The following is a 69,268-nucleotide window of genomic DNA, read 5'->3' on the forward strand; positions in this document are numbered from 1 at the left end:
GTCTACATTTTAAGATCCTAGTTGATTCCTCTAGTATCTTATGGTCCGAAAACAACTATTCAGTCACTTCCATTTGATCTGATAGCAAATAAAGTCTAAGTCCATTTTATGGATATTAAAAGTAGCTTGGGTGCAATGGGAAAGTCGGAATCTAGGACTAGTCTTCACAAAACTAAATATTTTACTGGTATCTTGAGCCCCTGTTATCTTTCTCATGCACCAGGGTGAAGGTGTACCAATGTTTAATTGCAGAGCAAGCCATGTGTATAGCACTCACTCCTTCTAATAGGCCTATTTGCTTAACTCAGAATAAGAAGTTTTCTAAACACTTATATGTTGCATGGAGAAAGCTTTCCTTCTACTATGTAGTTGACATCTATGAGAGAAAAATATCATAGAGAACTGTGTAATTATCTGAGTAATTTATGTAGAATATTCATGTTTAGAAGATGGGAGTATGATGCCAGGGTAGGGGGTGGGTTGAGGGTGTTATATTGAGTGGGACACTTGAAACCAAGTCAACACAATAAATTAAAAATTAGGGAAAAAAAAAGAAGAAGAAGAATGTGACTTTTGGGTCTTAATTAAAATTTCTCCTCACTACCATTAGATGTGAAGCTGGAGCGGCAAGTCCCTAAGGGAGACTCAAAGCCTGAGCCAGGAGGGTTCCATGGCTTTGAACAGGAAAGAATTCAAAAAGCAAGCTGGCCCTGGCCGGTTGGCTCAGAGGTAGAGTGTCAGCCTGGCGTGCAGGAGTCCTGGGTTCAATTCACAGCCAGGGCATACAGGAGAAGCGCCCATCTGCTTCTCCATCCCTCCCCCTCTCCTTCCTCTCTCTCTCTCTCTTCCCCTCCTGCAGCCAAGGCTCCATTGGAGCAAAGTTGGCCCGGGCGCTGAGGATGGCTCTATGGCCTCTGCCTCAGGCGCTAGAATGGCTCTGGTTGCAACAGAGCAATGCCCTAGATGGGCAGAGCATTGCCCCCTGGTGGGCATGCCTGGTGGATCCCGGTAGGGCGCATGCGGGAGTCTGTCTGACTACCTCCCGGTTTCCAACTTCAGAAAAAAAAAAAAAAAAAAAAAAAAAAAAAAAAAAAAAGCAAGCCAGCCTGGCCTGTGGTGGCACAGTGGATAGAGCACTGACCTGGAACGCTGAGGTCATAGGTTTGAAACCCTGGGCTTGCCTGGTCAAGGCACATATGGGAGTTGATGCTTCTTGCTCCTCCCCACTTCTCTCACTCTCTCTCTCCCCTACTCATATCTCTAAAATAAAGAAATAAAATTAAAAAAAAAAAAGAAAGTGCAATTTGTGTAGTTTTGGCTTTCATATTAATTGTGGTGGCATAGAAATCTCTCCCATTTCTTAGATTATTTAGGTTAAATGTGCATATATTTTGGCCCATTTGGGTCAGAACAAACACTAGTCTCTCTTGGTTTTTCCCTTTTCTATCTAACCTTTTAGTGCCTCAGTTTCCTCAGCTGTTAAAGCAGATAATAATAGTGACTCATTATAAGCTTGTTATGAGGATCAAAAGCTTAGATCAGTGTGTGCTACATGTGATTCTTCAACAAATGTTAGATGTGATTATTATTGAGTTGCTGTGATCTGGGAAGTTAATTCAGTTGATTTACTTTCCACTGGCTTTTGAGCCTGATCTATTTGTATAGTATGCTATTTTACATAAAAAAAGTAAATTTTTTCTGCAATATCTTTAACCCTATTATGAACAGTAGAACAATTTTATACCCGGTATTTTGATTTATCAGATGATGTAGGTTATAGAATATGGGCTTTGGAGTTTGATGTGAGTTTGGGTCCAGGTTCAGTACTTCATCAGTAAAAAGGGCATGCCAGTTGACCAGCCTCATAAATTTTAAAAATTAAATGAAATAATCTCTGTGAAATTCTTAATACAATACCTCACATATAAGTATTAATTAACTATTGTGCCTGACCTGTGATGGTGCAGTGGATCAAGTACTGACCTAGAATGCTCAGGTCAGCCCTGGCCGGTTGGCTCAGCGGTAGAGTGTCGGCCTGGCGTGTGGGGGACCCGGGTTCGATTCTGGCCAGGGCACATAGGAGAAGCGCCCATTTGCTTCTCCACCCCCACCCCCTCCTTCCTCTCTGTCTCTCTCTTCCCCTTCCGCAGCCGAGGCTCCATTGGAGCAAAGATGGCCCAGGCGCTGGGGATGGCTCCTTGGCCTCTGCCCCAGGCGCTAGAGTGGCTCTGGTCGCAGCAGAGTGACGCCCTGGAGGGGTAGAGCATCGCCCCCTGGTGGGCAGAGCGTGGCCCCTGGTGGGCGTGCCGGGTGGATCCCGGTCGGGCGCATGCGGGAGTCTGACTCTCTCTCCCCGTTTCCAGCTTCAGAAAAATACAAAAAAAAAAAAAAAAAAAATAGAACGCTCAGGTCGCCAGTTCAAAGCCCTGGGCTTGCCTGGTCCAAGTACAAATGGGAGTTGATGCTTCCTGCTCCTCACTCCTTTTTCTCTCTCTCCTCTCTAAAGTAAATTAATTAATTAATTAAAAAATATATTAACTTTTTCAAAGGCAAATCGAGGGCCAGATGCCAAATCAGTCGTCGCTCAACGATTACATTACTTCTTACATACTAAATCCAATTAGGTCTGACAAGGACAAGTGTATTCATAGGCACAGTATATCAGAATATTTCAAGTCTGGATACTGTTCTGTAATAAAATAAACAGAACTATATACCGAGATGTGACCTCTACCAAGCACACGCCACCGTTCCCTCTTATTAACCTTGTCAACTGTTAGGACTTCAAATACACACGTAAACCAAAACATCAGCCTGGAGAAGTCCGCATCCTGCCCTGTCATGTGACGTACCCGTTCTTTCTATCCCTGCCATTGCATCAGCCAATTTAGATTTGACTTCCCAGAAACCTAAGAATCTCGGATTGATTGGCATATTTATTCACCAATAAAATCTCCTAGAGGGAAGACGCGGTGGGACACTTTCCATAGGGGCGCTGTGATTGGACGGGGCGGTGCGCGTTGCGGCGTGGGTTAGGTTGGGGCTGGTGCATCTGCCGGTCTGCGGGAACAGGTAACCGCGGGCTACTGGTGGTGGACTCTAGGCCAGGAGTGAGGGACCACGGCCCTCGGGAGAAGTAGGCGGGTGTCGAAAATCTGTACGGCGAGAGCGGCTGGGCCCGCGATCTGAAAGCACAGCGGCCACAGTGGGTCCTTGGGGCAGGCCTCTCGCAGCCTCTGGAACCGGACCCTGTACTGGAGTCGGGGCAGCTACCTGGCGGACGCGGCAGCTGACTGGTGGGAGTGGAGCGGCCTGGGGAGGCCTTGCTGAGGACCAAGATCTTGGGAGGCTCACGGTTGCCGTTGACTATCCACCCAAGCGAGGTTTTATCTCCTACTGGTGGGAGGAAAGTGGTGTGTGTGTGTGTGAAGGGGGGGGGGGTGTGTGTGTCAAGGGTGGAGTCTGTGTGAGCCATTCTCTAAGTTTTTTTTTTTTTTTTTTTTTTTATTTATTCATTTTTAGAGAGGAGAGAGAGAGAGAGAGGGAGAGAGGGAGAGGGAGGAGAGAGAGACAGAGAGAAGGGGGGAGGAGCTGGAAGCATCAACTCCCATATGTGCCTTGACCAGGCAAGCCCAGAGTTTCGAACCGGCGACCTCAGCATTTCCAGGTTGACGCTTTATCCACTGCACCACCACAGGTCAGGCAAATTATCCTTAAATTTTTTTAAATTTTTAAATTTTTATGTGCCTTGACCGTGGGCCTTCAGCAGACCAAGTAACCCCTTGCTGGAGCCAGCGACATTGTGCTCAAGCTGGTGAGCTCTTGCTCAAACCAGATGAGCCCTCGCTCAAGCTGGCGACCTCGGGGTCTCGAACCTGGGTCCTTCCGCATCCCAGTCCCACGCTCTATCCACTGCGCCACCACCTGGTCAGATAATTCTCTAAGTTCTTAAAATTAGCCAAATAACTGATACTGATCCAGGCCCTATCATGTTCAACTATTACTTTCTCAGACAGTTTGCATTCCCTGGTGTACTTTAAGTTCATTCAGAGTTTGCTCTTAAAGAATTATTAAGGCCTGACCTGTGGTGGCCCAGTGGATAAAGCATCGACCTGGAAATGCTGAGGTCACGGGTTTGAAACCCTGGGCTTGTCTGGTCAAGGCACATATGGGAGTTGATGCTTCCAGCTCCTCCCCACCTTCTCTCTCTGTCTCTCTCTCCTCTCTAAAATGAATAAATAAAATAAAATTAAAAAAAAAAAAAAGAATTATTAAAAGCTAATCGAGAAATTTTTGTTAGCAACCTCTGTACTGGATACTGAGGATATACCTGTAATGGTGAGCAAAAATCGGTCATGATTTCCACTGATATGGAACCTAATAGCCTGATGGGGTGATGATTTTTTTTTTTTTTTTTTACAGAGACAGAGAGAGAGTCAGAGAGAGGGATAGACAGGGACAGACAGACAGTAACGGAGAGATGAGAAGCATCAATCATTAGTTTTTGTTGTGACACCTTAGTTGTTCATTGATTGCTTTCTCATATGTGCCTTGACCGTGGAGCTACAGCAGACCGAGTAACCCCTTGCTCGAGCCAGCGACCTTGGGTCCAAGCTGGTGAGCTTTGCTCAAACCAGATGAGCCCGCGCTCAAGCTGGCAACCTCAAGGTCTCGAACCTGGGTCCTCCGCATCCCAGTCCGACGTTCTATTCACTGTGCCACCGCCTGGTCAGGCAGGTGAAGAATATTAAACAAGCCATCAAATGCATGAAATTATGAAGGAGGACACCTAGGGCTTTGAGAATAAAATAGGGAGAATCTAATCAAGAAGGAGAAGGCTTCCTTAAATGTGTCTCTTTGAAATTGAAATATACAAAAATGACAACTAGGAAAAGGGAAAAAGTGGGGGAGTAGGGTAGACAGTTTACCCGGCAAATGAAGAACGTATTGTAAAGTCCCTAAACTGAAAGGTAAGTGTGACTTAAGTTATTCATGACTTATGGCTCCTGCTGGGAGGTGGAATCTGAGGGCACTCTTTTGTGCTACCTCTGTATCCCATACTGCCTGCCAGTTTACTTATATTGAATAGAATTATATTGAATAGATGGTGACAGTTTAGTCCCAGCCTTCACCGGGCTTATTATTGCCAATATATTGGATTCTTTTACATCATACTGCAGTTATTGCTATACATTACTGTCTCGCCATTAAGGACATAAACTGTCACCTTGGTGCCTAGTACCATAGTATGAATGCATTAAGTTAAATTAATAAGCAAAAATGGAAAGTTCGTGTGTCTCATAATTTAACTACTTATTTGCCTCAGGAGGGAGCAGCAAACACGTAAAACAGTTAAAATGGTGCTGCTCAGAATTAACCACTGTAAATTTATTTATGTCACCCTTTTTGAGATTGATTGAGGGCCATGATGAAAAGGGATGAGGAAGAATATGATGGGACAAACTTTCTAAAAACCCTAGCCTTGACTCCTTAGCATGGACACAAAGTCCACATCTGTGGGAATTATAGTCAGCTATTTGGCTCTGTCAGCCAGTGTTTCACTATCTTTTTGCCCAGAGAGGGCTTTTGTTTAATGAGTTGATTAAGTTGTGAATAAATCAGTTGACATTTCGGTTAAAACAAAACCTAAGAGAGTGTCATGTTCATTGTATGCCTCTTTATTGTATCTTCCTCATGTTAAACAAAAAAATTAACATCCAGAGCTAAAAGGTTTTTTTATTTTATTTTATTTATTAATTTTTAGTGAAAGAAGAGAGAGAGACAGAGACAGTAGCATTGATCTGTTCCTGTATGTGCCCTGACCAGGAATTGAACCTGCAACCTTTGCATATTGGCCAGTGCTACCAAGCTATCCAGCCAGGGCTTTAAAAAAAGGGTTTATTGGGCCATTGTTAGCAAGAAAAGAAGACCAGGTCCTGGAGCACAAAGTCTACCATCAGCAGTGATGCCAGGTGTCCGCTGTCCTGGAGTTGGCAAGGGAGGAAAGTTGGGGAGAGAGATAAGTTGTTCTGGAAGGATTTACATTGGCTATATAGGTAAAGTGGGTGGAAGCAGGTGAAGTGGGGCTAGTTCTGGGATTGGGGCAGAGTCTGAAACGAAGTATTTGCTCCTTTGGATTGGTGGTGGGCTGTTGGGAAAGTTTGTTTGTAAACAAGAAACCAAGACTGCTGCGCTTTCTATGACAACTGGCTATTAGGTAATCACAGAAATAGCCACGTGGAAGTTAATTCAGAGTTCCAACATATACCCAAGAATATGAGCAGTCTAGTTATTATCTGGCCGCCAGCTATTAATGTTCTAACTGCTCTCTGCTTTCTCTCACTCTCTGGCCTGCTATAATTTAGAACAACTCAAATTTATTTTTCTTGTCACTCACCAGAAGGAAGAAAATTTTGATCTAAGTGACTTACTAGTATCTATTTTGTTTCTTTAGGGCTTTCCATTTTACAAATTACTTCCTAATACAGGATGGCTTTTGAGCCTCACACCTGCTCCAGGTAGTGTAAGCAGAGTAGATGTTACTTTTTTTTTTTTTTTTTTACAAAAAAAGGAAACAAACAACAAAGTGACTTATTTAAGGTTTAGAGTTGGGTCAAAAAATCTAGAGACTTTTAAATAATGTTGTGAATGAGATAGTTCCCATTTTTCTAGATACCCAGTGCTGCGTGGTACTGCAGTCCCATGGTTGGTACTCTCCACCAAGGTCCGACACTTCTCCCCAACCTGTCTCTCAGAGAAATCATAATATATATGAAAGAGCTTTGAAACTGTAAAGTTGTTTTATTTTCTGATTTCTCTCTTCTGATTCCCTTTCATTTTCACTGACTCTCTGAGCTCCTCAGCGTGGCTACAGCATCCTCACTCCCTAGTAATCTGATAGCTGGGAAAACAGCAGTTTACTGGTTGTGATTCTGGGGGTGCTCAGGCCAGGTGGAGGTACAGACATGCCTGCTGCTTGCAGGCGGTCACTTGTGCAGATAAACTCACCTCCAGGTTCACTGCTGCTGACAGCAGAATATTATGCCTCCCCTGGAGACTCTGACTTTGGAGATAATGGAACTTTTCATAGAATATGAATTAACATGTAGATTAACACAAAGCTGGGAAGGTCTTTAAAGTTCATCTACTATGGACCCTTTCCTTTGTTGGTGAAGTAACTCAAGGACTTGAAGCTAGGACTGGAACCCAGGTGCCCTGAACCCCTCCCCCCCCCCCCCCAAGCATCTCTGCTGGGTTATGAATTCTGAGTGTTTTTATTCTCATTCCCAAACTCCTAGCCTAGGGCCTGGCATAGAATGGCTGCTACTTACATACTTTGAAATAAATGAATACATGAAGAAACTACCTCCTGCTCCTGCTGTGCTTCATGTGATGGTGTATTGACTCTGTTGAGGTTGGCATGGGAAGGAAGAACAAATGGGGCTGCTGTCTGCTGGTGCAGCAAGTTTTGCTCTGATGATGATTTTAGCCTTGGACATTACAACATCGAGGTTTCAGGATCAGACTGCTTACCGATGTCCTGCTTTGACTTGGCCTGAGAAACCAGGAGTCTTGTGTAATGCCACTCTCTCTTAGTTTCAATTCTCTTGTTAGTTCTGCAGGGTTACTTTCAAGATGGACTCAACCCTCACAGCAAGTGAAATCCGGCAGCGATTTATAGATTTCTTCAAGAGAAATGAACACACTTATGTTCACTCATCTGCTACCATCCCATTGGATGATCCCACATTGCTCTTTGCCAACGCGGGCATGAACCAGGTAAGGGTTTTCCTCCCTTCCTCTTGGCTATTTGTTTACAAAGGAGGCAGCAAAGCTCCCAGAGTCAGACAGAATCCGTCATCTGTCACTCACTGTGTGGTCTTGTGGGATACCATTTACTTGATACCATTTTTTAAAAATTATAATTACTAATTATTTCATTTTAATTAATTTAATTTTATATATTCACATGTGGTTAGTGACCAAGTGGGAAAAATAAGGCAAAGTTACACATATAACAATGATACATCAATGATATCTCTTTACATATCCAGTCAGGCTGATCTTACTCCCTTAATGCAGGTCTCAAATTTTTTTTTCTCCTTATCAACTTTACTCCCAAGCCAGCACATCAGTTTCAGAATGAGTTCTTCCCAAAAGACGACATAAGCCCTGACTGCCAGATTTGCAAGGAAGCGCACATTTCAGCACGTCCGCCTTTGGCTGTTTTAGACCTGGCAGGCCTTTCCCCATGCAGGTGGTGTCATTAGAGAACCATGCAGGTGGGGACCATTAGAGAACTAGGGCCAGGGAGAAGCTGCTTCAAGGTAGGGCTGCCTCTGCTGCAGCCCTGTGTGGCCACCTGTCTTTGAGAAGGTTCTATATTCTGGGCTAATGAAATCAGAAACAGAACAGTTTGTATGTGGTCTCTTCCTACCAGTGTGTGATCTCCTGATATAACTACAGTTCTTTAAAAGTTGAAATGTACCCTTTCTTTTTATAGTTCAAACCCATCTTCCTGAACACTATTGACCCATCTCACCCTATGGCAAAGCTGAGCAGAGCTGCCAATACCCAGAAATGCATCCGGGCCGGGGGCAAACACAATGACCTGGATGACGTGGGCAAGGATGTCTATCATCACACCTTCTTTGAGATGTTAGGCTCCTGGTCTTTTGGAGATTACTTCAAGGTAAGCTCAAAGCAGGAGATTGACTGGGGTTTTGAGCAAAGCAGTTATTACCACTGAGGAAAGTAGGTTCCAATTTGGTTGTTTTAAAATATGAAATATCATTTAGGAATAACCTCCTAAATGATGATATTTTAATACTTCTTAGAAGTGGTATCTATGATTTGATGATTTCAGTTCACATTTGATTTCTTGCATAAATTGATAATCCTGAATTCCACTAAGTTTATGATGAATGTATTTTAGTTTGAGATCCCTGTTCCCAAGATCTGGACTTTTTGTCCTCATATTAAATAGTAAAATAAACCAAACACTAGTTTGGCTGTGTTCCACATCCTCTTTTCTTCTTTTTATACTTTTTCATTGATTTGAGAAAGAGAGAGGAATAAAGAGAGGGGTGAGGAAGGGAGAGCAAGAGCGAGAAACATCAACTCATTCCGTTTAGTTGTGTACTCATTGATGGCTTCTTGTACGTGCTCTGACCAGGAGTCAAACCCACGACTTCTGGTGCACCAGGTTGACACTTTATCCACTGAGCCATCCAGCCACGGCCCACATCTTTCTTTTTGTTCCTTTTTGTAGGAATTGGCATGTAAGATGGCTCTGGAACTTCTCACCCAAGAGTTTGGTATTCCAGTTGAAAGGCTTTACGTTACTTACTTTGGTGGGGATGAAGCAACTGGCTTAGAACCAGACCTGGAGTGCAAACAGATCTGGCGAAACTTGGGGTAAGAATGCAGCTTACATTTGGAGAGAATGGAGGAATAAAGTGATTCCTCAACTTAGTGTCAGAGTGGGCTCTTATGATGTGGGGTGCATTGCCATATCTCATTTTGTAGCGGAGGTGGGACTGACTGGGAGTAATTATCCTTTGGTACCCACGTTTCTTTTTTTTCTCTTGTGACAGAGAGGGACAGACAGGAAGGGAGAGAGAAGCATCAATTCTTTGTTTTGGCACGTTAGTTGTTCACTGATTGCCTTCTCATATGTGCCTTGACCGGGGGGCTACAGCAGACTGAGTGACTCCTTGCTTAAGCCAGCGGCCTTGGGCTTCAAGCTGGTGACCATGGGGTCATGTCTATGATCCCACACTCAAGCCAGTGACCCTGTGCTCAAGTGGGGTTTCGAACCTGGGTCCTCTGCATCCCAGTCCAACACTCTATCCATTGTACCATCACCTGGTCAGGACCCACGTTGTTTCTTAATTGGTCATTCTGGTGTGAAAAGCCATCATAAAGAGTCTCTTGTCATATTTTTTATTTCTGTATGTTTCTAGAAATTGTGCAAATGCATATGTTGTAAAAATTGAAACTACATAGAAATGTACAAATAAGTAGAAAATCTCTAAGATTGAGAATTGTTAGTAGTTTGATACCCCTTTTATATTCTTCCAGGCCTTTTCCATATTTCTGTAGCCCTGTGTGTATCTTTTTTGTTTTGTTTTGTTTTAAATTTATTTATTTTTTACAGAGACAGAGAGTGAGTCAGAGAGAGGGATAGACAGGGACAGACAGACAGGAACGGAGAGAGAGTAACCCCTTGCTGGAGCCAGCGACCTTGGGTTCAAGCTGGTGGGCTTTTGCTCAAACCAGATGAGCCTGCGCTCAAGCTGGTGACCTCGGGGTCTTGAACCTGGGTCCTCTGCATCCCAGTCTGACGCTCTATCCACTGCGCCACCGCCTGGTCAGGCATGGGTGTATCTTTTTTAACAGAGTGGTATTCTTCATATGAAACAGATTTTTTCTTATGGAAATGTAATGGTGTCAAACAGATTTAGGACAAAGGAAGTTTCGGTGGTTTTTTGTTTGTTTGTTAGTTTTTACTTGGGAATGAGGGGAGAGGGTCTCTGGGTGGGGGAGGTGTGAGGAGTTATAAAAGGCTTATGTGTGTGGTGTTTTTTTAAATTAATTTTTAATTTATTGTGTTTACATGGATTCAAGTGTCCCACTGAATATAACTCTCTCAGCCCCACCCCTGTACCTCTTTTTATACTTCCTTTTATACCCTCCCCCTAACTCCCTCCCTGCTTCCCTCTAGGATTTGTTTCCCTGTTATCTATATCTCTGTGTTAGGTATATATAGTTTCACTAATCCCTTTACCTTCTCTGATTCCATTCCCTCATCCCCCTTCCCTCTGACTGCTGTCCCTCTGGTCCCTGTTACCCCCCCCCCCCCCTATTCCGTTCCTCAGTTCACTTTGTTCATTAGATTCAACAAATATGTGAGATCATGATATTTTTCTTTCTCTGCTTGGTGTGTGTGTTTTTTTATACAGTGTAATTCTAAAGTAAAATCATGTAGCATAAAAGGTAACGTGATAGCTGAGCTATGTGTGTTCCGTGCCTTGGACTGAGTAGAATTTGTGAAGTGCTACATCAAGAGGAATCTAACTGTGGGGTGATGTACCCTATAGACAGCTAGAATGCCTGTAATGTCCTTGTCTCGTTTTCTTATTCCTTGTACTGAACTCTGTTGTCCTTTCTTGTATAGCTTTTTAGTACATGTAAGCAATGCTACCTTTTTTTCTTCTTCTTAACTTTTACTTTTACTTCAGTTACATTATTCCAGTGCAGCTTCCCCTTGTACATGGCCTGAAACTCCTATTTGGTTAGAAGCTATAGTCTAAATCAGGGGTCAGGAACCTATGGCTCACAAGCCATTTGTGGCTCTTTTGATGGCTGCATCTGGCTCGCAGACAAATCTTTAATAAAAAAATAATAATGTTAAAAATATAAAACAAAAAAATATATAGAACATTCTCATGTATTACAATCCATTCATTTCCTACCGCTCATGTTCATGGTTGCTGGTGGCTGGAGCCAATCACAGCTGTCCTCCGGGACAACACCAAATTTTTATTGGATAATGCCTGATGTACACGGGTCGTTGTATGGCTCTCACGGAATTACATTTTAAAATATGTGGCGTTCATGGCTCTCTCAGCCAAAAAGGTTCCCGACCCCTGGTCTAAATGGACTTGGACATTTTAGGTGGTGACATATGTGAAACTTAAATACTAATCTTGATTTTCAGAATCCTGTTTCACTTGCTTCACCCATATCTGTGCTTTGTTTATTAAGTAAGCGTAGTCTTTTTTAGGTGCTTTATTACCTAGCAAGTTTCAGCAGTCAACTATTTTGGAAATGTTTTAATCTTTTTTTAAAGTTCTTAAAAATTTTATAATTTTAGAGAGAGAGGATAGGAGAAAGACAGAGAGAAAAGAAATGTTTTAATCTTATTAAATTTTTTTCTATTTTTTTAAGAGAGACAGGAATGGGGGGGGGGAGAGAGATGAAAAGCATCAACTTGTAGTTGCTTCACTTTAGTTGTTTGTTCATTGATTGCTTCTGATATGTGCATTGATGGGGGAGGGTGCTCAAAGCAAGTCAGTGATCTCTTGCTCAGGCCAGTAACCCTGCACTCACACTGGCAAGCCTACTCTCAAGCTGGATGAGCCTGCACTCAGGCTGGTGCCCTTGGGACTTTGAACCTGGTTCCTCAGCATCCCAAGTCCATGCTCTATCCACTTTGCTACCACCAGTCAGAATAATCTTATTAAATTCTTTTTGTTATTTTAAGGTAAAAGACGGATAACTGAATTAGGGTATTGAGAGGTGACTTTAATCAGGTTTTTAAAAACATTTATACTGTCATATAGTCTTTTTTTTTTTTAAAGGACCATTTATCAAGAAAATATTTGCTTAAATTCTGGTCATGTTCAGAATAAACACTTGTTTTTATGTGTTTCTTTCTAGGTTTTATCCATATCTTTGAATATTTTTATTTAGTTACGATCGGAGCATATGTGTATTTTGTATTCCATTGTTATCACTCGAGAAGGATCATGTTCTGCCTCTTTTAACAGGATCTGTTTGCAGTCTCATCATTAGTAATTGCCAAAGAGTAGGAATTTATAAGGATGTCTTTTTACAGTGGATGCAAGTCTGTGCTGAATCCTTGTCGGTGGCTATAACTGGATTTACTATCCCCACTGTGTGCAGGATGGATGACACCAAAATCCTCCCCGGCAACATGAAGGATAACTTCTGGGAGATGGGTGACACAGGCCCATGTGGCCCCTGCAGTGAGATCCACTATGACCGGATTGGTGGTCGGGACGCTGCCCATCTTGTCAACCAGGATGACCCCAACGTGCTGGAGATCTGGAACCTTGTGTTCATCCAGTATAACAGGTGCCTTGGGGTCCTGAACCGTTACTGCTAAGAGCAGCACCTCTGTGAGCTGCATAGAAAATGAGGAGCTTAGCACATGGCGGTCATCTCATCCTGGTCATTGGGAATGGTGGAGCAGTGCTAACACTGACACTGAAGGCATCACGGGATCATTTTTTTTTCTTTTCCAAGTGAGAGAAGGGGAGATATACAGACGCCTGCATGTGCCCTGACTGGGATCAACCTGGCAACCCCTATCTGGGGCTGATGCTCTGCCCATCTGGGGCCATGCTCGCAACTGAGCTATTTTTAGTGCCTGAGGCAGAGGCTCCACAGAACCATCCTCAGCACTTGGTCCAATGCACTTGAACCAATCAAGCCATGGCTTCAGAAAGAGGGGAGAGAGAGGGAGAGAGAGAAGGGAGAGGAGGGTGGAAAAGCAGATGGTTGCTTCTCCTGTGTGCCCTGCCTGGGAATCGAACCTGGGACTTCCACACACTGGGCTGACACTGTATAACTGAGCCAACTGTCTAGGGCTGCGTCACGGGATCTTGTGGCACATTCTTTACATTTTATTTCTCAAATTTTTCCTCTGATCTCTGGGTCAGTGCTGGGTCTGTTCTTTTATAAATTAGTTTTATTCCCCATGATATGGCTTAAGGGCTATGTCTATAATGTGATTTTTGCTGTAATTTGGACTCTTATTTTAAAGCTTTATTTCTTTGAAAGTTTGCCTCATTCCTAAATGGACCCCCAGAATACTTCTTACCTTTCTACCTTGACTTCCCTCCTCCCATGAAACCAGACGGGGGCAAATGGCAAAAGGTTGTAGTCTGCACACTGCTATGTAAATGAATGCTAACCAGCAGGGAGAGGTAGCAGCCTGAGTCCTCTCTCAACTTCCTTTTGCTCTGGATCATGCAGGGAAACCGATGGAATTCTGAAACCTCTTCCTAAGAAAAGTATCGACACAGGGATGGGCCTGGAGCGACTGGTGTCTGTGTTGCAGAATAAGATGTCCAACTATGACACTGATCTTTTTGTCCCTTACTTTGAAGCCATTCAGAAGGTACTGGTCCTTTTGCAAAAACTGCCAACTTCTGTGGAAGTTTCCAGGCTGGACTCTTAGCAGTGCCATCAAAAGTAGAATAACCAGGTGCTTTGCCAGTTGAAGGTACCTGCGACCATCTGCCAGTTTTATTGTTATTAACACATGGCTCTAGGCAGAAGTCACTGTAATTTGTGGAGTGCAAAGGGCTGGCTAGGGGCCCTTTACTTCTATCACTCTCGTCTTTCTTGGGGTTATAAGATCTGATAAGAGGATTGTTCTTTCTCCTAATGCACCTCAGTCCTCTCGAAACCTCCTAGGGCAAGGCAGTGCAAGAAAGGCCTTTTGCTCATGCTCTGCCCCCTGGATTTTACCTGTAGGGCACAGGTGCCCGGCCATACACTGGGAAAGTTGGTGCTGATGATGCTGACGGGATCGACATGGCCTACCGGGTGCTGGCTGACCATGCTCGGACCATCACTGTGGCACTGGCCGATGGCGGCCGCCCTGACAACACAGGGCGGGGGTAAGTATGTTACACTTAGGGCAATGGTAGGACTCTGTGGAACTTAAAACTATACTTTATCATTTTTTTTTTTTTTTTAACAGGGACAGAGTCAGAGAGAGGGATAGACAGACAGGAACGGAGGGAGATGAGAAGCATCAATCATCAGTTTTTCGTTGCGACACCTTAGTTGTTCATTGATTGCTCTCTCATATGTGCCTTGACCGCGGGCCTTCAGCAGACCAAGTAACCCCTTGCCTGAGCCAGCGACCTTGGGCTCAAGCTGGTGAGCTTTTTGGTCAAGCCAGATGAGCCCGCGCTCAAGCTGGCGACCTCGGGGTCTCAAACCTGGGTCTTCTGCATCCCAGTCCAACGCTCTATCCACTGCGCCACTGCCTGGTCAGGCTCATTGTTTTCTTTGTCTTCTAGGTAGTTGGAGGGAAGCTTTCTTTTTTTAGAGATGAAGGGAGTTTTAGCCTATACTGAAGGGTATCACTGTATTAGATCTTTGCTGCTCAGCACAGATGATAAGGAGGGATAGAATATTAGAGGTGATGGGGCCTGACCTGTAGTGGCGCGGTGCATAGAGTGTCGACCTGGAATGCTGAGGTCAACAGTTCAGAACCCTGGGCTTTACCCAGTCAAGGCACATACGACAAGCAACAAGCAAGTAATAAACAACTAAAGTGAAGCAACTATGAGTTTATACTTCTTGCTCCTCCCCAACCTCCTCTCTCTGTAAAAGCAATAAAATTAAAAAAAAATTTTATTGATTTATTTTAGAGATACAGGATGATTGGTCTGTTCCTTATATGTGTCCTGACTAGGAATCGAACTGGTAACCTCTGCTTCAGAGTGACCCTCTAACCAACCGAGCTATCAGCCAGGGCAATAAAATAAAATCTTCAAAATAAAAGAAGTGGTGGGGTTGGGTCGATCTGGACAAGTTCCAGGCAACTTCATTACTGACAGGCAGTGCCTGGGATTGTGGGCATCAAGTCCACCATTGGTCTGTCTGTACTTGCCTCCATCCCTGGAGCCAGGAAAACAAGCCAGGATTACCCCAGGTCATCCTCGATGCATATTTGCGGGTATGGTACTGAGTTTTGTGCTGGGATTCATGTTAATGGCCTTAGAGAATGCAAAATGAAGCAATCATAGGATAAAACATAGGATAGCGGAAGACAATGTTGGTCATCTTGTTTTGGGTCAAATTCCCAAGAACTACAAAACATTCAGCTGGGAAAGTGTCTCACTGGGGCTGGGTTCTGCCTTTTACAGGTATGTGTTGAGACGGATTCTCCGCCGGGCTGTCCGATACTCCCATGAGAAACTCAATGCCAGCAAGGGTTTCTTTGCTACATTAGTAGATGTTGTCGTCCAGTCCCTGGTAGGTCTATTTCCCTGCTTACTTCTGTACTCAAACACATACCTGAAGAGGACAAGGGTGGGAGATAGCATGCTGTTAATGAGAATATTTAGAGGGGTCATAGAATAGTCCCTGGCTTCACTGGGCCCACATCTATTTCCCCTTTGCCAGGGCGATGCATTTCCTGAGCTAAAGAAGGACCCGGATATGGTCAAGGACATCATTAATGAAGAAGAAGTGCAATTTCTCAAGACTCTCAGTAGAGGGCGTCGCATCCTGGACAGGAAAATTCAGAGCCTGGGAGATAGCAAGACTATTCCTGGTAAAGACCAGTTTCTTCCTTTCTCCATCTAGGCTGTTTTGTCTATCTGGAAGACGCAAGCCCTTTTTTTGTAAACTAACAGTGGACTCCCATGTCTCCAAAGGCAGAGCATGGCTTGGTTAAACTGCTTGTGGTGTAATATGGGTTTTATATTAAAATGGTAAAATATGTTATTATGGTCAAGTATTCAAACACCATAGAAGTAAAAGTGAAAATTCTCTTTCCCAAATATGTTTCTCAGAGGTAACAGCTCTTAAAAGCTTGGTGTATTCAGGATTTTTCTCTATTTGCATACAAATTTGTGTGTATGTATATCTGTGCATTTTCAAGCAAAAATGGGAACATATAGTAAGATTTTGTTTATTGACTTGACAGAGGAGAGAGTAGGGAGCAAGAAGTATCAACTCATAGTTGCTTCACTTTAGTTGTTCATTGCTTGCTTCTCGTATGTGCCTTGACTGGGCAAGTCCAGAGTTTCAAACCAGCGACCTCAGCATTCCAAGTCAACGTTGGGTCCGCTATGCCACCACAGGTCAGGCTGTACTGTTTTTTTTTTTATAATTTTTTTTTTTTTCATTTTTCTGAAGCTGGAAACAGGGAGAGACAGTCAGACAGACTCCTGCATGCGCCCGACCGGGATCCACCCGGCACGCCCGCCATGGGGCGACGCTCTGCCCACCAGGGGGCGATAATCTGCCCATCCTGGGCGTCGCCATGTTGAGACCAGAGCCACTCTAGCGCCTGAGGCAGAGGCCACAGAGCCATCCCCAGCGCCCGGGCCATCTTTGCTCCAATGGAGCCTTGGCTGCAGGAGGGGAAGAGAAACAGAGAGGAAAGCGCGGCGGAGGGGTGGAGAAGCAAATGGGCGCTTCTCCTGTGTGCCCTGGCCGGGAATCGAACCCGGGTCCTCCGCACGCTAGGAGGCTGTACTGGTTTTTGAAACTTGATTTTTTACCAAACAGGCTTGACCAGGTGGTGGCGCAGTGGCTAGAGCGTCAGACTGGGATGTGGAGGACCCAGGTTTGAGACTGGGATGTGGAGGACCCCGGAGGTCGCCAGCTTGAGCGCGGGCTCATCTGGTTTGAGCAAGGCTCACCAGCTTGGACCCAAGGTCACTGGCTCAAGCAAGGGGTTACTTGGTCTGCTGTAGCCCCACGGTCAAGGCACATATGAGAAAGCAATCAATGAACAACTAAGGTGTCGCAACGAAAAACTAATGATTGATGCTCTTCATCTCTCTCCGTTCCTGTCTGTGTGTCCCTATCTATCCTCTCTCTGACTCTCTCTCTGTCTCTGTAGAAAAAAAAAAAAAAAGATTTTTTAGCAGACAGGACACGTTAATTCTGAAACTTTTTCTTATTGAAATATAATGTACAAGGGGAAATCCTGATGAATTTTCACAAACTGAACACACTTGTTTAGATTAAGAAACAACTTTATGCCTGACTGGTGGTGGCACAGTGGATAGAGCGTTGGCCTGGGATGCTGAGGACCCAGGTTCCAAACCCTGGGTTCACTGACTTGAGTGCAGGCTCATCCAGTGTGAGCGCAGGGTCACCCGGCTTGAGCATGAGATCTAGACTTAATCTCATGGCCACTGGCTTGAAGCTCAAGGTTGCTGGCTCGAGTCCATAGTTGTTGGCTTGAGCAAAGGGTCACTGGCTTGGCTGGAGCCCCCCGGTCAAGGCACATATGAAAAGCAATCCATGACCAACTAAAGTGATGCAACTACGAGTTGATGCTTCTCATCTCTCTCCCTTCGTATCTGTCTGTCTCTTTTTTTTCTTTTTTTTTTTTTACAGAGATAGAGAGTCAGAGAGAAGGATAGATAGGGACAGACAGACAGGAACGGAGAAAGATGAGAAACATCAATCATTAGTTTTTCATTGTGAAACCTTAGTTGTTCATTGATTGCTTGCTCATATGTGCCTTGACCGTGGGGCTACAGCAGACCGAGTAACTCCTTGCTCAAGCCAGCGACCTTGGGTCCAAGCTGGTGAGCTTTGTTCAAGCCAGATGAGCCGCGCTCAAGCTGGCAACCTCAAGGTCTCGAACCTGGGTCCTCCACATCCCAGTCCAACGCTCTATCCACTGCGCCACTGCCTGGTCAGGCTCTGACTGTCTCTTTAATCCATTCTGTCACTATCACTGTCCTTCTGGGAAAGGCTTGGCGTATAAAAGAAGGGGACCATCCATGTTACTTGACACAATTCCTTTGTGCTGTGTAGGGGACACTGCTTGGCTCCTCTATGACACCTATGGCTTTCCAGTGGATCTCACTGGACTGATTGCTGAAGAGAAAGGCCTAGTGGTAGATATGGACGGCTTTGAAGAGGAGAGGAAACTGGCCCAGGTAAAGAATTTGGGGAGTGAGCTGGAGACCCAACACTTAACAAGACAGGAGTTGGCTGCAAAGCAAGCAAGTTTCCTTTCATGAAAATCTTTGAAATCTTGTTTTCCCCAAGACCAGTAGGGGCATTTTGGCAACAATGTCTGAAGATATTCTTGGTTTTCACAACTGGGGGCAGGATGCTACTGGCATCTAGTGCATGGAGACCAGGGAAGCTACTCAACTCCCTGCGGTGCACAGGGTAGCCCTCAGAGTCAGTGGTGCCGAGATTGAAGAACCCTGTTCTGGACCTTGACATTGGACATAGTTTAGCAGTTTTAAGTTCTTCAGAGTTTTTTTTCTTCTGCATTAGGGTAACTATGCTTGTTTCTCTTACTGGCAGCTGAAATCACAGGGCAAGGGAGCTGGTGGGGAAGGACACATTATGCTGGACATCTATGCTATTGAAGAACTCCGGGAAAAGAGTCTGGAGGCAACAGATGACTCTCCAAAGTACAGTTACCTTTCGGACTCCAGTGGGAACTACGGTCTGTTACTGTGCTCATCTGGGGGGTTTTCAAGAGACTAGCTTCAAGGTTAGGCTCCTGAAATACGTATGATAGCCTCTTCCGTAGTGTTGTATATTCATGCTGTGTAATTTTATACTCAGAGACTCTTGGTGGTTGGTTTTCTTAACTCTCTATTTTGAAATAACTATAGATTCACAGAGAATTTTTTAAGTTTATAGGGAAATTTTTTATATTCTTCACCCGGTTGCCTCTCATTTTAACATCATTATAGGAAATGGATATTGTACGATTCACAGTGGCTCTTGAAGTTTGCATTGGGGATAGTAACATTCTAAAGTTATGAAGAACCAAAAGAAATAAACAGGCATTGCATGTTTGTGCTCTTTTGCTCTTCAGAGATACCTAATTTTATCCCAGACAAGTCTACAAAAGAGTATATTCTTTGTGAATTGACCTTGAAGTAGGGAGTTTATTGACTACTCTTAAAGAACTACTAAAATCAGAGTCACCACGTTTCTGTTCAGTAGCTCCGAGTTAGGATGACCAGCTGTCCCAGTTTTCCCAGAACTGTCCCAGTTGACAGTTTTCAGTTGACACTGAAAGTCTCATCTGGGAAACCCTTGGGTCCAGGCAAACCAGGACATCCTACTCAGTGTGTGTTCTCTGGGGGAAAGCCAGTGTGATAAGCCCTTTCATGGAGTCTAGTGAGTTTGCTTCTAAAACACAATAAGATAATTAGGCCCTAAAGACAGTTTGAGAAATAGAATGCAGCAAAAGCCAGGTGAGAATGTGTGAACGAAGACATTGACCCTGCTTTCCTCCTCCTATGCAGCGTTTGAGAGCACAGTGGCTACAGTGATGGCTCTGCGCAGGGATAAGATGTTTGTGGAAGAAGTGTCCACGGGTCAGGAGTGTGGAGTGGTGCTGGACAAGACCTGTTTCTATGCTGAGCAAGGAGGGCAGATCTACGATGAAGGCTACCTGGTGAAGGTTGATGACAGGAGTGAAGACGTGAGTTTGCCAGAAGGGGTCTGACAAAAGGGTCAGGCCTGGTCTGGGGTAGCTTTTCTGGCTCCTCAGCACCCTGGGCTTTGGGGAGCAGACACACTGATCTTTGACTTGTGTTCCATCGTCTGTATTTCTGAAGCGGAGGGAGCTGTGTATTGCACATGTTTATTTCATGGTCATTAGTTCCCTCTGTAGCAGAATCCTTGCAGGCAGGCTGTGTAGGCTGATCCTCGGTTCCTCCGTGTTTTCCTCATAAATAAGGAGAGGCAGCTCTCTAAACGGCAAGCATCCCTGTCAGAGTCAGCCTCTAGCTGTGCCACTGCCAACTCTGTGGGCTTGGGTGAGTCTGAGTCAAATACATGTGTATGGATGTAAAGTGACGTGTATGTATAATGGTAAATATGGACATAATGGTGCATGTGTATATATAATACATATAATGGTATTAATGGTGTACATGTATATACACACAAGCCAGTAAAGAAAGTCTTAGAAAATTTGTGTATGTATAATTTGTATACGTAAAGAACTTATATATATACATTTACTGTTTTATTTATTGGTCTCCTCCTTGACTCCTTTTAGAAAACTGAGTTTACAGTGAAGAATACTCAGGTGCGAGGAGGGTATGTGCTACACATAGGAACAATCTATGGCAGCCTGAAAGTGGGAGATCAAGTCCGCCTGTTTATCGACGAGGTGAGTTGAATTATGCTAATCAGCATTGGATCTGGTTAGTAATCACCTTTTTTTTTTTTGCATTTTCTTTTGCATTTTTCTGAAGCTGGAAACGGAGAGACAGTCAGACAGACTCCCGCATGCGCCCGACCGGGATCCACCCGGCATGCCCACCATGGGGTGACGCTCTGCCCACCAGGGGGCGATGCTCTGCCTGTCCTGGGCGTCGCCATGTTGCGACCAGAGCCACTCTAGCGCCTGAGGCAGAGGCCACAGAGCCATCCCCAGCGCCCGGGCCATTTTTGCTCCAATGGAGCCTCGGCTGCGGGAGGGGAAGAGAGAGACAGAGAGGAAGGCGCGGCAGAGGGGTGGAGAAGCAAATGGGCGCTTCTCCTGTGTGCCCTGGCCAGGAATCGAACCCGGGTCCTCCGCACGCTAGGCCGACGCTCTACCGCTGAGCCAACTGGCCAGGGCTTCTTTTTTTTTTTTTTACAGAGACAGAGAGTCAGAGAGGGATAGAAGGATAGATAGGAACAGAGAGAGATGAGAAGCATCAATCATTAGTTTTTCGTTGTGCATTGCGACACCTTAGTTGTTCATTGATTGCCTTCCCATATGTGCCCCGACCATGGGGCTACAGCAGACCGAGTAACCCCCTGCTCGAGCCAGCGACCTTGGGTCCAAGCTGGTGAGCTTTGCTCAAACCAGATGAGCCTGAACTCAAGCTGGCGACCTCGGTGTCTCGAACCTGGGTTCTCTGCATCCCAGTCTGATGCTCCTTCCACTGCACCACTGCCTGGTCAAGCTCACCTCCTTTTTTAACTTTAGTTTTATTGAGGTACAATTGACATAAAATTGAGAGATGAAGTACAGTAATAATGAGGATATATTCTGGGAGATGCATCATTAGGTGATTTTATCATTGTGTGAACATAGAGGGCATTCCACAAGCCTAGGTGTCATAGCCTAATCCACACCTGGACCGTATGGTATCCCACCATCATCTGTGCAGTCTGACATTGACCCCAAAACTGTTGTGCAGCACGTGACTATACACCATGGTGATTTGGTATATTTACTACACATTGTGAAAAGAATTTATCTGCTCCATAGTTTGCTTGCTTGCTTTATTTATTTATTTAATAAAATATTTTTTTAAGTGAGAGACAGGGAGGCAGAGAGAGAGACAGACTCCTGCATATGCCCCAACTGGGATCCACCTGGCAACCCCTGTCTGGGGCTGATGCTCTGCCTATCTGGGGCCTCTGCTCTGATGCTTGGCAACCGAGCTATTTTTAGCGCCTGAGGTGAGGCTATAGAGCCATCCTCAGCATCCGAGGCCAAGTTGCTCTAACCGTTTGAGCCATGGCATGGCTACAGGAAGGGAGGAGAGAGAGAGAGCTAGAGAAAGAGAGAGAAAGAATAGGGGGAGGGGTGGAGAAGCAGATGGTCACTTTTCCTGTGTGCTAAAACTGGGACTCAAACCCAGGACTTCTACATGCTGGGCCGACGTTGTATCGCTGAACCAACTGGCCAGGGCTGCTGTATGGCTTTAAATTGGTCTATCATTACTGTCACTCTTAAGTAAAATTATAAGTAGATTATTACAAGTAGAGTAAGTTTAATGAGGTATGTATCTGAGAGTTAAATCTTTATGTTCCCATGTCAGACAGACCACAGTGATTTCAGTTGCAATCCTAGAGACTTATTTTCTTTTTTTTTATGTTTACTTCCTTTTTTTTTTTTTTTCTTTTTTTTTTTTAACAGAGACAGAGAGAGGGATAGACAGTAACGGAGAGAGATGAGAAGCATCAATCATCAGTTTTTTGTTGTGGCACTTTAGTTATTCATTGATTGCTTTCTCATATATGCCTTGACCATGGGGCTACAACAGACCAAGTAACTCCTTGCTCAACCCAGCGACCTTGGGTCCAAGCTGGTGAGCTTTTTGCTCAAACCCGATGAGCCTGCGCTCAAGCTGGTGACCTTGGGTCTCGAACCTGGGTCCTCCACATCCCAGTCCGACGCTTTATCCACTGCGCCACCACCTGGTCAGGCAAGACTTATTTTCATAGATTGCCTTTCTCCTTGTTAACCTCATGTACTTCTTCAGGAGCCAAGGATCCTGTATTAAGAAATAGATTGGCCTGACTAGGCGGTGGCGCAGTGGATGGAACGTCAATCTGGGATGCGGAAGACCCAGGTTCAAGACCCCAAGGTCGCCAGCTTGAGCGCGGGCTCATCTGGCTTAAGCAAAAAGCTCACCAGCTTGGACCCAAGGTTACTGGCTTGAGCAAGGGGTTACTCGGTCTGCTGAAGGCCCGCGGTCAAGGCACATGTGAGAGGGCAATCAATGAACAACTAAGGTGTTGCAACAAAAAGCTGATGATTGATGCTTCTCATCTCTCTCCATTCCTGTCTGTCCCTATCTATCTATCCCTCTCTCTGACTCTCTCTCTGTTCCTGAAAAGGGAAAAAAAAAAAAGAAATAGATTGCGTGGCATGTGACAGAGCTCTAAAATAAGAAGATAGAAATGTGTTTCTCACCTAAAAGTCCAAGCTGGTACTGAGACTGTGCCCGTTAAAGTCATTGGGCCCAGCTTTCCTTGCTTGTTGCTCTGCCATCCTTCTTGGGGTGTTTCCCTTGATTTCATAGTCCGGGACGGTAGCTATCAGGTTCATTTTCTAGGTCAGGGATCGGCACTGTTTTGGAAAGGGCCAGATTGTAACTGTTTTTGGCATTTTGGAACATTTGGTCTCTATTACAATTACTCAGCTCTGCCATTGTGGCAGGAAAGCACCATAGACAATATGTACCCACGTGAGTGTGGTACCCACGTGAGTCTGGCTGTGTTCTAAGGAACCTGTTTATAAAAATGGATGACAGGCCAGATTTGGCTCAGAGGCCATAGTTTTCCTTAATGAGTATGTTTATAACACATTGACCAGAATTTAGTTACATGGTCACACCTAGCTGCAAGGGAAGCTAGGAAATGTCTTCATTCTGGGAAGGCATGAGCCCTACTAAAAATTCTAGAACTTGGGAAGAAGGGGAGAGCAAGTATTGGACAATTAGCAATCTGTTGCAGACCCTCCACCAGCCGACTCCCCCTTTTACAGCCCCGACGGAGACCTGTCATGAGCAACCATACAGCTACCCATATTCTGAACTTCGCCCTGCGCTCTGTGCTTGGGGAAGCTGACCAGAGAGGCTCCCTGGTTGCTCCTGACCGCCTTCGGTTCGACTTCACTGCTAAGGGAGCCATGTCCACCCAGCAGATCAAGGAGGCTGAGCAGATTGTGAAGGAGATGATTGAAGCAGCCAAGGTAGGTTGGGTTACGTGTGAGCTCCTGGGTGTGAACCTCACTGCTTCCTGCACCATTATTTTCTGTCCACAGAGCTGCAGCGGGCCAAGTGCTCTCACTCCGTCATACCATCCTCTGTCCTGCACACAGATTTACTTAAAACGTGATTCTCGAACTGCGTTGGGTAGGCAGCAGTGATAGTGCTCAGTGCAGGGTGGTGGGTCTCTGGGCGTGGCAGAGAGGTCTTTGCTCCACTCTGCGTTGGGTAGGCAGCAGTGATAGTGCTCAGTGCAGGGGGTTGGGTCTCTGGGCGTGGCAGAGAGGTCTTTGCTCCACTCTGCGTTGGGTAGGCAGCAGTGATAGTGCTCAGTGCAGGGGGTTGGGTCTCTGGGCGTGGCAGAGAGGTCTTTGCTCCACTCTGCGTTGGATAGGCAGCAGTGATAGTGCTCAGTGCAGGGTGTTGGGTCTCTGGGAGTGGCAGAGAGGTCTTTGCTCTACTCTGCGTTGGGTAGGCAGCAGTGATAGTGCTCAGTGCAGGGTGTTGGGTCTCTGGGAGTGGCAGAGAGGTCTTTGCTCCACTCTGCGTTGGGTAGGCAGCAGTGATAGTGCTCAGTGCAGGGTGTTGGGTCTCTGGGAGTGACAGAGAGGTCTTTGCTCCACTCCCTGCTTAGGACAGCCAGAGCTCTTCCAGTTATGTCTGTTTTACATATGGTGCAGCCACATAAGGTTTTGTTCACAGTTTAACAAAATATTTGTTGGAAATTTCTATTTTGGTCCCCTCAACCATATATGGTGCCTTCTTTCAGGAGGCTCTGGGCATGTGACAGAGCTGGGATTAGAAACCCGGGGTCCTGCCTGTAAGACCACACTCTCCCTACTGCTTCCTGCTGCACCTCCAGAGAATCCGTTCCCCAGCTTTTTTTCTGTCTTCTTTCCACACAGCCTGTCTATACGCAAGATTGTCCCCTGGCAGCAGCTAAAGCCATCCAGGGTCTGCGGGCTGTGTTTGATGAGACCTATCCTGACCCAGTGCGCGTCGTCTCCATTGGGGTCCCAGTGTCCGAGCTGTTGGACGACCCCACTGGTCCTGCGGGCTCACTCACTTCTGTTGAGTTCTGTGGGGGAACGTGAGTACATCAGGGGGTCACTGGCATTACCCTTCGAGGATGTGAGTCCTAGACCAACTCTTGTTCATCTAAGGTGGAAGAGAAGTCCTCAGAGTCTGACTAGGCGGTGGCGCAGTGGATAGAGCGTTGGACTGGGACACAGAGGACCCAGGTTTAAACCCTGAGGTTGCTGGCTTGAGCGCAGGCTTGAACACGAGCTCACCAGCTTGAGCCTGGGGTCGCTGGCCTGAGCATGGGATCATAGACATGACCCCATGGTCACTGGCTTGAGCCCAAGGTCGCTGGCTTGAGCAAGGGGTCACTTGCTCTTCCATAGCCCCCCCCCCCAGTCAAGGCACATACAAGAAAGCAATCAATGAACAACTAAGGTGCCGCGATGAAGAACTGATGCTTCTCATCTCTCTCCCCTACTGTCTGTCTGTCCCTATCTGTCCCTCTCTCTGTCTCTGTCACAAAAAGAAAAAGTACTCAGACTTGCAGTTGGCAAACAGCAGTCCCAAGAATTTTAGCCTCTTAGTGCTTGGGTCTGACATTCCATTCCTGGGTTTGTCATGAATGTTCTTCCTAGGAGGAGGACACACTTGCCACACAATTGTTTGCTTTTATTCCCTGAGCTGATCCCAACAAGAGTTGGGATTCTTGGCCTGTGCACTCAGGATTCAGGAAAGCCCTGGAGTGCCCATCAAGCTACTGATCTGGTCTCATCCCCTTTCCCCCCTGGGGCCTCACTCAGCTCCCTTCGCCAGCTTGAATGGCATCTGAGCAGTTAACCCCATTGTCTCAGAGCCCAAGTCAGGCCCCATGGTAGGCCCAGCTCAGTTTGGCTTTGTATAGCCACTTATTTCTGCCAACTTGGATTCCTCCATGGGATCTTCTGGGGCTGGTTAGAGTAGTTTGGGAAATTCCTGCTTCCGAAGGAAGCCTGGTAAAAACATTCTTGGGGCTGTGGTGGTGGAGCCTATCCAGGGCCTCCTGTAGCCTGCAGCCAGGTGGGAGCAGGAGGGTGTGTGGAGGGATGGGCCAGGTTCCAGGCCTACTTCTGCCTTGATACTTTGCATGACATTTTTTACAGAGACAGAGAGAGAGTTAGGAGTGGAGACAGATGAGAAGCATCAATCATCAGTTTTTCGTTGTGACACCTTAGTTGTTCATTGAGTGCTTTCTCATATGTGCCTTGACCGTGGGCCTTCAGCAGACCGAGTAACCCCTTGCTCGAGCCAGCGACCTTGGGTACAAGCTGGTGAGCTTTGCTCAAACCAGATGAGCCTGCACTCAAGTTGGCGACCTCGGGATCTCGAACCTGGATCTTCTGCATCCCAGTCTGATGCTCTATCCACTGCGCCACTGCCTGGTCAGGCGGCATGACATTTTTTAGAACACAGTAAACAGCCTTCAACAATTCTTCGCCACCTTCACAGAATGACTAAGAGATAATGAGCATGTGAGGTTGTCTGAGCAACTGGGAATAAAACCTGTTTATTTAAGGGGTGTGGTATGATTTTAAAGGTAATTTGCAATATTCCCAGTGAGCTGGGATAGAAGAATATAGCTTATGTTCCACCAGAGAGAATAAAAAACATGAATGAATGGAGAGTCTGCCAGCAGTAATATTGTATTGTGTATTAGGGACCACAAACACTTTAATTTCATTTAATTTTTGCATCAGCCCTGTGAAGGAGCATAATACCCATTCATACATGAGAAAACTGAGGCTCAGAAAGGTGCCGTCTTGCTCAGTGTCGCAATGTCCTCAGACCCAGTCCTTCTCTTCCCCTTCCTGGCCAGAACTGGATTCTGAAATTCCTTAAACATGAAGGGCCTTTTCCACTGTCCCCTTGAGGGAGCTGCCCTGGGAGGGCTCAGGGCTGGAAAGCCATGGGCTCCTGGAGTACAGTGGGGACCAGGGCATCTGGACTTCCTCGTGACCATGGACTTTGTGTTCTGCCATCAGTCACCTGCAGAATTCAAGTCATGCGGGAGCTTTTGTGATTGTGAGTGAAGAGGCTATTGCCAAGGGCATCCGGAGGATTGTGGCTGTCACAGGTGCTGAAGCCCAGAAGGTAAGCAGATCAGGCTGGTTCATGGCTTAATTTGAACAAGGCAAGAGGAGCTTAATCTGCAAACCCGTAGTACAGATGGTTATGTGGCTGCTGTAGTCAGAAGCGAAGTGCAGGGCTACCCCCAGAATGTCCTCCAGTTACCCCTGCCTGAGAGAAGAAAGCCACCAGAGCAGGAGACTTTATAGTTATCTTATGTTTAATCTTTAAAATATATGTAAACTCTGCCTCCTACCCTGTAATATATCTGTGTTTAGGAAGGTAAGCCATTGTTCTACTGTGGCTTCCAGTACTCCCAGCACTAACCCACATCTCCCTGGTCGTGCCTAGTTTAAGATGGGAACAGCTGCTTGGGGTGGGCACTGGAGCTCGTTCCTGATGGGTGCTGAAGCCGATGGCATGGGAAGGGCTCCCGACTGAGTTCTCTGTTACCCCCGAACCTAATGCATGCAGCCTTTCTGCTGGCCGTGCATGTGAGGTGGGCGCTCCTTTTTGGGTCAAGAAGCTGCAAACACTTGCTCCCTGAAGGAAGAGAAACTTCTGGTGTCCTAGCGATGAGTTTTAGCCTGTCATCAGTGTTGGCCACAGTGGTTTATAGACAGAATAGTGAGGCTGAAACTTACCTGGAGTTTATGACTGATTGTCTCCCTGTCCAGGCTCTCAGGAAAGCAGAGAGCTTGAAGAAATCTCTCTCTGTCATGGAAGCCAAAGTAAAGGCCCAGACTGCACCAAACAAGGATGTGCAGAGGGAGATCGCTGACCTTGGTGAGGTAGGGCGACTTCCCTCTCTTCTCAGGGCCTGCTTAGTGCTGGAACCTAGGCCTGATGAATCAGACACACCCTGTTCTTGAAGAACCCTCAAGTCTTGGCTTTTAGTGCAGCGGGCCTTTGCACTGGCTTCTGTTGTCATGCAGCCTTGCAATAGGGAGTCCATGGACCACTGGTACCTGCCTGCTGCCCCCCTTGCCAATAGCAGGGGAGCCCATCCCAAGCATGCGTGGGCACTGGTGTTGAGGGAATAAGGGGAGGTGCGGTAGGTGCCTAGTTTCCAGGCCATCTGGTGTTTGTTAATATTTGGGGACTTCCAGTAATCCCTTCCTAGGCTGTGTTCACTGCCTGGTAGGGTCCAGGTCTCACAGGTTTGGCAACTCTTTATTTTGCCAACTTCTCTAGCCCTTCTCATTGAAAGTATTGTAGTAATTCTTTTTTTTTTTTTTTTTTTTACAGAGACAGAGGGTCAAAGAGAGGGATAGATAGGGACAGACAGGAACGGAGAGAGATGAGAAGCATCAATCATCAGTTTTCATTGCGACGCCTTAGTTGATCATTGATTGCTTTCTCATATGTGCCTTGACCGTGGGCCTTCAGCAGACCGCGTGACCCCTTGCTCAAGCCAGCGACCTTGTGTCCAAGCTGGTGAGCTCTTTGCTCAAACCAGATGAGCCCGCGCTCAAGCTGGCGACCTCGGGGTCTCGAACCTGGGTCCTCCGCATCTCAGTCCAACGCTCTATCCACTGTGCCGCCGCCTGGTCAGGCAATTCTTTTTTTTTTAATTAAGTGAGAGGAGGGGAGGCAGAGACAGACTCCTGCATGTGCCCTAACCAGGATCCACCTGGCAAGCCCACTAGGGGGTGATGCTCTGCCCATCTGGGCTCACTGCTCCGATGCTTGGCAACTGAGCCATTTCACTGTGTGAGGGGAGGCCATGGAGCCATCCTTAGTGCCCAGGATCAACTTACTTAAACTGTTTGAGCCATGGCTGCAGAATAAGAGAAAGGAAGAGGAGAGAGAGAAGGGGGAGGGGTGGAGAAGCAGATGGTCACTTTTCCTGTGTGCCCTGAACGGGAATCGAACCCAGGACTTCCACACTCTGGGCTGACGCTCTACTGCTGAGTCAACTGGCCATGGCCTGCAGTTACTCTTAAAGTGACTAGTTTCATGACCAATGGAAACGTTTTTATTTCTCCTGGACACTAATCAGAGAGGACTTAGTGTTCAAAGCCAGAAGAGTGAGGAGGACCGATGGATCCTCACATCTTAGCTCCTTGTGGTCGATACCTGAATGATCTGATTCTGGTTCCAGGCTCTGGCCACTGCAGTCATCCCCCAGTGGCAGAAGGATGAATTCCGGGAGAATCTCAAATCCCTGAAGAAGATCATGGACGACCTAGACCGGGCTAGCAAAGCCGATGTCCAGAAGCGAGTGAGTCCTGGCAGTGCTGGTGGCTGGAAGGGAACCAAGAGGATTTACCCAGCAAAGTATGCACACTGCAGTCTGGTTTCAGTCTGGCCCTTGGACCTGAGACCTCTCTTCTGGACTTCCTTTCCTGCAGGTGTTGGAGAAGACAAAGCAGCTCATTGACAACAACCCTAACCAGCCCCTTGTCATCCTTGAGATGGAGAACGGCGCGTCAGCCAAGGCAACCCAGGGGATGGGGCTCCAGGGGCTGGGGTTCCAGGCCGCCTGTGCCTGTCTGCTGCTTGTCTCCTCATGGGGGCTCATCAGCTCTCTGGTGGCTGAAGTCTGAGCTTTATGGCTCTGAGTGGAAGAAGGGCCCACTCTCTGGGATTGAGGTTAGGCTGAGCCATGAAGAGATCTGGTAGCTGGTGAGCTATGGCAAACCTTAGAGAGTCAGTGTGTGGGCCAGGCCCTGTGCTTGGGTTCTTCTCTGCACAGGCTCTGGGGACCAGTACCTGCTCTAGGATGCGGGGTGAGGGTGGGGGACAGGGAGAGCTCTGAGAACTGAGCTCCGTAAACTTGCTGCACTTATGGAGAGCATGGTCCCCTTCCACAGGGCCATGCCCTGATACCAGGTTCTCCCACAGGCCCTGAATGAAGCCTTGAAGCTCTTCAAGACGCATTCCCCACAGACGTCTGCCATGCTCTTCACAGTGGATAATGAGGCTGGCAAGATCACGTGCTTGTGTCAGGTCCCCCAGGTCAGAATACCCTGCATCCTTGCTCCAGACCTTGCAGCCTGGTGACAGTGGGGAGTGGTCTCTGTAGCTTTTCTGAGGGAGCTCACTTCTTAAGAGTTGTTTACCCAACCCTCACGGGTGTTTGTGCAATCCCCCATTAGAAATTGCCCTTGTCCTACGTACCTGTTAGTCACCTCCAGTACCCCTAACACTCAGGCCCTCTCCTGGATGGATGTATTTAACTGTGCTGGCTGATACCTGGCTTTGTCACTCTGTATGCCTTGTCTTAGCCTTGGTACCAGCTGTAGGGTCTGCCTCAGCTTCCAGCAGCATCACCTGGCAGGAATGAGTGTCTGTGGTTCCCCCCTCCTTTTCCTTTCCCTCCCCTCTCCGTTGCCTCCCTCAGTCCCATCCTCTGTCCTGACTCCTACTTCACCTTCCTGTCTTCCAGAATGCAGCCAACCGGGGCCTGAAAGCCAGTGAGTGGGTACAGCAGGTGTCGGGCCTGATGGATGGCAAAGGTGGTGGCAAAGATGTGTCTGCTCAGGCCACAGGCAAGAATGTGGGCTGCCTGCAGGAGGCACTGCAGCTAGCCACTTCCTTTGCCCAGCTCCGCCTGGGAGATGTGAAGAATTGATGGGAAGGGCAGTTTCCACTGAGAAGCATCTTCCGCAAACCCAGATGTATCCAGCCAGCCAGGAGCTCTCCATCCGCCACACAGACATTTGAATCTTGGGATTTTTAAATAGCCCCATTGTCCTTCTAACCCAGCAGTGACTGGAACTGACTTAGGTGCCAGCCTGTGACTCAATGCCCGTGTTAACATTTCTTCCTGGAGCCCTACACCTCAGCACCATCTGTGTAGAACCACTATTCTACACAGTTCCAGGATTGCTGTTTCTCATTGTCATGCTCACATCTACAGATAGTTCTCTGCAGACCCAAGGCTCTGGGTCTGTAGGAAGGAATCATTTTTGCTGCAGAAAATAAAAGGACCATGTGCAATAGTTGATAATGCCATGTGATTTCTATCCTACTTCCCTTGTGTGACAGCCATTGCTCCCTGGGTGAAGAATAAGTAATATGGCTCTGGTTGCAGTCCTTGCCAAGTCCAGCCCCAGACCCCTGGATTGGGGAATGGCCCCTGTGATTGCCACAAGGTGTTTGTGGAGGTGGCCTACAGAATGGAGGAGTGAGATGGAGAGAGGCGTTTACCAGTAGGAGATCCACAGAGATACTGGAAGCAGAAGCTTCTTTCTTGGAGCCTCTCATGGGAGAACACCCCCCCCACACACACACGCCATTTCTTTTTTTGTGTGTGTGTGTGTGTGTGTGCTTTTTTTTTCAGAATTTTTTTTTTTAATTTTTATTTATTCATTTTTAGAGAGGAGAGAGAGACAGAGAGGGAGAGAGAGGAGAGAGAAGGGGGGAGGAGCTGGAAGCATCAACTCCCATATGTGCCTTGACCAGGCAAGCCCAGGGTTTCAAACCAGCGACCTCAGCATTTCCAGGTTGACGCTTTATCCACTGAGCCACCACAGGTCAGGCCACACACCATTTCTTAGGCCCATGTCCCTCTTCCCTTCCTCTTTGAGGTGTTCTCTGATACTGGAGGTATTTAGGGTACATCAGGTGCCCCCCACAATTTCTTTGCCCCATCATTCCTGCTTCCTTGACCAAAAGATAGCATGAAGACCTACCTGGCCCTAAACCAGTTCACCCAAGCCTGATGAAGACAGCTGGGTTTGGAAACGTGTGCTGGGAGGTTCAAGGTACTGCCCGTGTACGCTGGCTTCAACTTTCATGTCTCCTGGGCCCAGCAGGCTGGCTGACATGGAGGGAGGAGTAGCAGAGGGGTGGCGGTGCATGAAGCCATTTAGGCACATGCCAGATGAGGAGTGTTGGGATGCAGAGTTTATACAATCCAGGGCAAGAGAGATCATCCTAATCATTCAACAAGCGTTTATGCCAGCCCAAGACAAAAAGTCATGGTCCTGTCCTAGTCCAGGAGGCTAGAAGTCAGCTTGGCCAGTTTAGGTACCATTTACATAGGTCTGTTGGGTGAGTTCATCCATGGAACCCTGAAAGTCCTTTATTGCGGTCATGGGGCTATGCGGCGCTTGCTGTTCTCCCTCCAGGAAGATAGGAGGCGGTGCAGCGCCGCTCGCCGCTATCCCGACAGGCCTCGCGAGGGCTCCGGCGGAAGCGGCTCGCACGCTAGGCGCCGCCATGCCTGGAGATCACCGCCGCATCCGCGGACCAGAGGAGTCGCAGCCCCCGCAGTTGTACGCAGCCGAGGAGGACGAGGAGCCCGACACCCGCGACCCCACTCGGCTGCGGCCCGTGTATGCGCGCGCCGGGCTGCTGAGTCAGGCGAAGGGCTCAGCCTACCTAGAAGCGGGAGGCACCAAGGTGCTGTGCGCCGTGTCCGGTCCGCGTCAGGTCGAGGGCGGCGAGCGCGGCGGCGGCCTGGCAGGAGCGGGAGGCGAAGCCCCGACCGCCTTGCGGGGCCGCTTGCTGTGTGACTTCCGCCGCGCGCCCTTTGCTGGCCGCCGGCGCCGCGCGCCGCAGGGCGGCGGCGAGGAACGCGAACTGGCGCTAGCCCTGCAGGAGGCTCTGGAGCCGGCCGTGCGCCTGGGCCGCTACCCGCGCGCGCAGCTCGAGGTGTCAGCTCTGCTGCTGGAGGACGGTGGCTCGGCGCTGGCCGCCGCTCTCACGGCCGCCGCACTCGCCTTGGCTGACGCAGGGGTTGAGATGTACGACCTGGTGGTGGGTTGCGGCCTAAGCCGCGCGCCGGGGCCCGCGCCCACCTGGCTGCTGGACCCCACCCGGCTCGAGGAGGAGCGCGCCGCCGCGGGTCTCACCGTGGCGCTGATGCCGGTGCTCAACCAGGTGGCCGGGCTGCTGGGCAGTGGGGAGGGGGGCCCGACCGAGAGCTGGGTCGAGGCTGTGCGCATGGGTCTCGAAGGCTGCCAGCGCCTGTACCCTGTACTGCAGCAGTGCCTGGTGCGGGCTGCTCGCCGGAGGGGCGCCGCTGCCGCCCCCTGACCTAATAGCCAGAGGGATGACGGACGCCCGGCACCGTGCTGCTGCTGCCTCCGTCCGAAAGGACCGGTTGGCTTCCAGATTGCGCCGCCCCGGGAACTCGGAGCACGCGATTGGATGTGGAGAGGCACACAGAACTGATGCACTGGACAGCTGTGCTGGAACAATGTGGTTTTCTTAAACTGTTTGGTTCAAGGTACTTTTTTACTTGAGTTGGTTCCCAGCTCCGACCAAGTTAAAGAAACCTATGAATGCAGTCTGACCCCCAAGTTGGAAAAGACTTCAGCTGGGATTACCAGGAAAATGGGACCTGGGGCTACTATTGTCTTGTAAGGGATGGACCCTATGCAGGCCAGCCAGTGACTCCTTCCTATGTAATTGGGGGGGGGGGGGGCTGCTTTTGAGAAACCGACAAAGGGGCTGTGCCTTCTCTCTTAAATCTGAGCCAAAGCAAAACAAAAACCTTTCTATGTCTGAAATAGCCTTCTATTGTGGTTCTTGGTGCAGGATGTAGAAGAGCAAGGCTCTTCTTAGCTGGGTAATGTGTTCTTCAAGCCCTGGTGTCCAGGGCTAAGGACAGCAAAATGTATGTACTAGTACTTCCTTAGTACATGAGCAGAAGAGACGGGCTGAAAAGGAAGGAGCCGCCAGGGTTGATATAGGGAAATGTTCTTTGGAAGAAAAGCTGCCCCTTACGTATCACAGGGCCAGTGCTGAGGTGTGACAAGAGTGGAGAGGGTTGTATGGCCCCAAGAGCATTCTGGGTGCACTCCAGCCTCTGGTTTGGTGCTGGGCAAGACCAGAGCTGAAGGTTAGCTAGCTGGGAAGGGTTTGGCTCTCAGTGAAAGCCAGAGCCCATCCTTCCCTTGGCCTTGTGCAGAGTAACATAGCCAGAGGTCTCCACTGCTAAGAGGCAGGGGACTGGACTGGCTTCATTATCTGGTGTCCCTTATCCAGTCTGCCAGGAGTGAGAGCTAGATGTTGGGAGTCCAGAAGCACCCTGGCCAATTTGTAGGGCATGCCAGCTAGCCGGCTGACCACAAAGGTGCCATCTCTCCTGGGTAGCTCCTGAGCCCCATGGGTTTATGCTGAGGTCTGGATTGGAGGAAGGTAGGGAACCCCAGTCCCCTCTCTGCCCTGGTTTGGTATGAGCTTCTGAACTTGAGTTCACCTTTTCTTGGAAGGGCCTGCTCACCTTTTCCAGGAAGGGCTGGCCTAGAATAGCACGAGGGCCAGAATGAGACTCAGAGACCACACTAAGAAACCCTGACCAGGGAAAAGAAGTGGGGATTTTATTTTTTCTCTTCTGACATAATACATATTCCAGAGCAGATCTGAAATACAAAGTATCAGACTTGCAAGAGGCAAGATAGAAACAGGACATAAAAATGATAACCCTATTCTGAAGGATGGCATTGTGGAATGGATGGAGCATCTGGAACTAGAAAGGGTTATGTGGGGCATGTGAGGATCTTAAAACTCAATTTCAGATGGATAGTAGGCTATTTCCTATATACCACTAGCTGGGGAAAGCTGTTTGGCTCACTGCTGTGGGATGCTCCAAACCTATATAGGATTGGTGGGGCCTCGGTAGAAGAGTATCCGAAGCCGTCCCTTCAGTCAGAGGGCTGATGGTGCTTTCTGGGGGCCTTGTCCAGCACCCTTTGCAAGACTGGGCCCCAGCTTCATGAGGATGGTAAGCTGATGCTAGGCATTTGTAATTCATGCATCCCTGCCGGCTCCCAGACTATCAGCTGGAAACATGACTTCCAAAGCTAAAGTCACTGTTATGGGGAGACTTCCCAGCTGGTTTGGCTGAGCTATGCCTCCACTTCATTGCCCTTGCTCCAGAATGGGTGCTTCTGCTTACACGGGTGCCTCTAGGAAGCACTGAAAAAAACCACACAAGACAGGGAAGGAAGCCACCTGCAAAGGTTCCTGGAGATTTAATCTACTGACTGTCCTCCTGGTCTGATGCATGATTCTTCACCTGTAAGAAGAACGGAAGCAGGACTCTAACCCATAAGGTAGAGAGGCACAGTATGGCAAGGAAAGGGAGGGCCATCTGCTAACATCCCAGTCTCCCTCCTCCCCTTTCTCCCTTTCTTGCCAGCTTTGGCAGCTCAGTGCTACTCTAGATTCTTTCTGAGACCTGGGAACCCAGAACCACCAGAAAAAAAAGCATTCCCTCCATCTAGTCCAGTCTTTCCGGATGTGCCTCAGGCCTGGGCAGCAGTCAAGGGCCATCTGGAGCTCAGCAGGCCAAGGGGTAAAGATGGACACTGCCAGTTCCCCAGCAGCCATAGCCTTGCTGAGATTCCCTGAACAGCTATGGGGGCTTGTCCCGCCTCAAGGACCATCAGCCAACAAGGAGGGTATGATAGGGCAGGGACTATTCTGCATTCCAGCTCTTTAATGCTGCATGAAGGGCTGTTATCAGATCCAGGTTGGGATACCCTCCATCCAGGAAGGTATGTTTTCCACAGCTTTCCTGGGAATGTGGTACCATGTAGACAGCCTGAAGACTGGGGCAGCAAGGGGGGGGTAGGGGCAGGAAAAGGACAGAAATCTGGGTTTGAACAAGCTTACCAGTGGTTCTTAGGTGAGAGGTCTAGGACCTTGAGGCATACCTGTGACATTCCCTCTAATCAAAGTCCACCCTTCACCTCCCACCCCTTTCTAGGAGGAGATGGTATTTCAGTCTAGAACTGGCCCAGCTGAGCCGATAGTCTGAGTGGAGATGGGAAAAGCAGGGCACAGGTCATCTGGGTATTATCTGTGGTGGATGATATGCCTTCCCCCAACTACCACTGTGGGCTCCTGCACAAACCCTGGTCCCCGCTTACAGAGAGGCCTCAGGACCCAAACACAAAGAGTAAGGATGGGGGAGGCCGCTGACCACTCACTGTCTCCAGGTCTGTGCTCTCCTCGGAGCTGCTTTCCTCTAGATGGGCTCTCTGATCCCTGGGCTCCTGCTGGGGTTCAGTGGTTCTGCATGAGGAACCCTTACTTCTAGGGTCCCTGTTCTCTTCACTGTCTTCTGTCCCTGTGCAGGGAGTCACCAGTTAATGACTGGTGACTAAACCTCTAAACCGAGGTTTTAGAGGCCTCAGTTGACCCGAGAGAGACCACTTGTGCCCAGCACTGATCTAGACCTCTCTAGGGTTTGGGAGGACAAGATGGGTTTGGGCTGGGACACTCCTCTGGCCCCAGATATCTACTGAACTGATGGGGGTCATCTGCTAACATTTAGAAGCCACAAGGATCCTTAAGCCCCAGGAACAGCCAGAGGGAGTGGGGAGCCCTGCTGACAGGGAGAGCCCATGGTTGGGAAAAGCTGGACACCTCTTAGAGTCAGTGCCTGACCTGGATGCTGGTTCCTTTGCTGCTCCATGTGCTCCAGACTCTCCAGTAGGCGGTCCACCTGGGCTTTGATCTGGCTCAGCGCCCCCCTGATGGAGTGCAGCTCCCCAGTCTGGACTGTTGGTAGAGGGCCCAGAGTTGGTGCCCTACAAGGCCCAGGAGGCAGAGGGCAGTGCTGCCAGGACTCCCAGGCCTGCCCTTGCTGCTAACGGCTGCCCAACTCCTCCCTAGTCTTGCAGATGTGGGCTGTGCCCCTTCACTCACTCTTTATCTGCTCTGGGAACAGGTGGCTCTTCCTGGGGGTTCTGTGGGGACTGAACCTGCCCTTGACCCCCATGCCTATGTGGGTCCTCCTGCTCTTGCCAGGCACATGGTTGATGAGTGGAGGGATCCTCTGGTATTCATACATCCTATAGGACAGGACAGAGAAGGAGTCAGGCCAACAAGCCCCAGCTGTTTGCTCAGAGGACCAAGGAGGGAGAATCCACTCACCTGTAGGGAACATCTTCCCTGTACAGCTCGTAGTCCAGGTCGTAGTTGCTGCTGCTACAGCAGAGACAAATGAGGAAGGGGTCACTGTCCTGGGCCAGGTCCTTGCTCAGGCCTCAGTTTAACTTGGGGAAATAGGTATGAAGTTTTTCCTTAGAATCCCAGGATTCTCCACTGGAAGAGAAACTAGGGACTTCACCAAGGTCACTTTGGGGACCAAAGCAAAACAGCTTTCCCATGGTTGGCCTCTGGTGAGGGGGACAATCACCCTCAGGCTTCTGGCTAGCCAGAGCTGGGCCCTCTGAGCTCCTCTGCCTGACCAAGGCCCTGCTGACATTCTGGATCTTAGTCTGGCAAGGGATGAAAGGAAAAAGTTAAGTCATGGCCCAAAGCCATGGTGGGGGTGGACAGCCTTTAATCCTTACATTGAGATCACCAGGATGCCAGGCCCAGCGTGGGCAAGGTGATCCAGGCCGGATGGGGGTGTGGCCAGGCCACCTTGCTCTTTGCTCCAGGCCCTGGGAGAGAGGACGAGCCTGGCAGGTCTCAGGCTCCCAAAACTGGCCTCACCCCCTTCTCTCTCATTTTTAAGATTTTATTGATTTTAGAGAGAGGAGAGAAAGAGAAAGGGGAGGGGGGAAGCATCAACTCATAATTGCTTCTATGTGCCTTGACCAGGCAAGCAGGGTTTCGAACCAGAGACCTCTGCATTCCAGGTTGATGCTTTAACCGCTGGTGATGCCTCTGCCACCCCCTCCTCAATGCACCGTCACCACCAGGGAACTGGTGCCCAGGATGGATGGGGAGAACTGTAGAGGGGCAGCTGGGCCCTGGCCTGGGCTAAAAGGCCCAGAGGGGACTCAGCTGCAGGAGCTTCGGGTGCCACCTGTGCCTGAGGCTGGGATGGCTAATGGAGGGGAAGTGTGGGGCAGCTATTTCTGAAACAACCTTCTGGTGCATCCACGACCCAGATAAGGCCCCGCTTGTGAGGTGCAACACCTATGGGGGCCACTGAGGGGGAATGGAAGACATTTGAAGACCAGGTCCCCAGGCATGTGGGTGAGATTTCCAGCCACCCCATCTTGTTTTCTGGCTTCAGGCAGTCTGGGTGGGCGGCCTGGGAACTACCGCAGGGATGCTGATTCTGGCTGTGGGAGGCCCATCCTTGGAGAAAGGAGAAGGAGCCAGAAGTGTGGGGAGGGCTGTCAGTTGGGGTCTAGGCGCAGTGCAGGAAACAGGCAGCCCCTGACAGCTGGGAACAACCCAGCTGGGACAGATCTCAAGGTGGCAAGTTTCAGCAAAGCATTCCGTTTCAGGGGAAAACTCTCGCTTGTCGGGGTCCTCTCGGGCTGGCCAAGGCTCTCTTCTCAGACTGGATCTAGACGTCAGCAGAGACCAGACATGGTGCGGGGCCTGTGGCAGCCACCTACCTGGGTTGCCACAGTAACATTGGTTGCTCAGTGGTAGAATTTTCGCCTGCCAGGTGGGAGGCAAGATTCAATTCCTGGCCAATGCAAAGGTTAGTTCTTATCCCCTCCCCCTTAGTACCTTTTTCCTAAAATGACATTTTAATTAAATAGTAAAGAAATAGTATAAATATTTCACTGACAGCTGAACACAGACATGGGTGCTACCTGAACTGATTTTTTTTTAACTTTTTCTTTTTTTAAAATTGATTTTTAGAGAGGGAGAGAGAGAGGATCATCGATTTGCTGTTTCACTTATGTCGTCATTGGTTGATTCTTATATGTGCCCTGACTGGGAATGGAAGCCGCAACCTTGGCACATCAGGATGATGCTTGAACCAACGGAACTACCGGGCCAGGGCTGGAGCTGCCCAAATTGAAACAGGCAGGATGGGTTGGGGGTTAAGGATCTAGCTGCATGCACTGCTACAGCAGCATTTGCTGCTGACAGGGATTGTCCCTCTGGGCCTGGGGGTCTCCCTGTTCTGCCTACCCCCCACCGCCACCTTCATTCAATCAGCCAGAGCTGAGACCTGTGCCCTGGACTTGTGGCCTAGCCCCTTTCTCCCAAACGGGCAGCGACCTGGTTGCAGGTCCGCAGCTGCATCAGTCCCCCAGTCTGACCTAATGGTTGCAGTCTGCAAGCTTGGGCTTCCCACAAAGAGATAAATAAAATGCACCTTTGCACAATGGGAAGAAGTCAAAACCACCTCCTCAAGTGTCCTCAGGGTCAGGGGCTAGGGTGGGGGTGGGGACCTGAGGCAGTCCTTCCACCACAAATCTTTCCCTCCAGGTTGACGTTCCATTTTGAGGCCCAAATCATGTGGCTTGGACTTGATCAGTTCTTATGAAGAGGCTACCCAGTATTTCAGTGGCCAGAAAACCCTATCCTGAATCTGTCCCTCCTCTGGGCAATATCCCAGGGGCTCAGAGCCATAGATGCCCACACACTGCTGCCCCAAACCCTAGGGAAGCACTTCATTCTCACTGGAGTCCCCTGGGGACACACAGGTCTTAAGGAGGTCACCCCTGCCCGGGACCTTGAATGTTGGCGCCCCTCTAATTGGAGACTGAGCCCCTGCAGGACAGCAGTCATCCCTCCCCATGCTCCCAGCACTGCACCTGCACCCTCAGAGGGCCAGCAGAGCTCAAGCCTGCTGGGCAAGAGGGTGGTAGTGGAGGAATATGAAATCTGAAGAGAGGCAACTGGGACTGAAAAACTGAGGGGTTTACTCAGCCTCCAAAGTGGTTGTGTTAAAAACACATGAGAGGCCTGACCAGGCAGTGGCGCAGTGGATAGAGCATCGGACTGGGATGCTGAGGACCCAGGTTCAAGACCCTGAGGTCGCCAGCTTGAGTGCGGGCTCATCTGGTTTGAGCAAAAGCTCACCAGCGCCCTGGCCGGTTGGCTCAGTGGTAGAGCGTTGGCCTGGCACTGAGCTGGGTTCGATTCCCGGCCAGGGCACACAGGAGAGGCACCCATCTGCTTCTCCACCCCTCCCTCTCTCCTTCCTCTCTGTCTCTCTCTTCCCCTCCCACAGCCGATGCTCCATTGGAGCAAAAGATGGCCTGGGCGCTGGGGATTGCTCCTTAGCCTCTGCCCCAGGCACTAGAGTGGCTCTGGTTGCGACAGAGCGACGCCCTGGATGGGCAGAGCATCGCCCCCTGGTGGGCATGCCGGGTGGATCCCGGTCGGGCACTTGCGGGAGTCTGTCTGACTGCTTCCCTGTTTCCAGCTTCAGAAAAAAAAAAAAAAAAAAAGGAAAGAAAAAAGCTCACCAGCTTGGACCCAAGGTCTCTGGCTCGAGCAAGGGGTTACTCGGTCTGCTGAAGGCCCTTGGTCAAGTCACATATGAGAAAGCAATCAATGAACAACTAAGGTGTTGCAATGCACAACGAAAAACTAATGATTGATGCTTCTCATCTCACCGTTCCTGTCTGTCCCTCTCTATCCCTCTCTCTGTCTCTGTAAAACAAACAAACACACGAGAGAACTATGGGAGAGAACCACTTACCTCCCATCAGACATAATTACAAAACCGTATTAACAGACAGCCCTAGATAGTCTTCCACATGAGACACACCATACACCGTTCTGCACCATTGGAGAAACACAAGTTTAAAGAACTGGGTTACCCAGGAGTACACATCTACTCATAGCCCAAAACAAACAGTGAGAAAGCGGCCCTCACTGGCAAGCACAGGATGCCACAGACCCGCAGGCTGCGGTCAGCAGGGAGAGAGTTGGCCTGATCTCTAGGTCAACCTGGAAGTACAGAGACTTGTCACAGGAGCCCCCTGCCCAGCCCTGCATCCCACTTCCAGGGACATGAGCCAGACAAAATCCAAAAGCAGCCGAATCCTTGGCACCAGGGTGTTTACACGGATGCTGCTCCTAAGAGCAGCCACCTACCCACTGCCTTTCCGCCTCCCCAGCTGGCAAGACAGAAACCGTCCAGTGGCCCACCAAAAGACCCAGAACACAGCGAGGCAAATACAAATGCCCAGTCAAGGGACAAAGGGCCACTGTGTTCATGCACTCCTTATGCCTGTGAAAATGGCATGTTGGCTGGCAGAAGTTGGTGACTTTTTTTCTGAAAATGTGTAAAGTTTTCTTGAAGATTTCCATAAGCTTCCCAAGTTATAGTCACAATTTCATCCAGAATGATTCTTATTTGTTACTTCTCAAACATCTATACCTGGAAAAAGCCTCCAGTGGCCCACAGGTGAGGCTACCCTGGGAGGATCCATGCCCCTGGCTCCAGGTGGGGAGGGGGCACCCTCTGCCCATGGTTACATCAGTGAGAAGGGGCCTCAGAATAAGCTGGGTCGACTACCTCACTTTACAAACAAAACCTGAGACCACGGGAGAAAAGGACCTCTTCAGGTGCCACAGTGAGTAGGACTGGCAGCCTGAGCTGGGACCCTTATTCCGTCCCAAGAAAACCCAGAGCCCCAAACAAGCCCCCGTCCCTGGCAGGCAGACTTACCAGGAGATGGCCGCGTCCCACTGCCTCTTCTGGCCTGGTTGGGCAGGGCTGGGTATGGGCTTTCGAGCCATGTCTAAATCTGAAGAGAGCAAGAGAGTGGGCAGAGTGCAAGAGGAGGGAGGGAGGGGTGCAGGAGGAAGGGCCACGTGCGCACGTGGGCTCCTGCGTGCTTCCTGGGCCGGCTCTTCCCTGCTGCTCATCTCTGAGGTGGGCAGTACACCGTGCAAGGCAGTAACAGGCAGCCCGGCCTGGCCTCCTGTGGCCCCTGAGTCTGCCTACCCAGGGCTGGGCTCAGGCTCCAGAGGGACGGACCTCATCCTCAGAGGACTGTGGTGCTGAGATGAAACCCTCACCCTTGGGTATCAACCATGGAAGAGAACCATGGCAGAGGATGACTTATGTCCCATCAGACAGATTAATTACAAGAGACCCCACACCATGAGTATCAGCCTCATCTCTCAGGCTCTGGAATTTGGAGATGATACTGTTAAAAGACAGAAGTGGTGATGTCTGTGGTCCTCGTGCCCTCTGAGGAGACACCCAGCCTTAGTCCGAGGTAATCTTGCGTGTTGTCCTGCTGCTTGTCTGCCCACCCACTGCCTGCTCTGCTGCCAGGTCCATGCCCTGCAGTTGCTGCTGGGCTAAGCCCCCGGGCTGGCTGTGTCTGTGATGGCCAGAGTCCTCTCACCAGCTGAGCAGCCAGCCTGGCTGGCAAATGGGCACCCCACTGCCCTCTCTTGGTGGGGAAGTCAAGAATCAGATGAATTCAATTCAGGGGAAGGCTGAGAAGTCAAGCAAAGTAACCATCTGAGCACCAGTCCCGGGAAGATTGTCTCATTTCTGGACTCGTTCAGCATTTACCACTCTAGAGGTGGAGGGAGATGGAGAGGAACCCTGCTTACTGCCACAACCCTACGGCCCACTCAGGGCCTGGCACTTAATAGGTGCTCACTTGATATCTGCTGAATACATGAATGGAACTCCATTAAATCAATTTTAATTTTTGTTTGTGGATTTGAATCAGACTGCAGTTTCACCTGTGACTTTGAGGCCCTCCCTGGAGCCCACCCCTTTCTTCCCGAATCTGTGGTCATCATCTGTGGCCTACGTTGGCTGCCAAGACAGTAATGAATGTGAGCCTTCTCCTTTTTCTCTTCCAAGACTTCCTGCAACACAGTCACCAAGAGCACCTGCTTGCTGTGGTGAGGAGGCTGGCAATAATGTCCCTGAGGCAGTGACAATCCAGATCAAATCATCAGGAGGAAGTTGGCTATTCGGTATTCCCATCCTTGGCCCCTGTCTTCCTTTTGTGACCAGGATTCATCCACTCAAGAAAGTGTTAAATACCCGTGCACCAAGGTAAACACTGCACTTTCCTATTATCTGGGTTTCTCTCTGTTCTTTTAGCGTATATTCATGCCTGTGGTCACTTTCAATTTGCAGTATCCAGAGGGGGACAGAAAATCACGTCCATGTCTACCACATATGGCAACAGTGCATGAGCATTTGCAAAAGCCTAGTATGCCCAGCATTAAAATAAGCTTGCCATTCTACTTGGGTCATACATTGTCACTATCCTATAAAACTAGAAATACTCAAGAGGCATCCATCATGAGACCAACCTTTGGGTTGAATGGGAAAAACCAATCATGTCCACCAGGTTGCCAATCAAGGCCAGTTATCATGAGGAGTTGGTGGAGTGTCTGGGAAGTTCACCATCAATGGCAAACCATGTCCAAGTGTATGGTGACATCTTTCTGGGCACCTGCCACCTGAAGCACAGAGTAGGCAAGTATGGGGTCATGGCTGGGCCCCAGTCCCATTCAGGGGCTATATTAGGGTTCTCTTCCAGAGAAACAGAACCAATAGGATGTATATGCAAATAGAGATTTATTATAAGTAATTGGTTCACATGACTATGGAGGCTGAAAAATCCCAAGAACTGTAGTTGGTAACCTGCAGACCTAGGAGAGCCAATGGTGTAGTTCTAGTCCAAAGACCTGCAGGACCCAAACCCCAGAAGAATGGAAGTTTCAGTATGAATACAAAGGCAGGAACTGGTGTCTCAGTTCAAGGTAGTCAGGCAGGAAATCTTTCTTCTTACTTGTGGGAAGGTCAACCTTTGTTCTATTCAAGCCTTCAACTAATTCGATGAGGCCCATCAAACAGGAAGGGCAATCAGTTTTGCTTAGTCAACACCATCCAAATGTTAATCTCATCCATAAACACCATAACAAACTTACCCAGAATAATGTTTAACCCAGTCAAGTTGACACAAAATTAACCATCACAGGGGCCAAGTGCCGGGACGTAGGGTAGAGGTCTTTGCTCCATGTTCATCTCACAAAGACCCTCATACAGATTTCGTGAGGGGCACAACCACTGGCATTCCCCAAGGCTGTGAGTACTTGACTGCAGGAAACAGGGCAGTTAATGAATAGGAGTTGTGATGAGTGAGAACAGACAATGTAAGAACAGGGGAGGTTAGCAGTCAGGTGGAAAGAAAGCATAAGACAGAGACAGGCCATGTGCATGAAATGGCAAGAATAGAAAATGAGAGAAGCAGAAGTGGGTGGGCATATTGAACAGTGGGTCCTCAGAGTTCCCTGAGCTGACTCTCATACATGCCCACTGTAGAGTCATCAGATGAATGCAAAACAGTTTACTTATTTTCATAGAGCTCCAAGGAATAAAGGAAAGGGACATTGCATCATCCCCAATAGTACAGTGCAACTAGCTGCTAACAGTTACTGAGTTTTGACTATTTGCCAGGCATTGTGCTACAAACTTTATATCCATCATCTCATTTAATCATCACGACAGTCTCATAGAGTAGGTGCTAATAATACTCCCATGCTATAGAAAGGTTACTGTATGTGTGCAGGGTCACATGGACAGCAAGTTAGTAGGGCAATGAGATCTCAGTCCGCTGCCCTCACAACTACCACCATGTTCCTAGAAGTTAAGAGGACTTACTCAAAGATACTTAGCTACAAGAAGAGCCTGGTTCTGTTGGTACCTCCAGGCCATGCTGCCATTGCAAAGGGCTGCTCCATTACCTACTTTACTCTGCACAGAGCCCAATGACTGCTGAAGCCCCTTGTTAGAGCATAGGACTGACAAGGCCAACACTATAGGCTGGAGTCCTGGATACACTTGGTGGCTTCTTGCAGTAGACCTGCATCATTCTTTTGGCCACTCCCCATCTGAGCTTCCTCCTGTGTTAGAGGTATCCCCAGCTTTAAGAGAGAACCTGCCTCCCATGAAAAAAGTTAAAAATGCCCCTTTCTGCCTCCCTTTCCCAGCCTCCCTTGCAGCAAGGGTTTGGGCACATTACTTGGCCCCTCCAATCAGACCCACATGCTCAGCTTTGAATTAAAGATGCTGATACGAAGAAGCACATCTCAGCAATTGACGGTGGTGGTGGCAGAAGCTACATCTAGCTTTTGAAGCTGATGGGACTTCCATCCCATGTTGGTAGTGCCGACTGGCATCTGTGCCCAGCAGAGGCAGTAGGTCTCTTTCAGATCTGACCCTCCAATGTTCCAGATCTCTTGAGAACTAACCAGTATCTTCAACAAACTTCTTTTCTGCTTAGAGTCGCAAGAATCAGTTTCTATTGCTTAAAATTAAGAACTTTGATACAAAAATAGAGCTAGGAGTGGATGGAGCAAGAAGCTCTAGGGGAAACAGAGGATGATGTAAGGCTGGCAAGTGGTCAGAGGACAGTGGAAATCCAGCTAGTATTAAGGGACAGGACACTGGCAGCCCGTGGCATGCCATGGTGAGGTGGTTAATCCTGCAGTCCCCCCGAACAAAACACCCATCAAAGGCAAGGCTTTGGGAGCCTGGTGGCTCCTGCCATGGAAGAGTATAAAGATAAGCCCAAAGTCAAGGGCTTTTAGGCAGACTGTTGTGCTAATGGCACCACACAGCTTAAAGGAGAGAGGGACAAATTCACAGTTCAAATTCTTAGCTCAAGGCTTGGTTAGAAAAACCAGGAAATTTTTTTTTTTTTTTTACTTTATTTTCAAAGCTGGAAACGGGGAGGCAGTCAGACAGACTCCCGCATGCGCCCGACCGGGATCCACCCGGCATGCCCACCAGGGGGTGATGTTCTGCCCCTCTGGGGCATTGCTCTGTTGCATACAGAGCCATTCTAGCGCCTGGGGCAGAGGCCAAGGAGCCATCCCCAGCGCCCGGGCCAACTTTTGCTCCAATGGAGCCTTGGCTGCGGGAGAGGAAGAGAGAGACAGAGAGGAAGGAGAGGGGGAGGGGTGGAGAAGCAGATGGGCGCTTCTCCTGTGTGCCCTGGCCGGGAATCGAACCCGGGACTCCTGCACGCCAGGCCGATGCTCTACTGCTGAGCCAACCGGCCAGGGCAAAACCAGTAAATTTTTCTAACTTCCAACCACAGGCTGAGAGAGTAAACCAAACTTAAATCTTGATCAATGGTTATAAAATGACACCATGAGATGGCTTCACACCCTTGCTACGTCTCTAATTTGGAAAGAGTAGAGAGCAGAGGCCATCAAAACAGGGCTCTGTGGGAAGGTGTGGAGGACTTAGTAACCCCTTTTCCCCATAGAGTGTCCCTTGCTGGCTAAAGTGACTCCTCTTGGTCATTCTGAAGGTCCTGGTGGCAGGAACTCACTGTCTTTCAAATCACATCTCTTTCTTCCTGGGCACACATCTAGCTGGAGTTTCCCAACCACCCTTGTAATTAGTGTACTCCATGGCTGAGGGGTGGCCAGTGGCTATGGGTGGGCAGGATATGCACAACTTCCAGGCCCATAGTGTCCTCTGAGTGAGTGTTCGCTCCATGGTTGTACATGTGCAACCATGGTCTTCTTTTTTTAAACATTTTATTTATTGAATTTTAGAGAGAGGAGAGAAAGAGAGAAAGGGCGGAGGAGAGGAGCTGGAAGCATCAACTCATTGTATTAATTGCTTCTCATATGTGCCTTGATTGGGTAAGCCTGGGTATTTGAAGCAGCAACCTCAGCATTCCAGGTGGATGCTTTATCGCTGTGCTATCACATGTCAGATGATAGCATTTCTTTGAGTAGTGCTCTGGTAATGACCTTGCCCTGAAGGGGTCCCGCTGTGTGCCCTACCTCACCACCCTTTGTTTTCTCCAGACTGTAATAACAAGTCAGCTCCTGGGGCCAACGACTTCAAATCCAGGATCAGGATTGAATCACCAAAAGAACCGTGAGATTTTGCTAATTTATATTGGCAAAAAAAATCTGACAAAGTGTTCCAGGAATGGATTTTGGGGGTGGGGACTGAGGACGGAAGGAAAAAACAGTAGGATTGAATGCATTGATATTTAGGATTCTGTGGGGTAGCTTGAGTAGCCGGGATTGTTCTAATTGTTTGCTCTGATGGTTCCCTGGGACTTAGACCCAGCTGTGGCCAAATAATAATAATAGTTAATAGTTAATAGTTAATAGGAAGAAGAATGAGCGTAGCTAAGACTTACTGAGCGTTTACTGTCCGCCAGGCACTATACTTACTTAAAATTTACTTAGTTAAGGCCCTGGCCAGTTGGCTCAGTGGTAGAGCGTCGGCCTGGCGTGCAGGAGTCCCAGGTTTGATTTCCGGCCAGGGCACACAGGAGAGGCGCCCATCTGCTTCTCCACCTCTCCCCCTCTCCTTCCTCTCTGTCTCTCTCTTCTCCTCCTGCAGCCAAGGCTCCATTGGAGCAAAGTTGGCCCGGGCACTGAGGATGGCTCTGTGGCCTCTGCCTCAGGCACTAGAATGGCTCTGGTTGCAACAGAGCGACGCCCCAGATGGGCAGAGCATCGCCCCCTGGTGGGCATGCCAGGTGGATCCCGGTCGGGTGCATACGGGAGTCTATCTGACTGCCTCCCCATTTCCAACTTCAGAAAAATACAAAAAAAAAAAAAATTACTTAGTTAACAAATGAACTTTAGATGGCATAATGTTGATGAAGGAATAAAAAAATAGGGCTTGGCCCTGGCCGGTTGGCTCAGTGGTAGAGCGTCGGCCTGGCGTGCAGAGGTCCCAGGTTCAATTCCTGGCCAGGGCACACAGGAGAAGCGCCCATCTGCTTCTCCACCCCTCCCCCTCTCCTTCTTCTCTGTCTCTCTCTTCCCCTCCCACAGCCAAGGCTCCTTTGGAGCAAAGATGGCCCGGGCGCTGGGGATGGCTCCTTGGCCTCTGCCCCAGGCGCTAGAGTGGCTCTGGTTGCAACAGAGCGAGGCCCCGGAGGGGCAGAGCATCGCCCCCTGGTGGGCAGAGCATCGCCCCTGGTGGGCGTGCCGAGTGGATCCCGGTCGGGCGCATGCGGGAGTCTGTCTGACTGTCTCTCCCCATTTCCAGCTTCAGAATAATAATAATAATAAAAAAAATAGGGCTCTAGCTCAGCCGCACTAACACTCACCAGTGTTTACCTGTCTCACCAGCCACAGTTCCAAACACTTCAATATACTCACTCATTTTATTATCCTCATTTAACAGAAGAAAAGGAGGCAGAGAGATGTTTTAGGGTGACCAAGTGTCCTGGTTTGGAATGGAAGGATTTCCTAGCACGTGTGATTTTGTGTTTTTTGTTTTAATTTTTCCATTGATTTGAGAGGGAGGGAGGAAGAGAGAGAGAAGTATTCGTTCCACTTAATTGTTCCATTTAGTTGTGCACTCATTGATTGCCTCTCATATGTGCCCTAACTGGGAATCGAACTCAAGACTTCAGTGCACTGGGACGATGCTTGATCCACTGAGCCCCCTGGCCAGGGTCTATTTTTATTAAAAAAAATTTTTTTTAATTGATTGCTTTTAGAGAGACAGAGAGAAGAAAGGTGGGGGGGGGGCAAAACATTTCTTTGTTGTTCCGTTTAGTTGTGCGTTTATTTGGGTCACTTCCTGTATTTGCCTTGACTGGGGATCGAACCTGCAAACTTGGTATTTCGGGATGATGCTCTAACCCAGTGGTAGTCAACCTGGTCCTACTGCCCACTAGTGGGTGTTCCAGCTTTCATGGTGGGCGGTAAGCGGAGCAACCAAAGTATAAATAAAATGATAGATTTAACTATAATAAGTTGTTTTATAAAGATTTATTCTGCCAAACTTAGCAAAAATCCGACATAAAGTACTTGGTAAGTAATTATTATTATATGCTTTAACTTGCTGTAACTCTGCTTTATAAATTTTATAAAGTAAAGTTACTTCCCTACTTTATAAATCACCATCACTGTGGAACTGGTGAGTGGTTAGAAAATTTTACTACTAACAGAGATACAAAAGTGGGCGGTAGGTATAAAAGGTTGACTACCCCTGCCTACTCTAACAAGCCAGGGCCTGCACATGGGACTCTGAATACTAAAGCTGGGACAGTTCCAGGCAAATTGGAACCACTGGTCTCCCTGGGTGTTATATAACTTGCCAAAGTTACCCAGTAGGTGACAGAGCCTAGCCTCCCATCCAGGCTGCCTTTAGCCAGGCATGGCTAGCATACGGCCCGTGGGTTGATGCGGCCCGTGATTAAATTTTTAATATTCTCCGCTACTTTAAAATCTAAGCTACTCAGAAGCAGAAGCATCTTTGATTATTGGAAATTGAGATATTTAAGAAGATAGTGATACGGGGAAAAGGAATTCCACGTGTGACTAATCTAGGGTTAACTTCCAATAATTGGTCAAATGGATTCATGATACAGTACTTATTTTTTTAAAAAAATTCCATTATAAAGATTTACAACTTTTGTATTCGTCTGTAATCAATATGAACTATTTGAAGTTTAGTGGCGATGTGAAACCCACATTCTTTTAGGCGGAGTTTGCCAGTGTGCACCCAAGGTCAAACAACTCGTTATTTTTGTGGTTAAGTGTGCTGAATCAAGTGGCATTGTAGCATAGACAGTAGCTGCAGTTGATAACTGAAAACGTGTCCAGGCTGTTTGTAAAACGAAATAATTGTTTTATTTGCAATATAACCCCTTCAAGCTCATTCTATTAATTAAAGATTGTTTTGATTGATTGTGATACAGTTTGGATATTTATACGGTATATAATTATATTTTTATTAAAATAATGTATATTAAAATTTTTTTCATTCACATTTATTCATAAACAAATTACATGATAAAATTTTGTTTACTTAAACGAATCATTTTTGTATTCAACATTTTTTTTTTTTCCAAAGTTGGAAACGGGGAGGCAGTCAGACAGACTCTCGCATGCGCCCGACCGGGATCCACTGGCATGCCCACCAGGGGGCAATGCTCTGCCCATCTAGGGTGTTGCTCTGTTGCAAACCAGGGCCATTCTAGCGCCTGAGGCAGAGGCCATGGAGCCATCCTCAGCGCCTGAGCCAACTTTGCTCCAGTGGAGCCTTGGCTTGCGGGAGGGGAAGAGAGAGACAGAGAGGAAGGAGAGGGGGAGGGGTGAAGAAGCAGATGGGTGCTTCTCCTGTGTGCCCTGGCCGGGTATCAAACCCGGGACTCCTGCACACCAGGCCAACGCTCTACCACTGAGCCAACCGCCCAGGGCCTAAACATTTTTTAATTTTAATCTTTTGTCCGGCCAGTGAAAGAAGTTCTTTCTAATCTGGCCTGGGGGCAAAAACTGTTGGCCACACCTGCTTTAGACTCAAGCTCTTTGCCTCTTTCTGCCTGTGGTTCTCATACCAGAGCCTGTGTTTGAAGTAGCTGGAGGTTTTGTCAAAACCCAGATAACCTGCTTCACCTTCAGAGCTTCCCTGGGAAAAAAACTAGATTTGGGGCAGCTGAGATTTTGCTTTTCCAGCATATTCCGCGGTGATGCCAATGCTGCTGGCCCACAGGCCGACATGGGGAACCCCGGCATTCTGCTAACTTGTCTCAGATGAGAAGGCTGCCATGGACTTTTCAGGTAGGACCTGCTCATCACTACCTCTACCCACAAACCCTGAGATGGCCCCAAGGCGTGTCCTTTGTCATGGGGTTGAGAAATACATTGATGAGGGGCGTGTGGTGTCAGCAGGAACACTAACAGAAGAAGCTGCAGCTGAATAGGAATTGGGTGCCTGGGTGTGGGAGGTTCCGAAGGGCACTGGACTGCCAGCGTTAGTGGGCCCTGCAGGGGTAGGGTTGCCACAAAGGTGGCTCCAGCATCCTTGCTGCTGGCATGCACACTGTACTCCTGTGCCTGCAGCAGTGACATGGGAGCCCACCCAGACTGACTTTGCAGCACAATTTGGGTTACTATTTCTGGCCACATAGGCACCCTACCTGGCTCTCTGAATCTTCCTAGGATCCTGTTACTAACCATTGTCCTTTTATTTAGAAATTAAATTTAATGGAGTGACACTGATCAATAAGAGTACATAGGTTTCAGGGGAACATTTCTATAGCATTTAAACTGTTGATTGCATTGTGTGCCCATCACCCAAAGTCAAATCATTTTGTGTCACAGTATATTTGTCCCTCTGTATGTCCCTCACCATAACTCCTCCCCCTGGTAACCACTTTACTTTTCTCTATGTCCATGAGCCTCAGTTTTATATCCCACCTATGTGTGAAATCATACAGTTCTTAGCTTTTTCTGATTTATTTTTTTCACTCAGTATAAATTTCCATAACATGAAATCAATCAATATGGTGGCATGTAGTCCATTCATAATGTTGTGATTTATCTAAGTTCCACATTTAACTAAGTTCTGCAACATTTTTATCATTTAAAAATAAAACCTGTACCTATTAAGCAGCCAGTCCCCATTCTCCTGCTGCCCCTGGCAACCTCCTATCTGTTCTATTTCAGTGAATTTTCCTGTTCTGAATATTTCATATAAATGAAATAATATAATATGTGACCTGTTGTGTCTAGCTTCCTTTACTTAAAGTAACGTTTTCAAGGTTCATCCACTGTGTGGTATATATCAGTACTTCATTCCTTTTAATGGATAGAGAATATTTCATTGTGTGTACGTGCCACGGTTTTCTTATGCATTCATGCATTGGTGGACATTGGGTTGTTTCTACCCTTTGGCTATTGTGAATAATGCTGCTGTGAACTTTGTGTATAGGGGTTTGTTTGAGTACTTGTTTTCAGTTCTCTTGGGTACATACCTGTGAGTGGAATTGTTGGGTCATATGGTAGTTGTGTTTAATTTTTTTGAGGGCTTGCCAGTTGGTTCACATCTTCATCAACCCTGGTTATGGTCTGTTTCTTTGGAAACAGCCATCCTAATGGGTATGAAGTGGTGTCTCATTGTGGTTTTGGTTTGGATTTCCTTATGAGTAGTGATGGTTGAGCATCTTTTCATTTGCTTGTTGCCCATTTGTGTATCATTTTGGCAAACTAGCTATTCAAGTCCTTTGCTCATTTTAAAAACATTGTCCTTAGGATGAATTCCTTTCCTACCATGATTAGCCAGAGCTGTTTCTATTGGTTGCAACTAAGAATTTTGATTCATGCGCCTCTCCCCATCCCATGGTCCCAGGCTACACTTCTACCTCCAACCTGTAAAGCAACTTGAGGCTGGCACAAAAGAGTATGTGAATGGGCCGTGGTACATTCTGGACACTGATGATAGTGCTTGCCTGGATCCTCTTACCACTGTAGGAAGAGGAGGGAGGTGGGGTCATAACAGACCCCAGTGTAGACATCCCAAAGAAAGAAGAAACACATAAAGCAAGCATAAAGAATAAAGGGAGAGGGTATAGAGGCAGTGATGAGAGGAACTGGGGCTGGAAACTAGGGACACAAACGAAGCTTCATATCTATTCAAGGACTAAGACTAAGAACATTCAGAAGGTGGCCTGGGTCACTTGGGTGAGCAGGAAAGGGGCTAGGGTAGGCAGGAGGCAAGGCAGCGAAGACTCAGGCACTCTCTAGTCCAGGGGTCCCCAAACTTTTTACACAGGGGGCCAGTTCACTGTCCCTCAGACCATTGGAGGGCTGGACTATAAAAAAAACTATGGGCCTGACCTGTGGTGGCGCAGTGGATAAAGCGTCGACTTGGAAATGCTGAGGTCACCAGTTCAAAACCCTGGGCTTGCCTGGTCAAAGCACATATGGGAGTTGATGTTTCCAGCTCCTCCCCCCTTCTCTCTCTCTGTCTCTCTCTCTCCCTCTCTCTCCTCTCTAAAAATGAATAAATAAATAAATTAATTAAAAACAACAACAATAACAAAAAAACTATGAACAAATCCCTAGGCACACTGCACATATCTTATTTTAAAGTAAAAAAGCAAAACGGGAACAAATACAATATTTAAAATAAAGAACAAGTAAATTTAAATCAACAAACTGACCAGTATTTCAATGGGAACTATGGGCCTGCTTTTGGCTAATGAGATGGTCAATGTCCGGTTCCATATCTGTCACTGCTAGCCGTAACAAGTGATACGACACGCTTCCGGAGCCATGATACATGCATCTCGTGTCACCGGAAGTAGTACTGTACATGAGCGAAGCTGCCACATACTGTGCTCTTCTCACTGACCACCAATGAAAGAGGTGCCCCTTCTGGAAGTGCGGCGGGGCCGGATAAATGGCCTTAGGAAGCCGCATGCGGCCTGCAGGCTGTAGTTTGGGGACCCCTGCTCTAGTTTCTAGTAGGGTCAATTTGGCTCATCTGAATTCCCCTTGAAAATGAGCATTCACAAGTTTGGCTGTTTTATAACTTAGTTTAATCTTTTGTGGGGTCCATTGTGGGCAGCAAGGAACCTCCTTCTGCCCCAGAAGGTCCAGCCAAGATGGAGGAGAGTGGTCTCATCTGACCCTTTGCCTTGGCTCCTGTTTCAACACCTAATTGAGGCCCATCTCCCCAAGCAAAAGCAAACTGAGGTGCTCTGGGCTACCCTCCACCTGTGCCAGGTTCCCTATTGGCCCTGCCCCACTTCCTGGTAGGTCTGAGACCTCTTTGGATGTTGGACTTGAGGTCTTGGCCTAGCCCATGCTCCAGACATATGGGCAGACAGGCAGACAGGGCTGGTGCACCCAGGCAGTGGCAGGGGAGAGGCATGGTTGAGTCTCAGTGCCCTGGGTCCCACCGGGAAATGTGCTCCTGAGCTGGGAAGGAAGCAAAACAGAGCAAGGGTCAATGGCAGCCCAGGGAGTCCTGGGATGCGGACCCTACTGCACTTGGTCCAGAAGCGACCATAGTCATGGTCCCACGTGTAGCTCCAGACCCTTCCAGCAGGTCCTACTGGGAGTCAGTTCTGGACTAGGCTTCACCTCTGCCCCCACCAGAGTTCACTGGGCTCTAGAGCGGTTCTGATGGCTTTAGACAACCCCTGTGTTTTGGTCGTTCGACCCCCGCCGGGGTTGCGACCCACAGGTTGAGAACCGCTGCTCTAGAGAATCAGGTAACATCGAGGAACCTAACAGGTCCTCAATAGCAACTTTAGTGACAGGAGGAAGGGTGGAGAAATCCCCACCCAGGCTGTACCTCCAGGCTGGCCGCTGTGCAGGGGTGTCCTTGAGGCTGGGCCCATCCCCACCCCGGGCCTCTGGGGTACCTGTCTTGAGCAGGGCATTCTCAAAGCCCTGTGTACTCAGACACTCTCTAGGCCTGGGGTCTGGATGTCCTGGCAGCCTGGATTGGACCAGCAGCCACCCCAGGGGACAGGGACCACAGGAGAGGAGCTGTGGGAGGACCCTCACCAAACTGGCAGATGTAGCGGTTCCGGGTTTTACAGCGTTGGTCGTTCCAGTTGAAGGCAGCTGAGGCCTGCAGCTCCACACAGTTGCTAAACCTGCTGGGCCAAGGTGTCAGGTGCTCAGGAAGAATGATGTTAGGAGTCTGGGGAGAGGCTTGAATCCTCCACTCCAGCAGGCCACGTGCATCTAAGAGACCTCAGTGCCTCCATCCTGTATATGGGGCTTCTGGGAGCCAGACCCAACCCAAGCTCCCATCCCTGCTCCCCAGACCACTGCAGCTGTTCTCAGGGAAGCCAGGAGGTGTGGGCACACCCAGCTACCACTGCGAGCACTCAGCTGCACTAGGCAATGGGGGTGGCAAGGAGACCTGGAACAGAGAGGCCCACGTTCTCCCTCCCAGCAGGGAGAGGTGTGTCTGGGAGCCTAACCAGGCTGACTTCCTAGGTGATGGGCCAGGGGCATAGGCCTGGCCTCTGTCGAGGAGGTTAAGGGAGGGCTAGGCAAGATGGATCCCTTGGTGGCCACACAGCCTGATGACCTCCACCCCTGTCACCCCTGCCCTGGGCATTCCTGGGCTTTGAAGACCAGGTCAGGGCTACATAACCAGAAAGCCCACAGTGCAGGCTGGCTGGTGGGTAAATGGTGTGTGAATGGATGCAGATGGGTGGATAGCTATAGAATTTGGGAATCAGTATACAGGCAGTCACCAGGTTACAAACGAAATACAAATGTAGATTTGTTCTTAAGTTGAATTTGTATGTAAGTTGCAACATGTACATTTGTCTGTTGAATGCAACAGATGTTTGTCTTAACATACTATTTATTCTTACCTTTTTTTATTGGTTTTGCATTTGAGTGAGTCACATTACAACACCATATTGATGTATGTGTGTATGTCAGCCGTTACTTAATTCTCTGTGTGTGTGTGTATATGTGTGTGTGTGTGTGTGACAGAGACAGAGAGAGTCAGAGAGAGAGGGACAGACAGGGACAGACAGATAGGAAGGGAGAGAGATAAGAAGCATCAATTCTTTGTTGCGGCACCTTAGTTGTTCACTGATTGCTTTCTCATATGTGCCTTGACCGGGGGCTACAGAAGACCGCGTGACATCTTGCTCAAGTCGGTGACCTTGGGCTCAAGCTGGTGAGCCTTGCTTGAACCAGATGAGCCCACGCTCAACCTGGTGATCTTGGGGTCTCGAATCTGGGTCCTCCGCATGCCATTCCAATGCTCTATCCACTGCGCTACCGCCTGGTCAGGCTATTTTTACCTTTCTATGCATATAAATAGTTAAGCATTTTCAAACCTACAGAACGTATCTTGTTCATAACCTGGGCACTGTCTGTATTGGTACAGGCATAAGGGAGGAAAGGGGGAATGTGCAATAGATGGAGGGGACCATGGGAGTGGGTGGATAGATAAAGAACTCTTAGGTTCCCTTTCTTTATGTGATGACCTGCAGGCCCAGGACGTGCCTCACCTCAGCACCATGTCACACTCAGCTGTGCCCTGACTTCCTGGGCACCTGGGTATCAGGTGAGGCCCAGACCCTCAGAGGGCTCAGCCAGGCAGGCAGGCTGGGTGAAGGTACTTCAGCAGCATCTGAAGGCTCAGCGAGCAGGCCCAGGGGAGAAAGTGGGCCCAGGACAGGGAGGGCACCCCAGACTCACCCCTGGTTGTCAGGCTGGCCAAAGGCAAAACTGGTAAAGGACTGGTGCTCCCCGGTGGTCCAGCGGAAGGAGTCCTTAGCCGTCTTATAGGTAAGCCCTGGGCCGGGGCAGTCAAGGTTGGCCCCATGACCCAAGAAATGAGGGCCTTGAGCCCTAAGCCTGCTGCCTAGTGCCTGTCTGCTCCTAGCCCTTGAACCCCCTTCCCAGCTCCCCTAGCCCCCCTGGCGGTTCTTGCTCACTTCAGCTCTCCCCAGGGAAGGCGGTTGCCAGCCTGTACTGGCCCTATTCTAGGCTCCCAGCCCTCACCACACCCATTCTCTCCGCTGGTGGGTGCTCTGGGTTTCCATGGTCCAGATTCCTGGAGCACTGTGGGACAACCTGGCCGCCACACTCACCGATCCAGAAGTTCCTGGTCTCAAAGTCGCTGTCGGTCACCTCGTTGGTAGTTTCCAAGCGGCCCAGGTAGAAGGCGAGGATGTCCTGTAGTTTCTGGCTCTCGATCTGGGCTAGGACCCCGCCCTTTCCCTGTAACCCCACTCTGAGTCATGCTGGCAGGGACCTGGAGCTCAGGCCACCCCACCACGGCCATGGATAACAAAGGTGTGTGCTGTCGTCACCCGCCCCCAGCCTCCTGTCTCTTAGAGTAGGGATCCCCCTTCCTCTCCTCTGCCTGCACAGAGGCCTAGACTGTGAGGGTCCTACCCATGGAAGGGTTTTGTTTTACAGGCTTAACGCCTTAAACACATTTGAGTTGGCTGCCAACATTAATAAGTCTACAGATGCCAGTGAACATCTGGATTTCTGGTTCTGAAACGTCCTGAGTGCTGGCCTCCCCAAACTCATTCCTGCTGGCAGCCAGCAGCTGGGGCTGGGTCAGGGCAGCTCCTTAGATGGGGGTCGGGTGGGGCCTCATCCCTCGTCCCTCAGTTTATTAAATGATCTCTTGGTTTCCAGGGGCCTCTGCATGGACCCCTGTTTTATACTAATGATGAGAATCAGGTCAGAAGATGTCAAAGGAGCCATCTCTTAGTCCAGGGTCCCTCTATTCACATTCTCACTTGAGACCCTGCGGGGATTCCTGGGAAGGCCGGGGTCAACAGTATCACCTGGCATTTCATCTTGGCTCCATAGTAGGTGTCTGCCTCCGAGGACACCATGAAGCAGTCTCCGTCGATCCTCAGGTCGCAGGTGTGGAAGGGGAAGTGTACCTTGGCTGGGGGAAGGGAGCCTGAGTGAGTGTAGGAACTGCACGTCAGAATTGTTACCCCTCCTACTCTGCCCGGGAACTGAGCTCAACATGCCCCCAGCTGGAGAGTGGGTAGGGTCAGTGGTGTGCTGGTAAATGTGTAACAACCAGCTCTCTGCCTCAGAAACGTTTTGATTTGCAGCATTAGTCAATTTCTGTGGCGTAAGTACCCACACCATGGCCCATTTCAAGCTACCAGTGTCACTGAGCATGGAATTGGGATGAGATGTGCACAATGGGCAACTGTGAACTGATCTGAGCCGGATCCAGCATCCCATTGAGGGGGTCCTGGGAGGGGTGCGACTTGTTGGGGGCCTTGGGTCAGGACTCACTGGCACATTGGGCTCCCCCGTAGCCGATGTCACAGACACAGGAGCACTCCTCTTCCCGGAACCGGCCGTGCACGCACTGCACGCTGCACCGCACTAGCAGGACAGGGCAGGAGGGGACGGCGCTCAGCCCCAGACCACGTGCTGCCCCTCACAGGCTATGGACAGGCAGCGACTGGCCAACCACAGAGAGATCACCCCTCTCTGGGACAACCCACCTGGCTCTCAAGTGCTGCCACACTTGACACCTTTGGTCTGATCTCATTGTAGAGAATCCCATTGGGGTTTAGGAGGTGACCTGCCCATGGCCACAGAGCTGGGGAGGGAGGGTAGCGGGAGGCGATCCACTTCTGAATCCTTCCTCCCACTGCTCCAGAGCCTATGGGGCCACATCTAATTTCATTTTGAACCCCCTGCAGAGCTCAAGGTCTGGTACGTAGTCAGTGCTCAGTGAATGCTTGTCGAATGACTAGATGCAGTGTGCGGATCAGCAAGGTCACTATCAGCACCCGCTAACACACTTGATACGCCTTCAAAACTCACTCAGTGAGTGCACGCGCATTGGGCTCAGCCCCTGCTCACCCCCGGGAGCCGCGTGCATGTCTGCTGGGCCTAGGCTCCACTTACTGCGTCCCTCAGACTGTTGTGATTTGGAACTCTAGGTGCTCCTCACCTTGGCAGTATCTGCCCGTGTAGCCAGGGGGACATTGGCAGTGGCACGTGCTGACGTTGAGATGGCCATGGTTTCGGCAGCTCATGCGACATGGGTTCCTGGGGACCTCTGTTCAGATGAAGAGGGAACTCTGAAATGGGGGTCTCCTTCAGGCTGAGCCTTCCTGGGTACCAAGGCCCAGGGCTTCTGGGACAGCCCCTCAGGATGCTGCCACCCTCCTCTAAGCACCAGACCAGGCTCTCAGATACCCGCTACCCCAGGGCTCCCCTGGCAAGGTGGGCACTTACCACAGAGGCCCCCTGCGTGGTCCCAGGCTTTGAAGCAACCTGAGACGCTGGCCGTGCAGAGCGAACACCAGGCGCCCTTCTTATAGGGGATGATCGTCTTTCCATCGACCTCCCAGTTGCCTCTGGAGAGCAAGCACGAGAGGGCTGGAGGGGCCTGGCCTTGGGTAAGCTTCAGTGCCTGCCCTGCCCGCCCCTTCAGCCCGTTCTGGCCCAGCCAGGGAGTCAGGGAGCTGGGTGAGACTGGGAGATTTCCTAGGAGAGAAAAGAAGACTTCCAGACTGATACTGGGAAATTCCCTGAAAGATGGTAGGGCTTCCAGGAAGAGGCCTCTGCAGAGACTCCGCCTTCTGCATGGTCAGCATTGTGAGTGCTGCCACCTCTGCACCTGATTCTCTATCCCCTTCTTCCCTCTCCCGCAAGGATGTAGACCAAGAAGTAAAGGCCTTTTGGGTGAGTGGGAAGGCGTCTCTCGCAGGGTGAAAGTATCCTCCCCACCCCAGCCCCGGCAGCCCAGCAGTGGTGGGGGCTTACCCAGGAGAGTAGGCACAGACAAAGACTTCCATCTTGGCTTTGTCCCCAGAGCAGGGATGTCTCCCACAGCCCAGCTGGCTCGAGGTGGCCCACACGAGCTGCGGGAGACACAGTGGCTCAGAAACCCTGTCGGGCCACCCCCACTGCCAGCCTGGGGCCAGCAGCACAGGCAGTGCTCACCTGGGGAGAACACAGCTGTGGCCCCACACCAGGCTGCCTCACCTCCCTCAGGGCCTCAGGAGTGGCACCTGTGATGGGCAGGACTGTAAGGATGGGTAGGAATAGTCTTTCTGGGGTGGGGGAGTGGAAGGGTGAGGCTCAGCAGATACCTAAAGGGAGGGAAAATTGTGGATGTGTAGAAGACAGCTGCAAAAGAAGTACTTGGACATGAAAGGCCATGTGGCAGATTGCAAAAACAGCCATATTTCTCGCCATAGCACCCTTTTCAATGTGACTTTGGAGTTCTTTGCATCAATAGAAGGACACTGTTTCCCACACCCTGAGTCTGGCTGGCCCTGTGGCTTGCAGCATAGGTGAGATGGAGCCAATTTTGAACCTAGGTCTCAGGAGACCCTGCAGTTTCTACTCTCACAAAACCATGCTCAAGCCACCCCACGAACAAGCCTCCTGGAGGCCGAAAGACCTCCTAGGGCAGAGATGATGGCCAGCTTCTGGCTAACCCAGCAACTGGTTGCGTGAGTGGGCCTAGCCAAGACCAGAAGAACCTCCCAGCTGATCCCAACCCAAATTACCCACCTGCGGAATTGTAAAATGCTAAATTTGGGGATAGCATGTCGTCCAGCAAAAGCTAATGGATACAGGTTGTTAATAGCATTCAAAACCTAGATTTAAAGTCTTAGAAATGGTGGTGAACACACAATGCACTGTACAGATGATCTGTTGTGGAATTGTGCCCCTGAAACCTGTATAATTTAATCAGTGTCACCCCAATAAATTTAATAAGAAGGAAAACCCCCCGCAATTTGTGTAGGAGAAACAAAAAGACCAACAGACTAGAGCAGAGAACTCAGTAACAGACCTCTGTGGATATGTGAGCTTGGGACATGTCAGAGGTGGCTCTACACATCAGTGGAGAGGGACTCAAACTTCAGGAGAAAATATAGGAAGACTATCTTTCCGATCTCAAAATAGGACAGGATTTTTTAAATGGTACTACAAATGAACTAGAAAGAAAAGAACTGAAAAAGTGGAGTTCATTAATATTAAGATCTCATATATAATAAAAGATAACAAAAAGAAAAAAAATACAAGCCATACGCTAGGAAAAGGTATTTGCAACCCAGATGACCAGTACATATAAAAAAATACATATATAGAAAAATATATATATTATATAAAGAAAAAGAGGCAGCACATTATTAAAATGGACAAGAGATACAAGCAGGTAATTAACAGAATGGAAGATGCTCAGTCTCACCGGTAATCAGGGAAATTCATATTAACAACAGGGGAAGTGGCATTACACAGCCTGGAGTTGGCCTGATAATCCCAATATGGGGAAGTGGAACTGCTGTGTGGGGGAGTACAGTGCTGGCAGTATCTAGCAGGGCTGAGGGTGCATGTCCTCTGTGACTCAGCCATTCTCCCACCATGGGCGCCCTCATGAAACTCTGGGTACAAGCGTACAAGAGGACCGCAATGTGTGCATTGCAGCCGGACTTGTAACAGTAAACAAGTAAGAATAATTGTGATGCCTGTAGATTTCATTTTATTCATAGTGAATCACCCATTGGTATCTGGATCATGTAAGTAAATCTTATAAAGTGTGGTTTGGAGTGATAAACATAAATGCAAAAGGAGACAGAGAGAGAGAGAGAGAGAGAGAGAGAGAGAGGGCACTTATGTAACATTTAATAGCATACAGCCCACATGTACAAGTAGAAAGGGTATGAAAACACGTATGTAGTAAAGCTATGAGAACATGCCTGGGATTTTGCCTGTGTTTTTTGGCGTTTTCCCATAGGAACTAAACAATATATAGATCTATAGAAAAACAAAACAAGGGAAACACTTGGGAGTGATCCCCCTGGACTTCAGGAAAGTTGCTTTTGGGGAGGGACACAGAAAGGGCAGGAGTAGGGCTTTAGTTTAGATGTTGTTTTAAAGAGATCAGAAACAAATACTGTACAGTTAACAATTTCTAAATCTAAGTAGTGGGTAAGAGGGAGCCCATTATTTAATGTATGTTTGAAATATTTCATATTTAAAGCTGAAAAAAGTAAAACCACACAAACTGGAGGAAAAGCAACCACTAATTTTAGGACAAACTCTAGCTTTTCTGAGCTGGCCCCCACAGCTCAGGGGTCTCGCCAGTTCCCTGGTCTCACCTGAGTGTAGTGGGTGCAGGTGGCATTGTGGGCACACTCGGCTGCCTCGTGGCTGTAGCGCTGGCCCTCTGCGAACCACAGGCCCACCACGTGGATGAAGGATGCCGAGCCCACAGGCAGCAGCTGCACGTTCCAGCCCACATGTGACGTGGCCCAGTGTGTGGACACCAGGCTTGGGGCCGGGGCACCACAGAGGGCTGCCCTGGCCTGAGCCTGTCGGGCGAGGCTCTCATTCCAGTCCTGGGGGTGATACAGATAGAGATGTCATCAGGATGCCCACCCCTGCCATCTGCCACACATTTTTCAGAGGAGTAAGCACTGGGCCAGGTGTCCTACTCGGCTGCCTGACCACTCTGCGTGGGTTTTATCTACTTCACTGGGGTGGGGCAGGTCAGACAGGACCTGCACGGAGCTCTCCAAGGTGTGTTGGAAAAAGCTGTGGTGTGTCTGGACCCCCAACGCAGAGCTTGCTCCACCTGGGCCTTGAGCATGCCTCCTCCTGACTCCTGTATGGGCGCACTTAAGCCCTGACCATGGCTCCACCATCCTGAGGGGGACAGGTGCTCCGGAGCAAGCAGTGCCAGCCCAGGCGATGGGATGGGTTTCTGCAGTAATTTATTCCCACCAGGTAATGTGAGCTCCAGGCAGTGCCCAAGCCTTTCACACTGCTTCTATGTTTGCTTTTAGGGACACCTGGCCCTGGCCATTGTCAGGAAGGCTCAGGGGCTCCCACTAGGCTTCCCTTCTGTGATGCCAGAAGCTGCAGCAGCCGTGCCTCTGCATCCTAGCCGCCCAGCCTGGCCTGGCATGTGTCGGCACCGACAGAGAGAGAGGACCAGGGAGGGGGTTAGAGGTCTCCTGGGCCCCAGGGCTTCGGTCCCAGAGAGCAGAGTTCTCTGGAGCAGATCTAATCTGTTCTCCCTACCCCAGCACAAGCCGACCTCCCCTGCCCCAACCGAGCTGTGCCCCCTCCTCTGGAACAAGGCTCTCTGCAGTCAGGATAACGTGCATCGCCCCATCGCTGTGCCCTGGCTAGCCTAGCCACCTCATGGATCACTGGTCACACCACACGGCTGTGCGACCTCCAGCAGTCCCCTAGTCTCCATGAGACTCAAGGTTCTCATCTGTAAAATGGGGACACTCAGGTACCTGTAGGCTAAGATTGTCGTGAGGACTTCATGGAAGCAGGGAGGAGAGTGCTGTGCTCAGGGTAGAAGGCCATAGTGGTTTTACTGCTGATGAGGGCTGGATCTGGGAGCAGCAGGGCCTGCTGGGAACCCTCAGCCACCTTGACCTACCCCCAGGGCTTCAGTCTCACTGGATAAAAGCCCTAGAGCCCGCAGGGGTGCCCAGGGCTAAAGTCAAAGGTGTCAGGGAGTTTGAGTGCCGACTTCATTTACACCTTTTACGAAAAGCTATTTTTCTAAGACTCTAACAAAAGGGGCAGGGAAAGTGTAGAAACTGCTGACCAGCTGATTGGGACGGCCCCACACCAGGGGCTAGGGCTGGGAGTGTGGGGAGGGTGAGTGGGAGCCAGGACCTGGGCCTGGAGGAGGGGCAGAGCCGTTGCAGAGCAGAGAAAGAGGGAGAAGTGACCCCTCCTGTCTGCCTGTCCCACCCCCACCTCCTGGGAAACTGATCCAGGAGCTCTCAAGGTCACCACTACTCAGCCAGCCTCAGAGGAGATTGTGAGAGGCAGCCATGGGGAACCCTGCCTGCCCCCACCCTGGGCCTCCCTCGCTCCCTGGCCTGTTAACACGGGCTGGCTGGAACAGCTGGGGTCCTACACTATTGGGACAGAGTTTCTGGGCTCCAGGATAACACCATCAACCCCAAAGCCCCAACTGGGTGATGGGAAGCCCTCCACTTGCCTACCCCAGCCCCAGTGAATTGAGCTGGAAACTTGGAGGGACCTCTCCTAATTGCCTAATTGACAAACCCATGAAGACTCACTGGGTCCTGGTCCCACAGCAGGATGCTTCTCCCTCCCAGTCCCCAGCCCCTCCATCCTGCTGGGACTCCTTTGTGAAGCTCCTCCTTCCAGGCCTCTTGGTCTCCAGGACAACAGGATGGGATGTGAGGAAAGGCCAAAGGACTGCCCTTCTGGGAAGTGGGAAACCGTGGAGCCCCCAGCAACCAGACCTGGTCCCCACGGTGGGCAAGGTGACTGGCTGCCCCTTCTGCTCTGCCCAGGTGGAAGGGTGCCTGGTGCTGGCATGGCCTCCTGAGCCCTCTTTAGGGCTGCCCCTCCGGCCGCCCCCTCTGTGAGCCCAGGCTGGGGCACTCACCATTCTCTGCATGTTGGCTGCAGGGGGGTGCACCTGGCTGCGGAGACGGTTGTGCAGGGAGAGGAGCAGGAAACTCTCCTTCCTGCTCAGGGCTAGGGTGGGAGACAAGGTCAGGCCCACCTGAGCAGTGGGACCTGGGCCCATCCCCTGGGTGATGGGGCTGGGGGGGTGGTGTCACCATGTCAAGATGAGAATGCAACCCTGCCCTTAGGAAATAAGGCCTAAGGTGTGTGTGAGGGAGGACCTGGAGCAGAGAGATGGGAGAGACTGAGGTGGAGAAGAGTTGGGGGTGAGAGAGAGACAGGTGTGAAGGAGCACTTGGGCTGAGAGCTGGGAGTGGGCGAGGTAGAGGGGAATAGGGGCGGGGGCTGGGGAGTGCGGAGGGGGCAGCCCTGGGCTCACAGAAGCCCCCTGGCTGGGGCTATTCTGGGCCACTGCTACGTCTCTCCTAGGGCCCCAGCTGCAAACTCCAGGCTGTCTTCCTCCTCGACTCCCAAGCCTGGGCCCGCTGCCTGTCATTCTTTCTCCCCTCATCCCAGCCTCCCCCTTCTGTCTGGGCCCCTAGACTGTCTGAGGGGTCACTCTTTAAATGGCACCAGCATGCCCAGGGCTCAGGCCTCAAACTAGCTTCCAGAAGCCCCCCTACCTCCTCCACTTTTCCTCACCCAGGATCCCTTACCTCTGGGCGTTGGAGCCTGCTTTTCCTGCAGCTGGAGTGGCCATACTCCTGCCCAGGCCATGCCAAGGAGAGCCAGGAGCACAGGCAGAAGGCCAGGCCAGTGGCCCCCCAGCCCAGAGGAGGGCCCCAGCCTTAGCATGGGCCTGCAGGGTGATTCCGGAGCAGCCTGGCTCAGCCGTCTAGCGTCCAGCTCACTTCACAGGCTAGATGGAGCTATTCACGATCTCCAGGAGTCAGGCTGGGCTGGCAGACAAAAGGAGGAGGCTGGTGAGTAATCAGTGTGTCCAAACAGCCTCCCATCCAGGCTGGCATGAAAAAAGAAAGATAGTTGCAATCCCTGCCGCCCTTCTGACAGCCAGCCTAACCAAACAAGTGGTGTGCACTGACCCCGTGGCCCCTGCTAATCATTGCAGGATTATTAGAGCTCTTGGGGAGCCCTTAGAGACTTGCTGATTGGCCCACAGACATTCCACGGCTGCAGATTAACAAATGGTGGCTGTGCCCTAGCTGGGACAGGGTACTTCGGGCCCATCAGTGGCTTCCATTCCCAGCCCCAAGCCCAGGCAGGAGGATGGGGCCTCAGCCATGTGTCCTGCGGGCTGGCAGGAACTGGGCAAGACCCCAGGGGAGTTCTTTCCTTTCTTGGGAAGCTGGCCCCAACCCCCAGCCATGAATTAAACATGGGCAGGTGGTAACTATACACCAGACAGGTGCCATAATGGGTGGGGAAACTGGGACTGGAGGCTCATAGGGAAGTGGGCTGGGGCTGCACCTGTGGGAGGAAAAGGGTGCTGTCGGACAGTCTGTCTGGGTGGTGTGGGGGGATGGGTCCCACCCTGGTTCTCTCCCACCCCCTCCCACGTGACTACAGGCCTGAGAGGCCAAAACAAGCCAGAGGAGAGCACGTGACATCCTTGACTGATTTGAGTCCTACTGGGAACAAGTTGGCCTCTAGACAAACAGTCAGTGTAGTTAGGAGTCAGTGAATTGCAATGATGCTCAGGGTCTGGCCGTGGACTACACAATCCCACCAGAGTAAGTTGAAGCAGATCTACACCATGGCTCACATTTGTTTTTTTTTTTTTTTGTATTTTTCTGAAGTTGGAAACGGGGAGGCAGTCAGACTCCCGCATGCGCCCAACCGGGATCCACCCGGCATGCCCACCAGAGGGCGATGCTCTGCCCATCTGGGGTGTTGCTCTGTTGCAACCAGAGCCATTCTAGCGCCTGAGGCAGAGGCCACAGAGCCATCCTCAGCGCCTGGGCCAACTCTGCTCCAGTGGAACCTTGGCTGCAGGAGGGGAAGAGAGACAGAGAGGAAGGAGAGGGGTGGAGAAGCAGATGGGCGCTTCTCCTGTGTGCCCTGGCTGGGAATCGAACCCAGGACTCCTGCATGCCAGGCCGACGCTCTACCACTGAGCCACCGGCCAGGGCACATTTCTTAAAAAATAGAAGGCTGTCTTGCAGGCCACAGGCAAATGTCCACATTTCCCGCAAGGCAGATGAAGAGTTATTCAGCCATGCCAAAGGACAGCTTTGCAAGCTCACTACTTCCTCCTTCTGGAGTTCTTGCGACCCTTGACTCCTGGGCTAGCACTTGTCAGAGCCAGGTGTCAACTCCCTGGATGCTATCCTGAGATGTGAGAGGGCTTGGCTTTCTGGGGAAACACAGATATCATCGTGGGTCCTGGGGAGTGGCAACAGGGCCAGGCACAAGGGCCCCTAAGCTAATCTGGGGTTTTGAGTGCCTCCATAATACCCATGGTCTCAGGAGTTCCTACTCCCTCAAATGCATGATAGACAAGCTCAAACTTATCCCGTCTAGATCTCCAGATCCTTAGATCCCAGCAATGCTTAATAATAGTAACCTTTTTTTTCTATAGAGCTTACAAAGCATAATCATGTACGTGAGTTCATTTCATTGTCACAAAACCCTGCGCAGGTATGGTGCCCATTTTGCAGATGAGGAAGCTAGTCTAAGTGTGTCTAAGGGATTTGTCTAAGTCACCCAGCAAACACATGGTGCGTGCCAGCTAATCCAGGGTGTCTGTCTCGCATTCCCAGACACTGGTGCAGATCTGCTTTAATTCCCATCATGGCCCTTTGAGTTCAGTTTCTACAGCCCTGCTCTCTATGGTAACAAAAGACCCGATTCCTGTCTCTGGGCTTCCATGATAAATGCAGCTAAGTTGCCTATAGCACAATGAGGCACTTGGGACAGGTGGTAGGAAAACATATTTTGGGGCCTGGCAAGAGCCACTTTTGAGGGGCTTTGGCTCACTGCAAGAGAAGGTCAGGGTGAATTCAGCTTGAGGAATTGCTGAGCGGATAAAACGCCAGACCAGGCATCTGAGGGCCTAGGTTCTAACCCCAGACTCTGTGACACTGGGATTGTCACTTCCACCCTTGGGCCTTAGTATCCAGTGGTATAAAACAGGGATGAGAACTTCTGTTGGACTCTCTAACCAGGATGTTGCACCTTGGTTTACATGATATTTCCTCATGTGTCCAGATTTTTTACAGGAGCCTGCTGTGTGGTCAGGGTGGCTTTTGAAAATGGGTATCCCCTTTCTTGCAATGCAATGCAATGCAATGCAAATTTTCCCAATAAGCAACCCTATTCTGATTTCTATCAGCAGATTTGTTTTATTTGTTCTGAATTTCATATAAGCAGACTCACAGAATATGCACACTTTTAGGCATGGATTCCTTTGCTTTACATAATGTTGATGAGATTCACGCATGTTGTTGCCTGAATCAGTAGGTCGTTTTTGTTGTTCTTGTTTGTTTGTCATTGCTGGTAATATTCCATATATTCATTCTCCTCTTTTTTTTCTTTTTTTTTTTAATCTTTTTTTTTTTTTAAATTTCCTTATTTTTTACAGAGACAGAAAGTGAGTCAGAGAGAGGGATAGACAGGGACAGACAGACAGGAATGGAGAGAGATGAGAAGCATCAATCATTAGTTTTTCATTGCCCATTGCAACACCTTAGTTGTTCATTGATTGCTTTCTCATATGTGCCTTGACCACAGGCCTTCAGCAGACTGAGTAACCCCTTGCTGGGGCCAGCGACCTTGGGTTCAAGCTGGTGGGCTTTTCCTCAAACCAGATGAGCCCGCACTCAAGCTGGCGACCTCGGGGTCTTGAACCCGGGTCCTCTGCATCCCAGTCCGATGCTCTATCCACTGCGCCACCGCCTGGTCAGGCTATTCATTCTCCTCTTGATGGACATTTGAACTGTTTTAAGCTTTTATTATCAAGTTGCTATAACTATGATTGTACAATTTAAAATTTTCTCTTCATAAGCACTTAGAAAAGAAAAAAAAGACAAAACTACCCAAATCAGGAAGGAAAAAGGAGACATAATCATAACTGATGCTAAAGACATCAAAAAGGTTGTATGAAAATATTAAAAACAACTTTATGTCAATAAATGGCACAACATAGCACAATGCCAAAATTCCTTGAAAGAAAAATTACCAAAATCAACTCAAGAAGAAATAGAAAATCTGAATAGACATATCACAATAAAAGAAATTGAATGATTGGGAACCTGAAACCAACATGATTATCTTACCTAGTAATACCCTAATATATACAATTAAAAGAAAAAGAAATTGAACAAGTGATTAAAAAAAATTTCCACAAAGAAAAACTTAGGTATAAGTGACTCCTCTGGTGAATTCTATCAAATATTTAAGGAAGGAATAATGCCAATCATACCTAAACATTTTCAGAAAGCAGAAGAGGAGGAGCATTTCCCAACTTATTTTATAAGGTCAGTATTGTCCTGATACCAAAACCAGACAAAGATATCACAAGAAAAGAAAACTAGATCAATATCCCTCATGAATATAGACACAAAAGTCCTCAAATATTATCAAACCTTACCTAGCCACATATAATAAGGATTAAACACTATAACCAGGTAGGATTTATTCCAGGAGTGCAAACTTGGTTTAACATTAAAAAATTAATGTAATTCGGCCCTGGCCGGTTTGCTCAGTGGTAGAGCATCGGCCTGGCGTGCAGAAGCCCTGGGTTCGATTCCCGGCCAGGGCACACAGGAGAAGCGCCCATCTGCTTCTCCACCCCTCCCCCTCTCCTTCCTGGCGCTGGGGATGGCTCCTTGGCCTCTGCCCCAGGCGCTAGAGTGGCTCTGGTCACAATAGAGCCACGCCCCGGAGGGGCAGAGCATCGCCCCCTGGTGGGCAGAGCGTGGCCCCTGGTGGGCGTGCCGGGTGGATCCCGGTCGGGCGCATGTGGGAGTCTGTCTGACTGTCTCTCCCCGTTTCCAGCTTCAGAAAAATACAAAAAAAAAAAAATTAATGTAATTCACTGTATTCATAAAACAAAGGATAAAACCCACATAATCATCTCAAAGACACGGGAAAAGCATTTGATAAAACCCCAAACCTTCTCCTTATGAACATTCTTAACAAACTAGGAAAAGAAAACTCTCATCCTGATAAAGGTTCCTGTTGTGGGCTAAATTGCATTCCCCCTACAAAATTGTATATTGAAGCACTAATCTCAGTATGTCAGAATGTGACTACATTTGGAGATAGAGTGTTTAGAGAGGTAATTAAGATGAAAGGAGGTGATTGGGTTGGGCTCTAACCCAATCTGACTGATGCCCTTATAAGAAAGAAGAAGAAATTAGGACACACACACACACACACACACACACACACACATCCATGTGAAGACACAGAGAGAAGATGGCCATCTATAAGCCAGGATAAAGACCTTCAGAAGAAACCAACCCTGTTGACACGTTGATCTTGGATATCTGACCTCCAGAACTGTGAGTAAATAAAATTCTGTTGTCCAAGGAATACAGTCTGTGGTAACTTCATTATAGTAGTCCTACAAAACCAACACAGCCCCAGTTAAAACTCTACAGCTAACATCATACCGAATGGTGAAAGACTTAAGATTGGAAACAATGGTTTACTGAGGAGTAAAGAGGGACAAATATATGGTGACAGAAAGTGATTTGACTTTGGGTGATGGGCACACAATGCAATCAACTGTCCAAATACTATAGAGATGTTCACCTGAAACCTATGCACTCTATTGATAAATGTTACCCCATTAAATTTAATTTATAAAGAAAAAAGGAAAAACAATGGTTTACTTTCTAATACAACTGTGTACTGTTGAATGTGCAACTAGTGCAAATTAGGCAAGA

The 69,268-nt window shown here is 49.1% G+C and overlaps 3 protein-coding genes and 1 long non-coding RNA gene across 8 annotated transcripts; 2 read left to right on the forward strand and 2 right to left on the reverse strand.

The window, feature by feature from the left end:
* The first annotated feature begins 2,997 nt into the window (after positions 1-2,997).
* Positions 2,998-31,066, forward strand: AARS1 (alanyl-tRNA synthetase 1). 3 transcript variants are annotated; one of them, XM_066350245.1, is made up of 21 exons: positions 2,998-3,072; positions 7,615-7,779; positions 8,504-8,692; positions 9,272-9,417; positions 12,691-12,882; positions 13,786-13,930; positions 14,290-14,435; positions 15,696-15,804; positions 15,955-16,105; positions 18,334-18,458; positions 18,838-18,982; positions 19,797-19,975; positions 20,558-20,671; positions 23,771-23,977; positions 24,899-25,083; positions 27,035-27,143; positions 27,797-27,910; positions 29,224-29,343; positions 29,474-29,560; positions 29,967-30,080; positions 30,511-31,066. In XM_066350245.1, the coding sequence occupies exons 2-21, from the start codon at positions 7,636-7,638 to the stop codon at positions 30,694-30,696; spliced, it is 2,907 nt and encodes a 968-aa protein (XP_066206342.1). In that variant the 5' UTR covers positions 2,998-3,072; positions 7,615-7,635; the 3' UTR covers positions 30,697-31,066. The 3 variants fall into 3 exon arrangements, with proteins under 3 accessions (XP_066206342.1, XP_066206345.1, XP_066206343.1); XM_066350248.1 differs by lacking the exon at positions 2,998-3,072 and adding an exon at positions 3,079-3,383; XM_066350246.1 differs by lacking the exon at positions 2,998-3,072 and adding an exon at positions 3,079-3,378.
* Positions 31,067-31,993: 927 nt separating this feature from the next.
* On the forward strand, positions 31,994-34,242 carry EXOSC6 (exosome component 6). The gene has a single exon (XM_066350249.1). The coding sequence runs from the start codon at positions 32,163-32,165 to the stop codon at positions 33,105-33,107; it is 945 nt and encodes a 314-aa protein (XP_066206346.1). The 5' UTR covers positions 31,994-32,162; the 3' UTR covers positions 33,108-34,242.
* Positions 34,243-34,375: 133 nt separating this feature from the next.
* LOC136381541 (uncharacterized) lies at positions 34,376-36,070 on the reverse strand. The gene is made up of 2 exons (XR_010747067.1): positions 36,011-36,070; positions 34,376-35,094 (listed from the first exon to the last, which is right to left on the reverse strand). It is a non-coding gene; the product is annotated as an uncharacterized lncRNA (long non-coding RNA).
* A 13,041-nt stretch (positions 36,071-49,111) lies between these two features.
* On the reverse strand, positions 49,112-64,475 carry LOC136381182 (C-type lectin domain family 18 member A-like). 3 transcript variants are annotated; one of them, XR_010747025.1, is made up of 13 exons: positions 64,073-64,475; positions 63,394-63,485; positions 61,106-61,345; positions 58,758-58,855; positions 58,227-58,348; positions 57,940-58,047; positions 57,270-57,362; positions 56,798-56,904; positions 56,087-56,216; positions 55,692-55,788; positions 54,024-54,115; positions 52,344-52,495; positions 49,112-49,329 (listed from the first exon to the last, which is right to left on the reverse strand). XR_010747025.1 is itself a non-coding variant. In XM_066349595.1 (12 exons), the coding sequence occupies exons 1-12, from the start codon at positions 64,209-64,211 to the stop codon at positions 49,175-49,177; spliced, it is 1,473 nt and encodes a 490-aa protein (XP_066205692.1). In that variant the 5' UTR covers positions 64,212-64,475; the 3' UTR covers positions 49,112-49,174. The 3 variants fall into 3 exon arrangements, 2 of the variants coding, with proteins under 2 accessions (XP_066205692.1, XP_066205693.1); XM_066349595.1 differs by lacking the exon at positions 52,344-52,495; XM_066349596.1 differs by lacking the exons at positions 49,112-49,329; positions 52,344-52,495 and adding an exon at positions 52,895-53,429 and having other exon boundaries at positions 64,073-64,473.
* Positions 64,476-69,268: the final 4,793 nt, after the last annotated feature.

The sequence above is a fragment of the Saccopteryx leptura genome, chromosome 9 (genome assembly GCF_036850995.1).
Source record: "Saccopteryx leptura isolate mSacLep1 chromosome 9, mSacLep1_pri_phased_curated, whole genome shotgun sequence".
Classification (NCBI taxonomy): domain Eukaryota; kingdom Metazoa; phylum Chordata; class Mammalia; order Chiroptera; family Emballonuridae; genus Saccopteryx; species Saccopteryx leptura.

What these genes read in the sequence shown, in the direction of transcription:
- LOC136381182 (XM_066349595.1), bottom strand. Translation starts at nt 64,211, where the DNA reads ATGCTAAGGCTGGGGCCCTCCTCTGGGCTGGGGGGCCACTGGCCTGGC. An exon ending in CAGCCAACATGCAGAGAATG is followed by an intron (nt 61,346 to 63,393) that starts GTGAGTGCCCCA and finishes TATCACCCCCAG; the next exon opens with GACTGGAATGAGAGCCTCGC. An exon ending in CCACGCAGGGGGCCTCTGTG is followed by an intron (nt 58,048 to 58,226) that starts GTAAGTGCCCAC and finishes TCATCTGAACAG; the next exon opens with AGGTCCCCAGGAACCCATGT.
- AARS1 (XM_066350245.1), top strand. Translation starts at nt 7,636, where the DNA reads ATGGACTCAACCCTCACAGCAAGTGAAATCCGGCAGCGATTTATAGAT. An exon ending in AGATGATTGAAGCAGCCAAG is followed by an intron (nt 23,978 to 24,898) that starts GTAGGTTGGGTT and finishes CTTTCCACACAG; the next exon opens with CCTGTCTATACGCAAGATTG. An exon ending in GTTGAGTTCTGTGGGGGAAC is followed by an intron (nt 25,084 to 27,034) that starts GTGAGTACATCA and finishes TTCTGCCATCAG; the next exon opens with TCACCTGCAGAATTCAAGTC.
- EXOSC6 (XM_066350249.1), top strand. Translation starts at nt 32,163, where the DNA reads ATGGGGCTATGCGGCGCTTGCTGTTCTCCCTCCAGGAAGATAGGAGGC.